Genomic DNA, 72,089 nt, shown 5'->3' on the forward strand with positions numbered 1-72,089 from the left:
ACCAAAATGAGTGGAAAAAGGCCTGCTGCTGGTGGAAAGGGGAATAGGCGTGTTGGGAAGGGGAAAAAAGGTTGTGTCCGTGGGGTAGGTGCAGAAGAAAGACCATCTTCCAGCCAAACTAAAATGTCTACTTCTTTTAGCGGACAATGTGATAAGATCCCTTTCTTACGGCCACGCCAATCGCTACAAATTCCAGATGAGGCACAAAAACAGCAGGTGCTTCAACGGATATCAAGTGCTCCTTTAAGTGGGCTCTCCTCCACATCAACTTCAACATCACAAATACTCCAGTCCTCAAAGGTGTCACCCAAATCGCACTTGCTTCCTCACAGCTCCCAAATCTCCAGCTGCCCGTCTGAGTATGAGGTAGAACAGATGGTTGAGTCTGCAGAGCTGTTTACTCATACTATAGCCTGGGAATCAGAGGTCGACTCCAGCGCTTCTGTGAATCCAGACGAGGAAATGATCTGCACTGATGCCCAGAATCTTTATGAGTCGGATCCAGGACCAGACGCAGAAGGTTCTGACCATAATGTAGACCCTCATTCCCAAACTGTAACTCCTGTTGGTGGAGACAATGAGGAAGACGATGATAAGACTCAAATACCTGATTGGAGCGACAACTTTAGTTTTTTGTCAGGGCAGGAACAGGTTGGCTCTGAGGACGACGGGTGTGATAACGCACAGGGTGATGATGATGAGGTCGGAGATCCCACTTACTGTCAACCCACAGTCAGCCAAGAGATGAGGTCAGCAGAGGAGGTGGAGGAAGATGCTAGTGACGACGAGGTCAGGTTGCGCCTTCCTGGACAGAGACGTAGTACTGGAAGCACGTCAACAACTGCATCCTCAAACACAACTCTGCCTCTCACCACAAGTCGTGGTGGCTCTTCAGGTCGCATGGGTGCTAAGCCTTGCATAGCCTGGGCATTTTTTCAGATCGATAAAGATGACCCAACTCGTGTTATCTGTAACATTTGTCAGCAAAAGCTAAGTAGAGGCCAAAAAATACATAGTTTGAGTACTTCATGCATGAACCGGCACATGGACATGAAGCATAAGTTGCAGTGGGAAGCTCAGTGTGCTACAATGCGGCCTAGCCGGCCGGGCCAAACACCGTCTGCCATATCTTGTGCATCCGTGGAATCTTCATCCTCTGTGACTGGGGGGACAGCAGTCACACCTGTTTTGGGGCGCAGACCTGCCACCTCTTTACCCGCAACAGCCAGCGTGATTGGCAGGTCATCATTTTCTTTGGAGGTGGTAACACCAGCTGGTCTTGAGCGCTGTCCGACATCGATAGCACCACCTTTGGATCAAGGCAACCTAACATGTCCGCCTGCATCTTCCTCACAGACCGGCAGTTTGCCGGGGACACCCTTATCAACCCCGTCTAAGCACAATAGCCAGCCCTCGGTCCCTCAGATGTGGACAAGTAAAAGACCATTTCCTCCTAGCCATGAGAAAGCTAAGAGGTTGAATTTCACCATCTGCAAGCTCTTGGCTACAGAAATGCTGCCTTTCCGCCTGGTGGACACAGAGGATTTTCGAGACCTTATGTCCGTCGCAGTGCCCCAGTACCAGATGCCCAGTCGGCACTACTTCTCAAAGAAAGGTGTGCCTGCGCTCCACCAGCATGTCGCACACAACATCACCGCTTCTTTGAGAAACTCTGTGTGTGACAGGGTGCATTTCACCACAGACACTTGGACGAGTAGGCATGGACAGGGGCGTTACATGTCGCTGACTGGGCACTGGGTAACTATGGTGACAGCAGGACAAGGGGCTGCTGTCCAAGTCTTGCCGTCCCCACGAGTTGTGCGTCAATCCTCTTTATGTCAAAGTTCCTCCACTGCTTCTGCCTCCTCAACCTCCTCTCGGTCTTCCACCTGCACCCAAAGCCTGTCTGGTCATGCCACAAGCTTTCTAACTGCGCAGAAGGGATCCTGCACACCTCCTTACTATGCTGGCAGAAGGGCTCAACGTCATCAGGCGGTTTTTACATTGAAATGTCTGGGAAATGTGAGTCACACAGCTGAGGAGTTGTGGTCAGCTCTGGAGAACCAATTTCATGAATGATTGTCTCCACTGGACCTGAAACCAGGGAAGGCCGTGTGCGACAATGCTGCAAACCTGGGTGCGGCCCTTCGCCGGGGCAATGTCACACACGTGCCTTGTATGGCTCACGTGTTGAACCTGGTTGTCCAGCAATTTTTAGCCCACTATCCCAGACTAGATGGCCTTCTGCAGAGGGCACAGTCGCGGTGTGCTCACTTCCGCCGTTCGCATCCCGCAGCTCAGCGACTTACATCTCTACAGAAGTCGTTGGGCCTGCCACTTCACCGGCTAAAATGCGATGTGCCTACCCGGTGGAATTCAACTCTGCACATGTTGCAGCGACTGTGGCAGCACCGACAAGCCCTGGTGCAATACGTTCTGACGTATAGCCTGGGCCAACGAGATTCAGAGGTGGGGCAAATCACGCTGGAGGAGTGGTCTCAGATCAGGGACCTATGCACCCTTCTGCACAGTTTTGAAATGGCGACGAAGATGTTTAGTGCTGACGATGCCATTATCAGCATGACTATTCCGGTGATTTACATGCTGGAGCACATGTTAAACAGAATTCGGAGTCAGGTGGTGGCACAAGAGGAGGTGGAGGAAGTAGAGGAGGAGGAGTTGTATGCGGAAGGGCTAACATCTGCAAGGTCCAGACGGTCGGCAGCACCAAGGCGGCAGGCATGTGAGGGTGGGGGAGATGATTTTACCAGGGCGCATGGTAGCAGCCAAACTAGTGAGGAAGGTGCAGGAGCCCAGGAAGAAGTGGAGGACGAACTGATGGAAGACTCATCAGATGAGGGAGACCTTGATCACATTTCTGTTGTGCGAGGTTGGGGGGAGAGGACAGAGGAAGGAAGCATGATTGTTACCTCGCCACCAACACAACAGGGACTTGGTGCTCCTGGATGCGCAACACACATGAGTGCCTTCTTGCTGCACTACCTGCAACATGACCCTCGAATTGTGAGAATTAGAAATAATCCTGACTACTGGGTTGCCACACTGTTAGATCCCCGGTACAAAAGTAAATTTGCAGAAATTATTCCTGCCATAGAAAGGGATGCACGCATGCAGGAGTATCAGCAGAGACTGTTGCAGAATCTTACATGTGCTTTTCCACAAAATACCAGTGGTGCACGTAGTGAATCTCACAGTTCCAACTTGCCAACCGTGGGACCGTCAAGTGTTCAGAACTCAAACCGTAACAGAACCACAGTATCTGCTGGTAACATCAATTTTGCGGAATCATTTCACCACTTTTTTAGCCCATCCTTTGCAAGGCCACAGGAGACAAGAAGTCTGACACATAGTCAACGCCTAGAGACGATGGTACAGGAGTATCTCCAAGTAAACATTGAAGCCACGACTGTGTCACTGGACCCTTGCTCTTTTTGGGCTTCCAATCTGGATAAATGGCCGGAGCTAGCCACTTACGCCTTGGAGATCTTGTCATGCCCCGCAGCCAGCGTTCTGTCTGAACGTGTGTTCAGCGCTGCTGGTGGTGTGCTGACAGATAAGCGCACGCGGCTCTCCACTGATAATGTAGACAGATAAAGATAAAGATAAAGATAAAGATGAACAAATCATGGATCCGAAACGACTTTTCTACCCCTGTGTCATCCTGGGGAGAGTAAAAGCTTGATGATTGGTTAAAATCACCCTACCAACCGTTTTAAGCTTTCAAATTACTAATCATGTTTATCTGTATCTTGACTGGAAAATAATTTGGGCTTTGTAGCAGTGTGCAGCACTGATCCTATTAGGCCATCTATAATAAGCTTCACCAGATTTAAAATTAAAAATAATTTTTAGCTGCATCTAGCCCGGAAAATAATTTTGGGGCTCCGAGATGCGTAAGACACATAAGTGCCTTCTTGCTGCACTACCTGCAGCATGACCCTCATATTGTCAGAATTCGAAGTAATCATGACTACTGGGTTGCCACACTCTTAGATCCCCCAAACTTTTCGATCAACCTTTTCATTTTAATAAAGACCAAAAAAATGGTCATTTTTGAAATTATAAGCATTAGCAGGTTGTTAGAAACTGAAATCAAACAGTTTTCAACTCAAAACTTTATTGTAGGTGATGTTACATTTTCACATAGGACCCCTTGTTCGAAAGGAGCTTCTGAACTCTCTCGTCCATTGAATTTGTCAGGTTTTGGATGGTTTCTGCTTCAATTGTTTTGCATGAGGACAGAATACCCTCCCAGAGCTGTTGCTTAGATGTGAACTGCCTCCCGCCATCATAGACACTCCTTTAATGATGCTCCAAAGGTTCTGAATGGGGTAGAGGTCAGGGGAGCATGGGGGTCACACCATAAGTTTGTCCCCTTTTATGCCCATATCAGCCAGAGATGCAGATGTTTTATGTGCAGCATGAGATGGTGCATTATCATGCAGAAAAATGATCTTGCTGTGAAATACACGGTTCTTCTTCTTGAACCATGGCAGGAAGTGCTGTTTGAGAAAATCCACATACATTATGGAGTTCATCTTTAGCGCCTTCAGGGATCCTAAAGGGGCCGACAATCTCTCTCCCCATGATTCCAGCCCAAAACATTACTCCACCTCCTCCTTGTTGGCGCTGTAGCCGTGTTTGCGTGGGGTGTCCATCAACCAGCCATCCTCCACTCCATTCATCTGGACCATCGAGCGCTGCACGGCACTCATCCGTGAACAAAACAGTTTTGAAATCAGTCTTCATGTAATGTTTGGCCCACTGGAGCCGTTTCTGCTTGTGTGAAGTGGATAGAGGAGGTCGACAGGATGGCGTATGCACAGCTGCAAACCTCTGAAGGACCCTGCATCTTGTTGTTCGGGGGACGTTGGAGGCACAAGCAGCTTCAAAAACTTGTCTGCTGCTATGACAAGGCTTTTTTGCCGCTGCTCTTTCAACCTGACGTAATTGCCTGTAGGAAAGAGTCCTCAATTTGCCCTTATCAGCACGCACACGTGTGTACTGTGAATCAGCTACATACTTCTTGATTGCCAAGACACTTCATCCTGATCATCGCACAATGTTGATTGTAGTCATGCCTTGACCTAAACACTCCACAATTTGTTGCTTCTCAGCAGCCGACACATCCTTTTTCTTTCCCATTTTGGCAGAAAATGTAGGCTGCTTAATAATGTGAGAGAGCCTTCTTAAGTAGTCTTGCCTTTCATTGGACACACCTGCCAAACTAATTAGCACAGGTGTCTGCAATTGCTTACAGTGATGTAAAGAGCCCTGACACACATCACCATCAATGAGTTTAACTGACAAACAAACAAATTCTTCCCTTATCACTCCTAAACACTTTTTGCATAATAATTTGGAACGCGGTGTACATGTGCTTTTCCACAAAACACCAGTGGTTCACGTAGTGAATCTTACAGTTCTAACTTGCCAACCGTGGTCTGTATGGAATTGTTCAATAAAGGGCCCAAAATTAAGATAACATAGATGGGAGAGGTCTCTATGAATAGGAATTCCTAAGTATTTGATACCCTGTGAGGGCCAGGCAAAGGGAAAGTTGGACTGGATGGAATCCTATATGGATTTAGGGAGGGAGACATCGAGGGCCTCAGACTTCGCTGCATTGATTTTAAAATTTTACCATGTAACAAAGTGATCTATTTCAGCCATAACAGCAGGGATGGATATATGTGATTGAGTGATATATACTAGGACATCATCAGCAAATAGAGAGCACTTGTACTCGGTGCCTCCCACCTCAATCCACCTAATATTGGGGTTATGGCGAATTGATGAGAGCAGGTGCTCCGTCACTAGGATGTATAAGAGAGGGGACAGAGGACATCCCTGCCTTGTCCCATTGGTGATTGTGAAAGGTGATGAAAATGTTCTGACGCACCCCCTGGGCCTTGGGACACCCGGAGCCGGACCCTTTTTGGTGGATGCTGGTGGTTGTAGTCTTCGTGGCGGCGATCCGGTTCCGTGGCTCAGGGCGGTCAAACCAGTGGCGGAACTATTTATGTGGTTTTGATGTTTAAATGTCCGACTACGCCACCCGTGGATTGCGGTCAGAGTGAACCGCCGCTACAGGGCAGACCGCTAAGGCTGGTGTTGTGGGTGCAGCAGAGCGTAGCATAACTCCCCACGGGAGGAGTATAGCCTCAGAGCAGTGTATGCGGAGGATGGGGGTGATGGTGCAGGGCAGCAGCAGTATCGACACGGAGTCAGTGATGCAGTTCAGGGCCTTTACTCACAGTTCTTATTATCCAGACCACGTCTGCAGGTAACGGCTGCCCACGTCGTACTGTGCTCACCAGGTGAGGGGCTCAGACAACTCCCAGATAACTTTGGAGCGCTTCACAGGACCCCCTTTGTGTGTCCTTTGTCTGGCCTTTCTTACCAACACTTCTGTCCGGCTGCCTCGGGCCTCCTCTTGGAAAACTTGGCGCCAGTTTCCCTGACCCTATGTGGTGCCTTCCTAGCGGGTGGAGCAAGGGGCTGCGCCACATAAAATGTCAGAGCCTCCGGTTTCTAGCTGAGGGTCGTTTCCTGCCTCCACTAGTTCGGGGACCGGTCTCCCCCTTTGGCCTGACCCCTCCACGCAGGTGGATTCGGGCGTGCGGTGGCGACTCGCCCGTCCGCACCCCTGGGATCCCTTCATTCCTCGTTCCTGGAGCCTTCTCCTCTCCTCTTCCTTCCCTCTCCCTCTTGCAGGCCTGGGCCTCTGTTACTAGGCCCGCCTCCGGAGCAGAGCTCATGCAGAGCCCCTGCTCCCTGCCACTTCTGCTCAGACTTCTCTGCACTGAACTAAGATGGTGCCCACCTTTTATACTCCCTTCTCAATGCACCCAGGAACTGCTTCCTCCCTGCTCCTGCACTGCAGGGTTCCCCTTCCTCAGTGTTCCCTCCCCCCACTCCAGCCAGGGACAGGGACTGTCGTGCCCATCTCAGGGGCATATTGGTCGCCCTGCCCCACGGCAATGTGGTGTAATGCATGCAGGTGTCGGGTCCTGATCCACACTCCATCCTTATCTGAGAGTGAGATATCACACCTCTGGGTGAGGTGCAATACGTCTGTAGCAACCGAGCCCTCGGTGCTACAGTTCCATTTATCTTCAGCCTAGGTGACGTATTGTGATACAGGGCCGTGATTTTGGCTATAAAAGGGTCCCCTAGACCCCTACCCCAAGTTTTTTAAGAGAATCATATATGGCGTGCCAGGAGACTCTATGGAATGCTTTCTCAGCATCCAACGAGAGTATCTACTTACAAATTTTTAACTGCATCTAGCCCAGGAAATACTTTGTGCCTAGTAGCAGTGTCTGCTAGTCAGCGGATTATCCCGGCTGTTAAGCAAGCTACACCACCTGTAGTTTGGACACTTAATTTTTTCAAAGGAAATGCTTCGGGACCACGGGATACTTAGTGAAGAGCATCAGGAGGCACCCCAAGGCATAGGGGCTGGGACTGGCACTAGGATGCCTTGCGGTGGACAGCCGAGCTCGATCCTTATAAAAGCTTTTTAACTGCAGCAGCTTTAGTGGACGCTACTGGAGCTGGAATTACGTGGCTGCTGGCATGAGACTTGCCCTCCAATAGATCCTTGTAAATGGATTTAAAGTGTATTCATTCAAATTAGAGGGACAATTTAAATTAAAAAGCTTAGAGCTGCCTCCACCACAGGGGGCTCTCTCGACCCACCAGCGGACAGGCACCAGTATTGGGAGAGGGGGGCTGGCCGTCAGGGTTCACCGCGGCTCTGGCACAAACCCGGCGACACGGAGGTGGCACGGGCAGGAGCGGACTGGCCGTGTCGGCTTCTCACTTTTTGGATTTTAGAAGGGCATGACATGACTATATCTGTGTCTCCCGCTCCTTTTACTCCTCCACCTCTTTTCTTTTCGCATGACTATATGTACTTGTCACTTTTCCATGTGTTAGTTGTGTCTTCTGAGCAGTTTGTCAGCTTTTGGACACATTTGAAGGTGTTTTCTATGTGTTTCTATGTGTTTTTGTTTGCCTGCCATTGGTTTTAACGGTGTTCGAAGGTGTTCGACGAACAGTTCGACGAACAGTTCGGCGAACACACGGGTGTTCGACGAACCGAACCGAACTCGAACACTACGGGGGTGGCTCAACACTAGTTAGGGCCACTTTAAGACGGCAGAGACCTTCTCAGGTTCCATCCACAGGCCAGTCTCTGAGATAATATAGCCCAGGAATGGCAGAGAGGTCTGCTCAAAGAGGAATTTCTCGAATTTAACATATAAGCGATTCTGCCGGAGCCTAAGCAGAACCTGACGAACATCCCTCTGGTGTGAGGGAATATCCGGAGAGAAGACCCAGATATCGTCCAGGTACACCACCATGCAAGAATACAGAAGATCATGGAAGATGTCGTTAACCAGCTCCTGAAAGAAGGCTGGAGCATTACAGAGACCAAAGGGCATCATGCGGTATTCATAGTGACCGACCCGGGTGTTGAATGCCATCTACCACTCGTCTCCATGGCGGATCCAGACCAAATTGTACGCCCCACGAAGAACGAGCTTGGTGAAGATCTTCGCGCCTTTAAGGCGGTAGAACAGCTCCGAGATGAGAGGCAGGGGGTACTAATTTTTGATGGTAATCTGGTTAAGACCCCTGTAATCGATACAGGGACGTAGGGAGCCGTCTTTCTTCTTGACGAAGAAGAATCCTTCCCCAGCCGGAGAGGTTGATTTCTGGATAAATCCCCTAGCAAGATTCTCCTCTATGTATTCAGACATGGCCCGGGTCTCAGCCAGCGACAAGGGGTAGATACGCCCATGGGGAGGAGAAGCACCAGGTACCCGGTCGATGGGGCAATCATACGGCCTATGATGTGGTAGTGTCTCTGCTTTCTTCTTGTCGAAGATGTCCGCATAGGACCAGTAGGGTGCCAGCAGACCAGGTAGATTAGCCGGAGTAGACGGGGGTCAAGCTGGGCGAACCAGAACCAGACAGGACTCATGGCATTCCTGACCCCAACAGAGCACTTCACCAGATCTCCAATTCAGGATGGGCTCATGTATTTGTAACCAGGGTAGACCAAGCAAGAGGGGGTGAGAGAGACCGGACAGCCCATGAAAGGAGATCTTCTCCGAGTGCAGCATTCCCACCTGAAGGGTTACAGGCTCTGTGATGAGCAAGTCTCCGGAAGAAGCTTCCCATCCATGGAGGCAACCACCAACAGTTCAGCCAGACGTATAGTAGGAATCTGATAATGCTCTACAACAGCTTGTTGAATGAGATTCCCAGCGGCTCCGGAATCCAGATGGGCAATCTCGAACAAGCGGGTCTCACCACTGGAAAAAGAAACAGACAGAGTCAGGGATGGAGAGGATTTGCTCTTGCCTACGATGACCTCTCTGAGCGGTCCTAGACACTGGAATTTCCCGGCCTCACCGGGCAGGAACGGATCAGATGCTCTTTACTGCCACAGTAGAAGCAACTCTGCTCGGCTCGGCGCGTCTCCTGGCGAGACTTGACCATCTTGGTTTGGTCAATTTGCATGGGCTCAGGCGAACATGCCCGGGGAATTGCTGGTTGCGAGGCAGTCTTTTGGAATACAGGAGCAAGACGTGGAGATCTTCTCTCCGGGGTAGTCTCCTTAACACGTTCCAGAAAACGGATGTCAATCTGAGTAGCTAATGACACCAGGTCATCCAGGGTGGAAGGGATGTCACGACCGGCTAGCTCATCCTTGATCCGTCTGGAAAGACCCTCCCAGAAGGTGGACACCAGGGCCTCATTGTTCCAGGCAAGCTCAGATGCGATGATTCGGAAATGTATGGCCCACAGTGAGACTCCCTTGGCGGAGACGGAGAAGTTAGGAGGCAGTAGAAGATTTTCGTCCGGGCTCATCGAAGACCTTCCGGAAGGCAGCGAGGAAAGCCAGAAGATCAGACACCAGGGGATCCCCTCTTTCCCACAGAGGGTTTAGCCATACCAATGCCTCCCCAGTGAGGTGAGACATGATGAATGCCACCTTGGCCCGGTCGGAGGGGAACTGATGTGCCAGGAGTTCAAAGTGCAGTGTGCACTGATTTAAGAGGCCCTGACATAAGATGGGGTCACCACCAAAACATGGAGGCACAGAGAGCAGGGGTCCAGAGCCGGGTGCCATTGCGCCAGAAGGTTGAGTTGCCACCGGAGCGGGTGTCGCTCGGCTAGAGACGGACACAAACGTGGTGAACAGCGTGTCCAGGTGGGAGTTGACAGTCTACAGAATGGACAGGATAGTCTCCTGTTGGGATCTCTGACGTGAGACCTCCTGGTACAGGTCAGAGAGCAAAGGAGCCTGGGGGCCACCGGGTTCCATGGCCTGTGCAAACTGTTACCCGTCCGGGTGGTGGAACCTCTGTGCTTCGGTACAAGAAGGGACCAGAGGGGCGTGACTAAGTGCCTACTCGGCCTGACCAAGGTCACACGGCAGCTTAGTCGACTCCGTGAACCAGGGAGGGACCGGGCAGGTGGACCAGGTGCCACTCTGGGACCGACCTTGTGTGAGAGCAGGTGACTCCCATGGGACAGATGGCAGGAACTGACTGGTACAGCGGATGAGCACAGCAGGAAGGCTGATGAGTGGTCCAGGTGGATAAGCAGGCTGGTTCGGCAGATAGCCAGACGGGTGCTCCGGGTAGGCAAGCAGGCAGGCACGACATGTAACAGGAAGGTGCTCCAGGTAGGCAGACTGGTGGGCACGGCAGGTTACAGGCAGGTGCTCCAGGTAGGCTGGTTGGTGTGCACAACAGGTAACAGACAGGTGCTCCAGGTAAGCTGGCTGGCGGGCACGGCAGGTTACAGGTAGGTGCTCCAGGTAGGCAGGCTGGCAAACACAACTGTAGACAGACTGGAGGACAGAACTGTTAGACAGACTGGCGGGCTGGACTGACAGACAGACTGGCAGGCAGGACTGACAGGCAGCGGGACCTGAGGGCTGGTGCAGTGTTCAGCATATGGAACAACAACCTTGCACAGGCATCTCCATATTGGAGGAGGTGCCTAATATAGGGGAAGTCCTCCGGCCATTGTCTGGGGACTCTATAGGACGGCGTGCGCGGCCACTTTAAGAGGGAGGGAGCGCACGTGCGCGCACCCTAAGCACAGTGCCCGGGAAGCTGCACGCGGTGTGCAGCAGGGGAGCGGGAGGATGCCGGACCTGGACCGCGGAAGTGAGGGGAACAGTGTCTCTGCCCGGCAAGAGGCAGAGACGCTGATGCTACTCTTTCCCCCACACTATTCTTAGCCAGGGCTGCTTCTTGGCAGGGTTGGACGGTCCCACCAGAGAATCCTCTGATGTGCCCTATCTTCTACATCAGGAGAGTTCATGATAGCGCTAACTTTGCAGCTCCTGTGGGCCTCTTGAGCGGGGGAGAAAGGTAAGCCCTCAGAATCAAATCCTCTGGTGGGCACAATGTTTTTCAATCTGAAAAACTTCTCAGTGGGAGCTGTATTTCACCACAGCCATATTCTTTAGCTCGGTGAAAGGACTGGCATAGAGGGAAACCGAATCTACTCCGGCTGTCATTTCTCCGTCACCAGGTTCGGCCCATTGTCACACACGACCATGTCTGGCTGTATGTTCAGAGGTGAGAGTCACAGATCAGGCTGCTGTGTTACAGCTTTCAACAACTCTGCAGCGCTGGGCGGTTTGTCACCTAAGCATGAAGCATGTTATCTTCAGCACAGCCTGTTGCAGCTTGGCCAAGGCAGTGCTGCAGTGCTTTTAGCTTGTGACTGATGTGATCATTTCGGAGATGCAGGAGGAGGTGTAGGAGCTGAACAATGTGATTACATTGAGGTTACAATGGCGACTCTGTTTTTTATACTAAAGAAAGATCCTACTTTTTTTTTTTCGTTATTTTTTTAAGACAAATGCATTCACCGGGAAATGTAATTTTAACATTTTACAACCTTATCTGGAAATGTGGTGTGTGACACATCATCAGACACATCCTTTTTCATTTATTATGAAGGGACTCTGAAAGTCACCAAGCCTATTTTTATAGTGCCATCAGGTGGCCCTTACTATTCTTCAAAGGCCAGCAGTCGGCCCTCGCTATTGTTAGCCATCAGCCGGCTATGCTTTGTTGTTCTCATTATTATCGAGTGGGTCTCCTATACTGTAGTTGCATATGCAGAGACTGCAAGGGCTGTCAAAAATTCGGACGCAACCCAATACCCCTTTGAAGAGACATAGAGGAGGGTCTCAGTAAAAAAAAATGTTCCCAATATAAAGGAGCGGGTCTCCTATAGTGCTAATGCCCATGCTGTGACTGCAAGGGCTGCCAAAATTTGGGAAAAACCCCACTAACAATTTAAAGACTCATAAAGCAGGGCTACAGTAACGAGTATGACATGTTCCCATTAGAAAGGAGAGGTTCTGCTATACAGTTATAGGGTATGCAGTGAGTCCAACGGCTGACCAAATTTGGGAGAAACCCCACTAAGAATTTGAAGACACATAGAGCAGGGCCACAGTAATGACAAATTCCAATTGGAAAAGAGAGAGCCTGCTGTACAGTTATAGGGTAGGCTTTGAGTCCAACGACTGACCAAATTTAGGAAAAACCCCACTAAGAATTTAAAGACACATAGAGCAGGGCCACAATAATGACAAATTCCCATTAGAAAGGAAAGGATCTCCCAAAGTGTTGGCCTATGCAGTAAATGCAAGGGCTGCCAAAAATTGGGAGGCACTCCAATGCCCCTTCCTTGGAAGAGACTTAGAGGGTCTCATAAAAAAAATGTTTCCATTAGAAAGGAGCAGATCGCCAATATTTGTAATGCCCATGCCCATTTACCCTGGGGGGTATACATGAACATACTGTATACATTTATTTTTTTACGGGCAAACATCCTTTAAAAAAATTATGTGGATGTTGCATCATGAACCACGTTCACCCTAGTGATATGGTGGTGCAGGATGAGGATGAGGAGAAGGAGGAGGACAAGAGCAAATAGCCAAAATCAGGAAGCGTATACCTATGTGTGGGTGTGAAGAGGTGCATGGGAATACGCCTCCCAAAAAAAGACACTGGATTTGAGTTTATGTTACGCTGCTATCATTCGGTGGTGTTGAGAAGTCTGGAACAATCCAGCCCTTGTTCATTTTTATAAAAGTCAGCCTGTCAGCATTTTCAGTTGACAGGCGGATGCGCTTATCAGTTATAATTACACCAGCGGCACTAAAAACCCGCTCTGACAAAACGCTAGCTGCAGGGCAGCCCTGGACCTCCAAGGCGTACAGAGCCAGTTCATGCCCAATAATTATAAGGCACACAGGAATCAAGGAGGACGTTGGTAGAGTCGGCAAGGAACACACTCAGCATCTTCCCAAACTTTGCACTCCTTGTGAGAGTACCCCGCACGTCAGGGCCTGTGCAATGGGAGGGTCTGAGAAAACTGTCCCAGAACTTTGACAGTGTTCCCCTGCCTCTGCTGGATTGAAGATGTGTCTCTCTTGCCTGTACTCCTTGGTTGTCCAACGAACTCTGACCTCTGCCGCCAGCGTTTTCAGATGGGAATTTTTTTAATAGTTCAGCATCAAGGGCCTTCTGGTACTGCCCCATTTTTGTAGACCTGTCCACCTCAGGAATAAGAGATATAAAGTTCTCCTTGTAGCGTGGGTCTAGAAGTGTCACCAACCAGTAATGACTGTCACCCAAAATTTTGAGAACACGAGGGTCATGGGAAAGGCAGCGTAACATAAACTCAGCCATGCGTGCCAGACTGCTAACAGGCAAGACTTCCGTGTCCTCAACAAGAGGATGACTGTCCATGCTCTCCTCCTCCTTCACCTCTTCTCTGTCCTCTGGCCATCCACGCTGAACAGACGGTATGACAGTTGTGCAGGTAGTACCGTCTACAGCGCATGAAAATAGCTCCTGTTCTTCCTCCTCCTCTTCGTCATTGTCACCCAATCCACGTTGGGATGAGATGAGGCTTGGCTGTGTGTAATCACCCTGTATGGTTCCTTGCTCCATCTCATCGTGCTCTGCCTGCAATGCATCCTCTTTGATTGTGAGCAGAGAGTGTTTAAGAAGACAGAGAAGCGGGATGGTGACGCTAATTATTGCGTCATCGCCGCTCACCATCTTGTTGGAGTCCACAAAGTTTTGGAGGATGGTACAGATGTCTGACATCCATGTCCACTCCTGAGGTCTTATTTGTGGAGTCTGAACTGAATACCGACGGCCTTGTTGATGCTGGTACTCCACAACCACCCTCTTCTGCTCACAAATCCTTCCCAACATCTGCAGTGTAGAGTTCCAACGCGTGGTGACATCACATACCAGTCTGTGAGCCGGAAGTTGCAAACATTGCTGAAACACAGCAAGGGCAGTGAAAGCTGTAGGTGACTTTCTAAAATGGGCACACAGGCGGTGTACTTTAACAAGCAGATCTGGCAGCTCCGATTAGGATTTGAGAAACCGCTGAACCACGAGTTTAAGCACATGGGCCAGGCATGGTACGTGTGTGAGCTCGCCTCGCCTCCGAGCCGCCACCAGGTTCCAGACATTGTCACACACGACCATACCTGGCTGTAGGTTCAGCGGTGTGAGCCACAGATCTGCCTGCTCTTTCAGAGCTGTCCACAACTCTTAGGCATTGTGCGGTTTGTCACCTAAGCAAATTAGCTTCAGCACAGCCTTTTGCCGCTTTGCTGAGGTAGTGCTGCAGTGCTTCCAGCTTGTGACTGATGTGGCCATTTCAAAGATGGAGGCTGAAGAGGAGGAGGAGGCTGAGGAGGATGAAGTGCAGGAGCTGTAGACTGTGGGGACAACCCTGATTGACTTAGGGCCCTCAATCCTTGGCGTCGGGAGGACGTGTTCCATCCCAAGTTCTGACTGAGTCCCGGCTTCCACTATGTTAACCCAGTATGCCGTCAGTGAGATATACCGTCCCTGCCCACAAGCACTTGTCCATGTGTCCGTGGTTAGGTGGACTTTCCTGGTAACGGCGTTGTTGAGGGCACGGCTAATGTTTTGGGACACTTGCTTTTGTAATGCGGGAATGGCACACCGGGAGAAATAGTGGCGGCTGGGGACCGAGTACCGAGGGACAGCCGCCGCCATCAGGTTGCGGAATGCTTCCATCTCCACGAGCCTAAAAGGCAACATTTCTAGCGCAAGCAGTCACGAAATGTGGAAATTTAGTAGTGTGGCCTGTGGGGCGTTGGCGGCGTATTTGCGCTTGCGTTCCAAGGACTGGGGTATGGACAACTGAACGCTGCGCTGGGACATGAAGGTGGACGTGCATCCTGATGCTGCTACGTGAGAGTGTGCAATGACAGGTGCAAGGCAAGAGGCATTTTCGCATGCATCATGGACAGGGTATTGGCTTGCATGCAAAACAGCGGAACAAGCAGTGGTGCCACCCGCAGACACTGTTCCTGGACCCTGGGGTTTGGCCCACAAAGTCGGGTGCTTTTCTGTCATGTGCCTGATCAGGCTGGTGGTGGTCAGGCTGGTCGTTTTGCCACCCCTGCTGATGCTGTCCTGGAAGGTGGTGCAAATGGACTTTTTGAGGTTATCGGCAGAGTCTTTAAAAAGCAACTATACTCGGGAAGAGCTAACAGTTGTACTGGCAACTTCTTTTGTGTTGGTGTTACGGGGAACGGTTGCCTGCCTTCTTTCTGCGGCCACCACACTGCTTCTTCCTGCCTTTTGCGGTGCTCTGCCTCCCTCCCCCTGTGTGCTGCTCTCCTCGCTCTGCATGTCCTTCTGCCAGGTTGGATTAGTTACTATATCATCCACCACCTCGTCTTCCACTTCCGCACTCTGGGCCTCCTCCTGACTTTCTGGCATTTGTGCCTCATCAACGTCCACCTCTTGAGACAGTTTGCCATCGTCGCCTTCATGTGACCATGCCTGCTCAAATATTTGGGCATTGCTACATGCGATCTCCTCTTGCCCTGCTTCAAGTGGACCGGGCGAGATGCCCGAATCTATAAATGGAAAAGTGAACAGCTCTTTGGAGTGTCCAAGTGTGGGATCAATTGTCTCTGGGCGTTCGGCATGGTGGGAGGAAGGAGGATCAGTGTGAGGAATATGCGGTCCAGACTCACAGCTACTGAGACTTGACCGTGTGGAAGACAAGGTTGTGGTGGCTAAGTGACTGGAAGCATTATCTGCTATCCAACCAATAACCTTTTCACACTGCTCTGTGTTCAATAGTGGTGTTCTGCTGTCCCCTATTAACTGGGACAGGAAGGTCGAGCGAGAAGATGTTGGTGTTTGTTGTGGCACAATTTCAGCTTGCCCACGGCCTCGGCCTCTGCATGCACCATCATCACCATCACGTCCAGTTCTCCGTCCCTTGCCACAAGCCTTGCCCATTTTAAATGGAGGACAATATCTTCCATGCTCACTAGAAATGACTGAATTTGGAGCGAAGTTATATGTGATCCGTGTGACGGACAAACCATAGTTTTAAATAGTTGGATTTTTAGCGCTGTAATATGGAAAGGAGCTGGCTGTATTCTGCGGTGCCAACAAGCAAATGCCACAGAAAAACTGTGTTCTCTTGATTGCTTTTTAAGCAAATAATGAGGATTAAGATCCAAAAAAACCTATTTCTGGCCCCTGAGACCTGGGCCTATTTCTAGAAATATCTAACAGCAGCAGACAAAAATGGAACCTCTTGTGCTATATGCACTGCAGTCTGCTATATAGCCTGCCTGTCTACATACACTGCCTGCCTGATATCTCTGCAGATGGATTAGTCCTCAGAAGGACTGTTTGTTGAGATGGATATGTGTCTCTATTATAATTTGGTACACCTACACTAACTAGAAACAAGCAAATCTCTCCCTAGCTCAGCAGCACCTCTCCCTACACTGTCTGATTCAGAAGTGACTGTGATGAGCACGGCGGCGCCAGGTCTGATATAGACCTGATGACGCTGTGCGGCCAGCCAATCACTGTAATGCCACAACGAACATGACTACGGCAGTGCAGTGAGTGGCAGGCAATCCCTGCATGTTCATTGGCACACTAAAGAGTGCCAAACATGCAGGGAGGAGACCCAAGCTCCCGCCGAGCAACCCTGGAAACACTCGGCGAGCACCGAGCATCTCGAGCAGTGAGATGCTTGGGCAAGCACCGAGCAGTAGCGAACATGCTCGCTCATCACTAATAGTAAACATAGTGATAGTGCCCTCTTACATGTTTTTTTTTAAGTTTAGAATTACCATTTTAAAGTAATATGCTAGGAAATGTTGTCTCTAGAAGGGGCAACAAATCTGTAATTATGGTTAAAGAGAATCTGTCAGCAGGTTTTTGCGAGATGGCAAAGACCTGCTAACAGATTCTTTTCAAGTTGTTACTAAAAATGAGATTGGCAACTGTGGTATATAAGTATATTTTAGAACTTACAGTATGTGATCTTCTGCATGAGGGTCACTCTATGAATCCGTAGGCATAAATGCCCTGATAAATGCCGGTAGTGATGATGGGGTGGGGATACATGTGAGGTGTCTGATTCATTAAGAGGCACACACCTCTTAATAAATCAAGTTTAGGAGCAAAAAAGATAGAGTAAGATTTGTGGTGTAAGTAACGTCACCACTTGTCATGAATTTGATGAGCAAGGGTTTCCATACCCTACCACACCTCATTCCTCCCACCCTCTTTGTTGGAGCGGTGCAAATATTTTTTCACTTTTCAAAGAATTTTATGCCAACATTCTGGTGTAAAAGCTTTGATGAATTGAGGTCTAAAAATAGAGATATTTTGCAGTGTGCTTATTTTCTGTATTTGAAAGGTGAAAGGCAAACATGATAAATTAATCTAATATACTAGGATTAAGCATGTTGTCAATAGTAGTGCAAGAGCCAGGTTATGAATAAGAAGTATCACTTCGAAACGCGTCAACCAGGACCCTAATGTATTTCTTTTGGGACTTTCTCCTCGGATGATAAACAGTATTAATATATTCCTATGATGTGGACTTTCCTTTGAAACATGTTTTTATGGATGTGTTACTAATGGAAAAAAGTTTGCATTTTCTTGAAGTGCTGGATCAACCTCCCTTTTTCTGTAGACAGTCTGTTTGTTGTGAGATGTGATAACTCTCCTGCAGAAGTTTCCTCAGCTGCAAAAACTAGGTGGGTGACATGGAAAAAATGGTGTGAAAGATGGAGACTGATGAAATCACTGCTTCCATTAAAACTTGAGTTATGGACATGTGTTGCAGATTTTTCATCTTTTATTATCTCCCTTAGGCTACATTCACAATGGTTGGATTTCACACATATTTCAGCAATGATTTTGTGCCCAAAGCCATGTAAATGTGACCAGAATCTTCATTCAGTGTATGTATGTTAATTAGGTTACATCAACCTCATTTATATGCATTGGACATATTCTGCATAGACTCTTGGTGCCACGTTGTTAATACGTAAAATTATACTTATTTCAATTGACTCCTCTAGGCTTTGTTCACACAGGTGGGATTTATTTCAACTGAAAATAACCAGGGTGCTGCACAAGCACTTATAAGGCAAGAAGATGTTGAGGATCGAAATTATACTTGTGTGGCTTCTGCAAATCAGTTGCCAACTTAACACCATCCATAGAGAATCATATATTTTTTTTTTAGGAATATTATCCCAAATGAGAGCTGTCTTTTTTTCTGTTTGTACATTCCTTTTATCTGGACAAAAGGAAAAAGTATTGTTTTGCATTGAGAATATTAGATAAACGAAAGAGGTACTAAATCTTTTATATTTTATCTTTTTTTACCCAAATCATAAAATTTGTAATAAAATTAAATCAAAAGACAGCTATCGCAAAGGTAAATATTATTAAAGACAATCTGTCATACTGACTTTTAAGGCCGGTTCCACACATTTGTAAAACACGGACCATTCTTGCATTGGGATGAATTTGTAAAACTTTCCTAAGGCTGGCTTCACACGTTAAAGCCACAGTTCATTTTTCCTGCAACCAAAAATGCACCGTTTGCCAAGATATTTGAAAATTTTGGCAAAAAACATTTTGTTCTTACCACGACGGCAGCAAAACAAGTAACACATCTGTTATGTACGAACACAACCTAAATTAGGGAATCTATTAGACTCACTAAAGGCAGGTACAGTCAACAGTTTTCTCTCTGATTATGCTAAGAGCGGGATCCAATTTTCTTGGAGGTGGAAAGAAAACAAAAATTTACTCACCTTCTCCATTATGAAAGTCCGTAAAAATCGTACCACACTCAGATGTCATCCAAGTGTGGTCTGATTTTTGAACGGATCAATAGACATGAATGGGAGAGTGGCATCGATTCTCAGAGGCAAATTATGCATGGTTACGACTCTTTTCCTCAGACCACTCGGTTCTAGGAAAAAATCGGACATGTGAACGGCCCCATAGAATAACATGGGTACGAGTGCTATCCATCAAAACCACAGATAGCGCTTGTGCGATTAAAATGGTCATCTGCATGAGCCATAATTGAGAAAAAACAGCAAGCTTAAGTAGCATGATGAGCTAATACTTGTTTTGTTTGCAGGACAGTTGGAACCCGGTGCTTTTTAATTAGATCTTCAAAGTTGAGCAGGCAAGGCTAAACAAAGCAAGATAGCCAAGATTCTCCATATACAGAGAAGTTTCACTATCTTATAAATCACTTCACTGTATTATATTTTTTCATAGTATAATTATTTTCAGTCTTTACATTGTATATTTTCTCATAATTAGTGCTTGTGACGATACAGCCTAAAATCTTAATAAGCCAGACATTAAGATTTGTTAATCCAAGAGAAATACTCTATTATCTTTGTGTATTTATGTCAGGTCATTAAGAACAGACTAGTATTTGTATAGCCCTGAATGTTGAATTCCATTCCTTTGGAAACATTCATGTTTAAATCATGTTGTAAATATAAACAGGGATGTCTGTTGTGCTGCAATGAGAATCAAGGAGAATGAGAGACCTACATCAGGACAGCATATGGATTGCATGGCATTACCCAAAGAGACACAGATTTGTATTCTACATGATTCTAGCCTAAGGGTACAACTCCAGGGCCGGCTCCAGGTTTTTGTGGGCCCCGGGCGAAAGAGTCTCAGTGGGCCCCTTTAACACATACCACAATTCAAGATGCACCCCTTCACTGTGTATGCCCCCCAACATGCATCCCTGTGCACGCAGCTTCAGTCAAATTCCTTGTGCAAAAGGAAAGAAATGCAACATCACCCCCTTACATATGCAAGGCCCCACATGCAACATTAACCCATTCCCTGTGCAAGCCCCCACAACATGCAGCACATGCATGTATCATTCCCTTCCATGTGATAGACCCTCAACATCACTTACATGCATATGCAAGCCCCCAACATGCAACATCACTCCCCTATGCAATCCCCCACAACATGCAGTGCCATGCTTGCATCGCCCCCTTCACCGTGCAAGTCCCACCAACATGCATCACTGTGCATGAAGCAACATGCATCCATGTGCAAGACCAATGACATACAACATAACCCCCCTTCCCTGTGCAAGACCCACAAAATGCTACATTAAAGTGGTTGTCCACTGCTAGGACAACCCCTTCTCCTACCCCACGTTTGGCCCCGATAAAATAATAAAGCTTGTACTCACCTCCCGTGCTGGCGCCGTTCCCGCAGTATCGGCACTCGCGGTCCCGGGGTTCTTGTGCGGTTGTTCTGACACGTGATTCCGGTGCCCAATCACCGTCACAGTTCCCACCTTTGGAAGTCCGGGCTGCAGCTGATCTCTGACTTCCCCTTCATGTTAGATTTGTCCGAAGGTGGGGACAGTGACGGTGATTGGGCACCGGAATCACGTGTCAGAACAACCGCACAAGAACCCCGGGACCGCGAGTGACGATACTGCGGGAACGGCACCAGCACGGGAGGTGAGTATAAGCTTTATTATTTTATTGGGTCCAAAATAAGGGTATGAGAAGGGGTTGTACAAGTAGTGGACAACCCCTTTCCTGTGAAAGGCCCTAGAACATGCAGCACCATGTAAGCATCACTCACTTACATAGCCCCAACATGCAACATTAACTCATTCCCTGTGCAAGCCCCCACAACATACTGCACCTGAATGCTTCACCCGTGCCCTGTGCAAGACCCCCAGCATCACGCCGTTACTTATGCAAGCCCCCACAACCTGCAGAACCGTCCATGCAACTTATGCACATTCCCTGTGCAAGATAAACGACATGCAACCCCATATGTAGTAACTTGATCCACTTTTTATGCTCCCAAAACACAGTATTAGACCCTTTAAACTTAGACCTATATACTGTATACAAAACTAAAATACATAATTGCTGTCTCCACACTGACCCATTATACAGCTCCTCAGTTCTCTCAGGATCTGTAGTGAAGTATCACCATTCACCTCATCTCCAGCAGCACCAGGCTGCTTCCTGGTATCGGGTCCACACTGAACTGGAGGAGGCCCCGCCCCTTCCAATCACATCATCACCTCTCAGGAGCAACTCCAGTATAGACGCTACGCGGAGCTAATGCCAGGAGTCAGCTTTGTCCCAGATAGTCAGTGGGCCCCCCTGTTTGTCCAGGGCCCCGGCACTTGCCCGGGTGCGCCGGGTGGTGGCGCGGGCCCTGGGTACTACCCTGACTGGAAAGATACGGATCTGCTCCATTAACCATCAGAGAGACCATGGATACATTTTGGGGAGACCAGGTTGGGACGAAGAAGTCACCTGGCTCCATGAATATGTTGTTTGGGGTTGCCAGGAGGGACCAACCAGTCGCCTGCAATCTATTGAAACTCTCGGAGAGACCAGGGTGGGACCCTCGGGTCTCTTCCTCTGGTACCTCGATGTACTGAGAGCTTCCTAAGCTTGCCACTACCTTCTCTCTGTGGAGGCCCTCCAGAAGCAAGGGGCAGCTGGTTGAGTTAGTCAGCCCAAGAAGTCTCAGCTGTTCTATCCCAGGCAGGTGGAGAAGGAAGGGTGAGACTGTGTAATGTTTTACCATCTTGGGTATTTTGCTGGGACTGTTCTATATGTTTATTGTCCGCTTTGTGATTCAATAAAGTATTGCCACACTGTTTTACCCTCACCCTGCAGTGTCTGAGTAGTATTACACCCACAAAAGACCTTGGGTCTTCGCAGTGCTTATACACTGCTCAAAAAAATAAAAGGAACACTTAAACAACAGAATATTACTCCAAGTAAATCAAACTTCTGTAAAATCAAACTGTCCACTTCGGAAGCAACACTGATTTACAATCAATTTCACATGCTGTTGGGCAAATGGAATAGAAAATAGATGGAAATTATTGGAAATTATCAAGACAAACTCAATAAAGGAGTGGTTCTTCAGGTGGGGACCACAGACCACAGCTCAGTACCAATGCTTTCTGGCTGATGCTTTGGTCACTTTTGAATGCTGTTTGTGCTTTCACACTCGTGGTAGCGTGAGACAGACTCTACAACCCACAGAAGTTGCTCAGGTAGTGCAGCTCATCCAGGCACATCAATGCGAGCTGTGGCAAGAAGGTTTACTGTGTCTGTCAGCGTAGTGTGCAGAGACTGGAGGCGCTACCAGGAGACAGGCCAGTACACCAGGAGACGTGGAGGGGGCCATAGGAGGGCAAAAACCCAGCAGCAGGACTGCTATCTCTGCCTTTGTTCAAGGGGGGACAAAAGGAGCACTGCCAGAGCCCTGCAAAATGACCTCCAGCAGGCCACAAATGTCATGTGTCTGTACAAACGGTTAGAAACCGACTCCATGAGGGTGGTATGAGGGCCCGATGTCTACAGATGGGGGTTGTGATCACAGCCCAACACCATGCAGGACGCTTGGCATTTGCCACAGAACACCAGGATTGGCAAAGGCAAAGTCGCCACTGGTGCCCTGTGCTCTTTTCAGATGAAAGCAGGTTCATACTGAGCACATGTGACAGTCTGGAGATGCCGTGGAGAGCAATCTGCTGCCTGCTACATCCTTCAGCATGACCAGTTTGGCAGTGGGTCAGTAATGGTGTAGGGTGGCATTTCTTTAGAAGGCCGCACAGCCCTCCGTGTGCTAGCCAGAGGTAGCCTGACTGCCATTAGGTACCGATATGAGATCCTCAGACCCCTTGTGAGACCGTATGCTGGTGCCGTTGGCCCTGGGTTCCTCCTAATGCAGGACAATGCCAGACCTCATGTGGCTGGAGTGTGTCAGCAGTTCCTGCAAGATGAAGGCATTGAAGCTATGGACTGGCCCACCCGTTCCCCAGACCTGAATCCGATTGAGCACATCTGGGACATCATGTCTCGCTCCATCCACCAACGTCACGTTGCACCACAGACTGTCCAGGAGTTGGCGGATGCTTTAGTCCAGGTCTGGGCGGAGATCCCATAGGAGACCATCTGCAACCTCATCAGGAGCATGCCCAGGCGTTGTAGGGAGGTCATACATGCACGTGGAGGACACACGCAATACTGAGCCTCATTTTGACTTGTTTTAAGGACATTACATCAAAGTTGGATCAGCCTGTAGTGTGTTTTTCCACTTTAATTTTGGGGGTGACTCCAAATCCAGGCCTCCATTGGTTAATAAATTTGATTTACATTGATGATTTTTGTGTGATTTTGTTGTCAGCACATTAAACTTTGTACAGAACAAAGTATTCAATGGGAATATTTCAATAATTCAGATCTAGGATGTGTTATTTCAGTGTTCCCTTTATTTTTTTGAGCAGTGTACATTAAATTAAAGGGAATCTTTCTGAACAATCAAATTCCTCAAACTTTGCATGGTCATGTTGGTTTCTGAAAGATAATGTTATCCATATCTTTACATATGCAATATGTCGCTCTTTGACTGATGTTTTAATTCCTACTCTGGGAGTATCAAATTACATCCCAATTTTCTGCATCTATGACTCTATTCGCCACCCATCCCCACCTTTCTCTGTTTGACTGACACCTCACTGGCTCCACTACACAGCCAGCACACTCTCAGTCACACAGAGGAAGGTGGGTCTGGACTAAGAAAAGGGTCAGGGAGGCAGAGGCTTGAGAAGTGCTCTGATCATGCCAAGAGCATTTAAAGAGGTTTTCCCATTAACTTCCACAATTGGATGTGTTTAAATAAAATGTTCCTGTGCTGAGATAATCTTATAAATGTGCTCCTGCTATGTACTGTGTAATGGCTGTGTCTGACTGTGCAGGAACATGTAATTTAAACACATCCAATTGTGGAACTTATTATTATTTCACGATACATTGATTAAAATGAACTTTTGTTTGTGGAAAACTCCTTTAAGCTTAATTTGCATATGATTTAAATAGTGATTTCAGTCAGGGAACAACAAATTGTTCCAGGAAAGGTATAGGTGACATAATCTTTCTGAGAACAACTTGACCATATAAATAGTTTTGGGGAGTGGATCATTCTCTCAGATTCTCTTTAGAGTTGAATAAATACACCAGTTTCGGCAGGTTCAGACATCGACCTAATGTTGGCACCTTCTACCCTCTCTTGTCAAATAACACCTGGGGAAAGGAGGTTCGGGCAACTTGAATCCAAACTCCTATCACTTTTGTTCTCCAGCTGGGTTTTACACTCCTCTCCAAATAGAGGATTCATGAGTATGTGCATAGGGGAGTTAGGAGGATTTGGCCGAGAGCCGTCTAAGGCACCTTTATTCTTAAGTAGGACATGCATATTAGATGAATGTTGGCAGAACCCGCCATTTCAGGGGACGGTACCACCATCTAATTTGTATTGGAATGTTTTGACTATCTTTGGATGCCAGAAATTGAGAGAAAGAAAAGTTGGCATGTTGGCATCTCCAATCCTTTTGTTTCCAAGGGATGTAAAGTGCTAGCAATCATATTTAGTAGTGGTTTATGCCCCTTTCCCCTATAAGTAGATATGTGTATAGAAGCTCACAAGGTGGAGCTGACAGCAGAATTAACTAATATCCATGGCAGGTCTTATACCATATATCAGCAACTAATATGAGGAGATTTCCATCATCACAGAGTGCCCATTGCTATCATTGATCGTCAGGAAAGAATCAAACTATGTGACAACAATAAGTAACTTTATTGAATGTAAGATTCATTTTATTGCCCATCATTTTTCCCAACACAGGCAAGAAAGAAAATTTTACAAAAAATAGAAGGTATAGATAATTATGTCTCTATTCTTATTATTCAATTTAATTCAGTGTTGTCTATTTATGGTATATATATTTTATGAATTACGTATGTAAGTCTTCAGTCTTGGATGAAATTCATTGCGGAATGTGAAGGTATTGTTACATGCCTGATGTGCTTCACCCCACTGAAATCTGGTTATGTATGAGACAGACTCCGGTGGAATGAAGGACAGCAGAACATGTGGGTTATTCACCAAACTGAGAAACAGCATCTGTTGTCATAAAAATAAGGAAAATAACTACATACAACACAAAATCAATACATTTTAGTAGGAAGCCTCAACCTGGATCTTCTAAATACAAACCTGCAATGGGTGAATTATTGATTTATTGAGTTTTGATAGTAAGAATCAAGTAATCAGCATCAGCGTGTTACAATGGGAGCGTCTTAAACTGTCCATACACATTAGATCAAAGTTGATGAAAATGGATGATTTCAACCATAGTAAACACATGTCATTTTAGCTGGCCAGTGACACACCATCATGATCTGAATCTTAGGGGCTGATACATCAAACTGTTTTACACCAGTTTCCTGGAGAAAACACTTTTAAAAGTCAGATAATTTTTGAGCAAATAGTGCAAAAATGTTGCTGCTTTTCAAGCAGCTCTGCCAATATAGCTGGGGAGGAGTTGGGGAGGAGCCAGGGCTGGGTGGGGAGTGGCTTCACATGCCCATCAAATTCATGGAAAGTGGCAACCTTTCTTATGCCATAAATGTTACTCCAGTCATTGACTGGAGTGGCATTTCTTCTAAGGTGCATGGAGTTGAACGCCACTGATAATATACACTGAATCCATTAAGTGGCATGTGCCCCTTAGTGATTCCAGCACATCTTATTGCCCCTCTTTAAGACTTGTGTAAAAAATGCTAGTCTTAATGAAATGGGGCCTTCATTTTCAATGTTTATAATTAACATCTTTGCACTTTGAAACATCTCAGCCTGGACCCGGTGTTACTGAACCTGTGTGGACAATCTGATTGACTATCATAGCTGAGAAGGACTAAAATGTGTATGGATGCATCTGCGAAATCATCGTTCACTAGATGTTTGTTCGATTAAGCCTTTTCAACCACCAACCTTGTATATAATGTGAAATTGCCACTTTGAAGGGAATCTGTCATGTAAAAAAACACTATTAACCTACAGATATGGGGTTAATCTACAGATTAACAGCATTATGAAGCTGCCCAGAGCACGCACTGAGAGCGCTAGGAGGAAATGAACTTGATTCCTCCCAGCAGCTTTGGGCTTTCAGTCATAGGGGTGGGCCGGCATGGCTTCATGTCACCGCTCAGTGCATAGTGAGTGGCGCTATAACCATTCCCCAGAACTGCTTGACAGCCGGCTCTCATGCTGATCCGGCTGTGAGTCAGTGTCGAGGCACAGTTACAGCTGCCACTCACTATGTACTGAGTGTTAACTGAAGCCGCGCAGGCCCCACTTATATGACTGAAAGCCCAAGGCTGCTGAGAGAAATAAAGTTAATTTTCCCTTAGCAGCAGCACCCTCAGTCTGGGTGCCGGGCAGATTTAGAACGTTATTAATCTGCAAATTAATACCATATCTGCAAGTTAATAGCGTTTTTTTATATGACAGGTTCCCTTTAAGTACTTTGCGTCTATAACAAGGAGGTAGGTTTTGTAATTTGTCTCAATGTTGTTTCTATTATACTTGTACTCTAAGATGCTATTACATACAGTATGTTTATGTAATACTTATTTTCCACCTTTTTAAATAATGTGACATATGTGGACAGCAGGGTGGCTCAGTGGTTAGCACAGCAGCCTTGCAACACTGGAGTCTTGGACCCATATTCCACTAAGGACAATATCTGCAAGGAGTTTGTATCTTCTCCCCGTGTTTGCGTGGGTTTCCTCCGGGTTCTCCGGTTTCCTCCCACACTCCAAAGACATATTGATAGGGAACTTAGATTTTGACCCCCCAATGGGGACAGAGATGATAATGTCTGTAAAGTGCTGTGGAGTTAATGGTGCTATATAATTGAATAAAATAAATAATGGTAGAAATCTACAACACTGTCTTTCTAACAATTTTCAACAATGTGTGTGTTTAAAATAATGAATGCAGACTGTGAGCTCCTTTGGAGACAGAAACTGATGTAAAGTGATATTTGTACAGCACTACAAGAATATGTTGGTGCTATATAGGAGGCAAAAAATAAATAAATGATAGCTCCAATCCCACGGAATTGGTCTTCAAGAAATATAGACAAAGATACATGTGATAAAAGCTTAAAAAAATATCATTTTTTATAGTTGGATTATATTCTCTCTCTATATTCCTGGTCACTGGAGAAAGGGTGAGATAGTCATAGATCACAGATTGTTTTTTTTGTAGAGCTTGCGTAACTCAAGCCTTGTTCTTGGGAGCATTCGGTGCCTTGCCCTTTTATCTGTCAGGGCTTGTTTTAGCTGAGTTCACTTGAATCATCGCCTTATATGGAGGAGAACACACCTGAGAGCCGAATTCCTCCGCACAGTCTGGGCCTATCTGAGATGGACATGTCTTAACCAGTCTTCACACAGCAAACAGTTTCCATCGCAAGATCACACAGTGGTCTAGGAATGAGCAAAAAAATAGCTGGAGGCAAAAGTTAGCTTTTCAAAGACAATGGAGCGGACAACATAGAATTTGAGACATTTCTTTCTTCATATACAGGTTCCTTTTTATAACTTTATTGGACATTTTTAAAGTAGTTTTGGTTATATTCCCCATTTGTTACAATGTTTTATAGTAATCCAGCATAGATGGTGTTGGCTTAAAGGATATATTTATGTTGTAATTTTATAAAAATATGAGTGCACTACCTAGTACACAAAAAAATCTTAAAGGAAGAGAAGATCTAGTAAAGTAATTTCCATGGACATATTGAAACATATCAAGGGTGGGGAACCTGAGACTATAGTTTAATTAGGATATGTTTATCATTAACATTACCGAAGACAAAAGCTGCAATAAAATAGTAACACAAAGAGAATTGTACTTACAGCATAAGGCTATAGGCACAAATGCAAGATCAAAGAACAATTACGAGCGAATGAAAGCCATCAATAACAACTCATATGAAGCTAGTCTGACAGTTTATATGATAGACAACATTGTATTAGACCGCCCAGTCATTGATCACTTTAATAAACCAATTCTCCTTAGGTTCTCCTAATTAATGTATATAATATGTATATGATTATCAAGGATAAAGTAATAGTTTACAATGCTTACAATATTCTATTATTTCTTAGACCTAATGAGACTGATGTACTTACTTTGAAAATCCATATTAGAATAGCTTTTTAACTGTTTCCTCCTGATATGGAAATTATCATTTTATGAGACCAGTTTCATACAGGAAATTTTTTAAAAGGGATTAAACAGCCATTCGGCCATATTTTCAAAGTAAATACACCAGTTTCATTGGGTCTGTATAATATCTATATAATGTATGCAGTTTAGATGATCCAATGGGGTGGGGGCTACAACAATGATCAACTTTATGTTGTATCTATTCTAGAAATCCTGCTACTTATATAAAGTGTAATCATGGCTTTGATTTTTATCGAAATTTCAATGAAAGGTAGATAATAAGATGAAAATAATTACTCTGTGTAGTATGACAGGGAAAATATTGTATTTTGGAAACAATATCACATTTTTTGATTATTAGTTTGATTTATATTGCACAACTATGCCGAAATAAAATAAATAACAAATAATATGTTAGGGATTTTATTGCATATATTGTTATATAAGGATATGGCAGGGCATTTAGTGCTTGGTAATATTGAAAAATGATTTATGGAAAGTTTCAGCATAAAGTTTACAAAGTCTGAAAAGAGTTCAGACTCCGATCTGATTGGGTCCCGAATTCTGTATGTGACTTCTACGGCAAAGCTGATAGTCATCATAATGGAATTCAAAAAGCCGGACCCTGTACTTGGACTTTTTGGACCTAGTAAAAGTACGGAATGTACAAAATTTGCCATCAAGGAAACAGTAATGTATAAGTAGCCTATTACAGTATTATAGTTCATAGTAAGTCCTGCCACGTAAACTGGATGATGTTTGAATAGGGGTATTATAATTACTCATAGGAGAACTTCATCCGACAGACAAGCAAAGCAATTCCACACCTATTCACACACAGTAAAGAAGCTCTATAACATGGGCTTACTTTGATACTAGGGTGACCAATTGTTTTCCAATTCATAGATACTGATGCTTTGCTGGGAGCGAAACCTCTTTGTGGATTTGAAATAAATTATTCATTTTAGTGACATATTTTAGGAGGAATAAATGCTATTTCTAACTTTTCAGCATTACATATGCAACCTCTGTAATATTTTATAACACTATTAATACAACATCAGACATCATTTCCCTACTCACCTTTCCATTGAGACAAAGGATCCAGTGGCTCAGACTCCATTCCTTACTAAGTAGATAAAGTGCTAAGATAAGAGACACAAGCATGGAGGAATACAGAGCACATGAAAGGTGCACAGCCAGCAGTCAAGGGTAAATCAGCCTGTCTAGTGCAGGAAAAAGGAATTCACTCGTAAAGACTTTGAAGGAAGATTTTACCAAGGTACAAACTGTTCCTTTTGCTGGTAGAAAATAAAGATCTAGACTTAGAAACCAAGGAAACATGTGTAATGTGATAAGGAATTAATAAGAGGTGAAAGGAACCAAATGGGAAAAGAGCAACTGCAGAAAGTACAGATTCAAAGAGATTTGGCAGATGTTCACGGCAGGAATGATCGGCCCATTTTAAGATCAAGGCTTTTTGTATTCCCTTTAATTTAAAGCAAAGTTGACAGACAGGATGAGGCGGCCTATCAGAAGATGTGAGTGTCAGATTAGGGGAGTCTCCAGGTGCTTCTTACCTGAGGGCGTGTAAATGATGCACTCCACGGACCACACCTAGCTAAGACACTGGGAAGATTTTTGCAGATGTCTTTAGGAATTTGAATGGCTGTAAGTTTTTTTTTCTGAAGTGAACAGAGATGGAATTAGTAGATATGCAGTAGGTGAGATTACTTTTAATCAACTACTTGTATTACATATCTCTGTCTAACATTACTTACAAACTTTGCCTTACCTGGTAAGGTTAAATACTAGTATAAAGACAGATCATAGAAGAAAAGATATTGTCACTTTATTCTTTTTCTTTTATTTTATTTCTTATTTTTTATCTTCTGCAATAAAGCAAGAAGGAGAAAAATGATTGTTCAACTAAATCTGATATAAAAAAAACTTAAGTGTATTGCCAGCATTTAAGCTGAACATACCCATACTGCTATCTCTCCTGATCAGTGGCGTACCGCCAATGGCGGCAGGCCATGCCACTGCTATGGGGCCTGTGGGCCGGGGGAACCCCGCACTGGGATCTAACTGCAGTAGGCCCTCACTGCACCCCGGGCCCTCACTGCATCGGGCCCTCACTGCACCGGGTCCTACTTCTGCCCATCAGCACCCGCACTGCCTGGCCACCTCACAGAATGAGGAGGGGTGGAAGCATCTGCTGACACTCCCTCCTCCATCATCATTGCTCAGGCTGATGGCCGGAGGGGGGGCCCAGTGTGAGCAATGATGATGGAGGAGGGAGCGTCAGCAGACGCTTCCACCCCCATCATTCTTCCTCTACGTCTGACGTCTCAGAGCAGCAGGCACGATAACGTCATTAAAGGGCGTTTACTTCTCTGAGTTGTGCGGCGCTTTACACCGCACCTGCATGCTGAGAAGACTGGAGGATTGGGTGGAACAAGGAGAGGTAAGTACTATATTTATTTTTTTTAAATCAGTAACCAGGGGTCATAATACAGTATGGGAGTGCATTATGTTGTGTGGAGAGCCATGAGGGGTGCATTATACTGTATGGAGGACCATGGGGTTGCATTATGCTGCATGGAGGACCATGGGGGTGCATTACGCTGTATGGATGCCCATGGGAGTGCATTATGCTGTATGGAGGACCATGGGGGTGAATTATGCTGTGACCCCGACAATTATTTAACTTTTTTTTGGCGGAAGGGCCAATTAGAACTTCTGCTATGGACCCCCATGATTTCTATGTACACCCCTGCTTGACCGTCCATAGGAATGAGCCATAGGCTTATACAAGTGTCTATAGGTCCTGTTCATCAAAGCTTTTATGCTAGAAAACTGGCATAAAAGCTTTGAAAAGCTACAACATTTCGTGAATTTTGGCACTTTCACACCAGTATGCAGCGGCTCCACCAAAATGGGCGGAGCTGTGGAAGAATCGAGATGTGACAGGATCACGTCCGACCTTCCAATTAATTAATAATGTCTGGCAAGGCGTTCAGAGGCACATGCGACAGAGAAGATGCACTAAATTTATTAAGTGGCTTGCATCTCTTAATGAATTCAGCACATTGAACGCCAGCGAGCTATTCATTAATTAAAACTGGTGTGCACTATGACAGTCTTAATGAATCAGCTCCTATAAGTTTTCAACAAAAGGAATGGCCCATGAAAATCCAACAGTTCAAACCTTCTCTTTCCCAAAAACATCTGTCGGGGGATTGTTGGATGATTATATGAACATCAGATGGTCAGCCAATCCCAACAAAATCAGTGAGTTCGGATGACTTTTAATGTGTATGGGGGCCTGAAGACCTGGGTACACATAGATATTATTGTCACTATTAGAGATGAGGGACAGAGTCAGTCTGAGGAAAAACAGGCATGAGTTGCATCCGATTATCCGATTTGCCCATTCAGGTCTATGGTCCCAGGTATAAAAATCGGTCCCCACTTGGATGACATTCAAGTATGGTCCAATTTTCATGGACTGGCAAAATGGAGAAGATGGAGAGTTATTATTTTTTATTCTCTACATCCGAGAAAATTGGATCATACTGTCATCAAACTCTGATGAGTGTGTGATGAGCATATTCATTTGTGTCCCTAGCCTAAGGCTGTGTGCCCACGATGCGTTTTTTAAGCATTTCCACGGGGGCAAAAACGCTGCAGAAACACTTAAAAAACGCATGGTAGAAGGCTTGCCATGTTCCCCAAAGATAATCCGCATGTGCTGCGGAAATTTCCGCTGCGGGTTATCATTGTGGAAAAAAATGCAGCACTACCAATTATTTTGCGGAAGCGCTGCGTTTTCGCCGCCATTGACTAGCATTGGAATGCATGGATTATGCATCACTGGATCTGTAAATGAGGAATCCAAGCTTTTCAATGTGCAGATGGTACCCGGGTGTGGAGGACAGGAGACTCTACTCCAGAACCGGGTACCATAGAACCTGTAAAAAAAAAAGGAATAAAATAAAAAATAAATATGATATTTACCTTCTGATGGTCCCCACTGCGCTTGTCCTCCCTTGCCGGCAGATCGCGTTGGACTGAAGGACCTCCACTGACGTCATAGTCATGTGACAGCAGGTCCTTCAGTGTAGTGCACCGCGAGCTGCCGGCAGCCAGGACGGAGCGAAGCAAGACTCCAGGGGCCATCAGAAGGTAAGTATAGATTTATTTTTTTATTTTTAAACATTCCTTAAGGTCACCCTATATAAATCCATGCCGGTTGCATGGATTTATATAGTGTGACCAAGTTGACAAGCACTTTCAAAGTGACGAACCCGCATGCGGAAATGCAAGTGAAGAACGCTTCACATCCGCATGTCCCTGGCAGGAAAAACGCATGTACAATCCACATGTACAATCCGCATGTGTTTTTTCTAGCAGGGAGATGCAGAAATGCTCAGCAAAAATCCGGAGCATTTCTGCATCGTGGGCACATAGCCTAACAATGATTTCTGTGATTGTAACATGCAAAGGGTTGTCCTCTGACTATTATCTATAGAAATTTACTGGTGCAATAGTGAAATATACGTACAAAATTGTTCCTCATCATAATTGTCTAAATGTTCATCTAAATGAAACAGTTTCATGGTTCATTAATCATTCTGTAAATAAATTATGCGAATGCAACCCTAAGCCTCATGCATTTGGTACAGCAATGTACAGAGTCCCTGTCGCTCCATACTATGTATGTCACCATATAAAGTTTTGTATGGTGCTGTAATATGGTGTAATTCTACCATCATTGCTTCTGCAATATGGCATTAAATGGGACATGGGCCAAGAATTTTTTATATTTGGTGAGTAAGGAATTCACCAAAAAAAAGGCTCTGCATGCATTCATATAATATGGTTTCAAACATTCATGAAGCATGGACTTTTCTTGAAGTGAAATTCTTGGCCTGTCCTTGAGCTAACGTCTTCCTATTCGATCATGGTCCATGTACTGTACATGGACCTTGTGAAACCAACCTTACAGAAGGGTCCTTTAGAAGTGTATAATAGCCTTATAATTGCTCAGTACAATTCACAGGTTTTAACAAGCTAATCACATATTAGCTGCCTGTGTTCTTGTATATAAAATCAGGATTAGATTTAATCTTGTGTGAGAAAGTAACTTTGATATGTGCATCCATACACTGTGTTCCAAATTATTATGCAAATAATATTTTTTCAGATTTTCCCAAATTACCTATATGAATTGCAGTCATTGTAATTTTCCAGTCAAATAACTATTAGAGTACAATTGAAAGGTTTTTGTACAAACTGCCGATGATAACAGTATATTTTTTAAAAAATAAAAAACTCAAACTGCACTCAAAATGCATGTTCCAAATTATTATGCACAGCAGAGTTTTCAACCTTTTCATTTTAATAAAGAACAAAAAAATGGTCATTTTTGAAATTATAAGCATTAGCAGGTTATTACAAACTGAAATCAAACAGTTTTCAGCTCAAAACTTTATTCTAGGTGATGTTACATTTGCACATAGGACCCCTTGTTCGAAAGGAGCTTCTGAACTCTCTCGTCCATTGAATTTGTCAGGTTTTGGATGGTTTCTGCTTTAATTGTTTTGCATGAGGACAGAATACCCTTCCAGAGCTGTTGCTTAGATGTGAACTGCCTCCTGCCATCATAGACACTCCTTTTGATGATGCTCTAAAGGTTCTGAATGGGGTACAGGTCAGGGGAGCATGGGTGCCACACCATAAGTTTGTTCTCTTTTATGCCCATAGCAGCCAGAGATGCAGATGTGTTATGTGCAGCATGAGATGGGGCATTATCATGCATGAAAATGATCTTGCTGTGGATTGCACTGTTCTTCTTCTTGAACCATAGAAGGAAGTGCTGTTTGAGAAACTCAACTTACATTATGGAGTTCATCTTTACCCCTTCAGGGATCCTAAAAGGGCCGACAATCTCTCTCCCCATGATTCCAGCCCAAAACATTACTCCACCTCCTCCTTGTTAGCGCCGTAGCCGTGTTTGCATGGGGTGTGCATCAACCAGCCATCCTCCACTCCATCCATCTGGACCATCGAGTTCATTTCATGCATGATAATGCTCCGTCTCATACTGCACATAACACATCTGCATCTCTGGCTGCTATGGGCATAAAAGGAGACAAACTTATGGTGTGGCACCCATGCTCCCCTGACCTCAACCCCATTGAGAACCTCTGGAGCATCATCAAAAGGAGTGTCTATGATGGCGGGAGGCAGTTCACATCTAAGCAACAGCTCTGGGAGGGTATTCTGCCCTCATGCAAAACAATTAAAGCAGTAACCAACCAAAACCTGACAAATTCAATGGACGAGATAGTTCAGAAGCTCCTTTCGAACAAGGGGTCCTATGTGCAAATGTAACATCACCTAGAATAAAGTTTTGAGTTGAAAACTGTTTGATTTCAGTTTGTAATAACCTGCTAATGCTTATAATTTCAAAAATGACCATTTTTTTGTTCTTTATTAAAATGAAAAGGTTGAAAACTCTGCTGTGCATAATAATTTGGAACATGCATTTTGAGTGCAGTTTGAGTTTTTTCTTTTTTTAAAAATATACTGTTATCATAGGCAGTTTGTACAAAAACCTTTCAATTGTACTCTAATAGTTATTTGACTGAAAAATTACAATGACTGCAATTCATATAGGTAATTTGGGAAAATCTGAGAAAATATTATTTGCATAATAATTTGGAATACAGTGTAAACAGCTAATAGCAAAATTCTTCTTTTTTATTGTTATCAGTTGAATTGTATTAAGCATTTCCACTAGTCAATTTTTGTTGACTTATTGGTTAATTGATTAACCCTAGAACACATGACCATAAAAATCTACTTTTTCACATACCTGGGGCCTTTTAGGCCCATGTGCAAATAACATGGAATAACTCAAACAAAAATTACTAACAACTATATACCTGAGGAATACCTAGAGTTTCAAAATTCTAACTAAAGTAATCTTGCAGAAAATAGAAAACAATTAACAGGGCGGGCCTGCGAGGCACCAGGTATGCGTTCTAGGGTTAACTAAGTACAATGTACAGTGTCTTAAAAAAGTATTCATACACCGTGAGCTTTTTCCATTTTTTCAGGTTACAACCACAAACTTACGTGTATTTTATTGAGATTTTATGTGCTATAACAACACAAAGTAGCAAGTACTGTAATAGCCGAAAGTGTTGGCACCCTTGAAATTGTTCCAGAACATGAAGTATTTTTCCCAGAAAATTATTGCAATTACACATGTTTTGTTATACACATGTTTATTTCCTTTGTGTGTATTGGAACAACAATGTATCCATCAATGAATGTTAAGAACATGCTAATTGTAGTTGTCTAGGAAAGGCCAGAGCTATGTAACAGCCAGGATTCTACTTACATGGAGCGCAAGCAAAACATAGGCTTCTTTGGAATAAGTTTGCAAGCAGCTGTTTCCATAATATGAGAACAGAACAATGTATGATAAATGGGTAATTAGTAAATACAACATTTAGCATACATTTATGCGATATTATGTAATATGCTACATATACAGGTGCATCTCACTAAATTAGAATATCATCAAAAAGTTAATTTATTTCAGTTCTTCAATACAAAAAGTGAAACTCATATATTATATAGAGTCATTACAAACAGAGTGATCTATATCAAGTGTTTATTTCTGTTAATGTTGATGATTATGGCTTACAGCCAATGAAAACACAAAAGTCATTATATCAGTAAATTAGAATAAATAACAAAAAAACACTTGCAAAGGCTTCCTATGCTTTTAAAAAAGCCCCTTAGAATGCAAATTCTAACAGTCTATTCAGTAGGACTATCAGCTGTGTATCCACCAGACTTCTGCACAACACAACTGATGGTCCCAACCCCATTTATAAGACAAGAAATCCCACTTATTAAACCTGACAGGGCACACCTGTGAAGTGAAAACCATTTCCGGTGACTACCTCTTGAAGCTCATCAAGAGAATGCCAAGAGTGTGCAAAGCAGTCATCAAAGCAAAAGGTGGCTACTTTGAAGAACCTAGAATATAAGACATATTTTCAGTTGTTTCACACTTTTTTATTAACTATATTATTCCACATGTGTTAATTCATAGTTTTGATGCCTTCAGTGTGAATGTACAATTTTCATAGTCATGAAAATACAGAAAAATCTTTAAATGAGAAGGTGTTCCCAAACTTTTGGTCTGTACTGTACATATACTGTATATGTGCATATATTTATGTACATATATATACAGTACAGACCAAAAGTTTGGACACACCTTCTCATTTTAAGATTTTTCTGTATTTTCATGACTTTGAAAATTGTACATTCACACTGAAGGCATCAAAACTATGAATTAACACATGTGGAATTATATACTTAACAAAAAAGTGTGAAACAACTGAAAATATGTCTTATATTCTAGGTTCTTCAAAGTAGCCACCTTTTTGCTTTGCTGACTGCTTTGCACACTCTTGGCATTCTCTTGATGAGCTTCAAGAGGTAGTCACTGGAAATGGTCTTCCAACAATCCTGAAGGAGTTCCCAGAGATGCTTAGCACTTGTTGGCCCTTTTGCCTTCACTCTGCGGTACAGCTCACCCCAAACCATCTCGATTGGGTTCAGGTCTGGTGACTGTGGAGGCCAGGTCATCTGGTGTAGCACCCCATCACTCTCGTTCTTGGTCAAATAGCCCTTTCACAGCCTGGAGGTGTGTTTGGGGTCATTGTCCTGTTGAAAAATAAATGATGGTCCAACTAAACGCAAACCGGATGAAATAGCATGCCACTGTAAGATGCTGTGGTAGCCATGCTGGTTCAGTATGCCTTCAATTTTGAATAAATCCCCAACAGTGTCACAGCAAACACCCCCACATCATCACACCTCCTCCTCCATGCTTCATGGTGGGAACCAGGCATGTAGAATCCATCCGTTCACCTTTTCTGCGTCGCACAAAGACATGATAGTTGGAACCAAAGATCTCAAATTTGGACTCATGAGACCAAAGCACAGATTTCTACTGGTCTAATGTCCATTCCTTGTGTTCTTTAGCCCAAACAAGTCTCTTCTGCTTGTTGTCTATCCTTAGCAGTGCTTTCCTAGCAGCTATTTTACCATGAAGGCCTGCTGCACAAAGTCTCCTCTTAACAGTTGTTGTAGAGATGTGTCTGCTGCTAGAACTCTGTGTGGCACTGACCTGGTCTCTAATCTGAGCTGCTATTAACCTGCAATTTCTGAGGCTGGTGACTCAGATAAACTTATCCTCAGAAGCAGAGGTGACTCTTGGTCTTCCTTTCCTGGGGCGTTCCTCATGTGAGCCAGTTTCTTTGTAGCGCTTGATGGTTTTGCAACTGCACTTGAGGACACATTCAAAGTTTGCCCAATTTTTCGGACTGACTGACCTTCATTTCTTAAAGTAATGATGGCCACTCATTTTTCTTTACTTAGCTGCTTTTTTCTTCCATAATGCAAATTCTAACAGTCTATTCAGTAGGACTATCAGCTGTTTATCCACCTGACTTCTGCACAACACAACTGATGGTCCCAACCCCATTTATAAGGCAAGAAATCACACTTATTAAACCTGACAAGGCACACCTGTGAAGTGAAAACCATTTCCGGTGACTACCTCTTGAAGTTCATCAAGAGAATGCCAAGAGTGTGCAAAGCAGTCATCAAAGCAAAAGGTGGCTACTTTGAAGAACCTAGAATATAAGACATATTTTCAGTTGTTTCACACTTTTTTGTTAAGTATATAATTCCACATGTGTTAATTCATAGTTTTGATGCCTTCAGTGTGAATGTACAATTTTCAAAGTCATGAAAATACAGAAAAATCTTTAAATGAAAAGGTGTGTCCAAACTTTTGGTCTGTACTGTATATACAGTATATATATACTGTATATGCACAGTGCTCAACATATGTGAGTACACCCTCCTTAGAAAAGTAAGATTTTAATCAAGATCTCGCTGAATACAAGAACAATTTCCAAAATTTTGACATGACTGTTTCGTAGAACATTTTTTTAACCCATACCATGAAAGTAAGGTCAAATAAGCACTCCCATCAAACTTTTTATCCTCTTACTGTATTGCAATCATATTTTATAGGACTGTAAACTTACAATTGCTCATTTTGCCTTTCTACCCAGCTAATTCTTCTCTTTTCTCTGCTCTATGTAGAAACAGGAAGTCTCTTGTCCCTGCATTTATAATTCCCCTCTTCAACTCCTGACCAAGCTGCCCTGCTTCTCCCCCTGACTAGGCCTTTTGCAGTTACTTATGACTGATACAAGGAAAATTGACTTCCTGTTTATACATAGAGATTAGAAGTATTGAGCTAGTGAGTTTTTCGTCATTAGATCTCATAGACCTAAAGGAAAAAAGAAGAATTAACTGGCTAGAGGAGCAACATGAGCAATTCTAAGTACACAGTGCCATGTAATAGGATGATTGCAATATACAGTGGGTACGGAAAGTATTCAGACCACTTTAAATTTTTCACTCTTTGATTCATTGCAGCCATTTGGTAAATTCTAAAAAGGTCATTTTTTTTCTCATTGAAGTACACTCTCCACCCCATTTTGACTGAAAAAAACAGAAATTTTTGCAAATTTATTAAAAAAGAAAAACTGAAAATCACATGGTCATAAATATTCAGATTCTTTGCTCAGTATTGAGTAGAAGCACCCTTTTGAGCTAGTACAGCCATGAGTCTTCTTGGGAATGATGCAACAAGTTTTTCACACCTGGATTTGGGGATCCTCTGCCATTCTTCCTTGCAGATCCTCTCCAGTTCCATCAGGTTGGATGGTGAACGTTGGTGGACAACCATTTTCAAGTCTCTCCAGAGATTCTCAATTGGGTTTAGGTCAGGGCTCTGGCTGGGCCAGTCAAGAATGGTCACAGAGTTGTTCTGAAGCCACTCCTTTGGTCTTTTAGTTGTGCGCTTAGGGTCATTGTCTTGTTGGAAGGTGAACCTTCGGCCAAGTCTGAGGTCCAGAGCACTCTGGAAGAGGTTTTCATCCAGGATATCTCTGTACTTGGCCGCATTCCTGTTTCCTTCAATTGCAACCAGTCATCCTGTCCCTGCAGCTGAAAAACACATACCGCTTAGAATTATCACCAAAAAGTTCTATCTTTGTCTCATCAGACCAGAGAATTTTATTCCTCTGGGATTCCTTCATGTGTTTTTGTGCAAACTCTATGCAGGCTTTCATATGTCTTGCACTGAGGTGAGGCTTCCGTCGGGCCACTCTGCCATAAAGGCCCGACTGGTGGAGGGCTGCAGTGATAGTTGACTTTGTGGAACTTTCTCCCATCTCCCTACTGTATCTCGGGAGCTCAGCCACAGTGATCTTGGGGTTCTTCTTTACCTCTCTCACCAAGACTCTTCTCCCACGATTTCTCAGTTTAGCTGGACGGCCAGGTCTAGGAAGACTTCTGGTGGTCCCAAACTTCTTCCATTTAAGGATTATGGAGGCCACTGTGCTCTTAGGAACCTTGAGTAATGCAGACATTTTTTGTAACCTTGGCCAGATCTGTGCCTTGCCACAATTCTGTCTCTGAGCTCCTTGGGCAGTTCCTTTGAGTTCATTATTCTCATTTGGTCTGACATGCACTGTGAACTGTGAGGTCTTATAGAGACAGGTGTGTGCCTTTCGAAATCCAGTCCTATCAGTTTAATTAAACACAGCTGGACTCCAATGATAAAGTAGAACCATCTCAAGGGGGATCACAAGGAAATGGACATGTGACTTAAATATGAGTGTCTGAGCAAAGAGTCTGAATACTTTTGACCATGTGATCTTTCAGTTTTTCTGTTTTAATAAATTTGCAAAAATTTCTACATTTCTGTTTTTTTTCAGTCAAGATGGGGTGCAGAGTGTACTTTAATGAGAAAAAAAATGAACGTTTTAGAATTTACCAAATGGCTGCAATGAAACAAAGAGTAAATTTTTTAAAGGGGTCTGAATACTTTCTGTACCCACTGTATAGTGAAAATTATTTATAAAGCTCAAATTTGGTCTAGTATGGAGCTCAGGAGTATCAAGATGAGAGTGATGGGGGCATTCATTGGGCCATTGGCTGTCACCGGAACCCATTGGTCCTACGTGATTGTTTCACGGGGAGCAATGGGATCCGATGCAAAAAAGCACTATCACACTGTAGCCGAAGGTCAGCTCCAGTCACAGCTTTTAGGCAGAGATGGACTGCTGTATATCTCGTGCAAGGATCGCATTGTAAACCTTTACTGGCTGTCTGCCCTCCTGACCTGAGCTTGACAGCTGCATAGAAATACATCATGCTATAATGCTCAGGTCAGGAGAGGTGCCGGCCAGTCCTTTCAATGCAATGCGATCATCACGCAAGTTATACGGCAGTCTGTCTCTGCCCTTAGAGACATTATTTAGTGGTATCCTCACACTCCTTACACAATCTGGCAGAGCCTCTTAAGTCCTAAAAATAAACAGGAAAAAGTTGTTATATACTCAATTAAAAAGTTGTGTATAATTCTAATATTTTAGCATGACAGTAGTAAGCATCTTTTCAAAGGAATGCAAAAAAAAATAGAATATTGATAAGAGAGCAGGCACAACCCGAATATATTGTACATGGAGTTTTAGGACTCCAATTTTTTTTTTTAAAAAGTACACTTTGCAAATTGTTTGTTGGGAGCAGTTTGACAATATACTGTAGAGTATGAACCCATGTTCTAGTGAAGAGTTACATGTTTGGACTTTTTGTATAAACCTCCTCTAGGACATGTATTCTATGAGACATACAAGGGATGAATTAGGTTACAATTAATTCGGTAGCTGGCTTAGGGAATCTGTCCCCAGGGTTTTGTTATGCAATCACTACAATGATTAATGAATGAGAGCACTATAATGTAGAAGCAGAGACCCTGATTACAGTGATGTGGTACTTACTAGACTGTGTTTTGCTGTTTGAATACAATCAATGTTTTATTAGTTGGAGATTATAATTAGACGTGCATCCTAGTCCAACCACACCTCAGCACTGATTAGCAGCTCTCTGTTACTACACAATGTACTCACTCAGAAATCCTTGGTGTGAAGGGGGTTATACACTGCTAGATCTGCAGCAGAGAAAACTGTGATTCTATCATAACTGCTGCACCCAGCAAACTAAGTGATACCTCACTGGAATCAAGGTCTCTGTCCCTACCTTGTGCTGCTGTCAGATTACATTACAAAAACCTGCTGACTGATTTCTTTCAATTACGGTGTCTTTTGGAAAAAAAAAGTCAATATGTGAATAACAGTTTTCATTTTTTTTACCCTCTCATAATATCTGACTTTTGCTGTAATAATGCAATATGTTTATGCTATGTTATACAAATAATACAATAATTGCAAAAAAATAGTATATTCACTTAATATCTGAATATTAATAATAAAACTACCATTATTACTAAAAGTAAACATTATAAAAATACAAGATTCTGTTTTAATTGGATGTAGCAACTATGGCGCTACTACTTGTATTATAAATCCTCATTGAAGCACTAACACTAGTAATACTAGTATAAGTGCTACTTATACTGAAAAGTTCTTTTATTTCTGTGATGACAAGTATATTCATACTCACACCTATCTCTCCTTGACCTAGCTCATATGTGGAAGGGGTGCTGCTTGCACCTGCCGTAACAGCCAGTTTATCCGATGCAGACTATGAATAGAACAAAAATACAATGAAGAATAATTGAAAAAAAAAAACATTTACCTCAGTTGAGCCTCTGAATGTGCATGGAGAAGGTGAATAATCGCTATTTGGTGATAACATTTGTAAACTTTGCCTAGATAAAATGGAGAGGATTTTAATGGCTATAAATAATGTGTATAATTTTATTACAAACTAAAAGGCCCTAAACCTTACAGCAATGCATAGACTACACAGTTCTGGCACTTTTCAAAATATTTTGTCTTTTATTACTTTCAAAGTTTAAAATGCAAAAAAAACAGAATCATTTATTATACAAATTGACTGGAATGCTATTCTCATACGAATAGAAGTCATGGACAAGTTTGGAGCAATAAACCACTGTTTTGTTATGTTAAATGTTTGAGAAAAATTGGTGCATGTTGGCCATCTGCTTTGTTGCATCCATTATCCCGGTCTTTAAGGCTATAGTGTATGGATCTGTACTATGACAGATATAGACTGACATGGCCCATACTTTGCTTCTGTGTTATCCTTTAGGATTCTCAGAGTAAAAAAAATGTTCCATCTCTTGCCACATATGGAGCTACGCAGGGTAATGCTTCTAGAAAGCAACACGTGCCTCAAGAAAGCATCATACATCCATAATCCGGTGGTGGGTGGCATATTTAAACACAAACACGGATTTAGTTAGGTCCAATTGGCCAGTGAATACTGTAGCTACATTGAGGTCTACATGTCCTGTAGGCCTTTAAAGTGTCTTGAAAACCTCAATAAAACCTTTGACATAGCCAGTGACATACTCCCAGATGTCACTTATATGGTTTGCAGTCATGTTTAATATATGTCCAAGATACCAAATTATTAACTCCAGTCCCTAAAATCATTAGTTTAATAAACCTCATGTAATTTAACATTTGTACTAAGTTTTGTATTCTAATTATTTCATGAAAATATATTTTGTCAATTAAACAATGATATTTATACATGAAAATATTAATTATATATTAAAAATTCGCAAACGTGCTCAGTTAAGGGGTCAACTGAGCATGCACGGGTGCTTACTGAGTAGCTTCAGTGTGCTCGAAAACTATTTTCGAGTCACTGCGGATGCATGTCTTGAGGCTGTTTAAACAGCCGTGACACATGCAGTGATTGCCTGTTTGTCAGGCAATACCTGCATGTGTCGCGGCTGTCTAACAGTCGCAACACATGCAGCCGCGGCAACTTTAAAATAGTTTTCAAGCACATCGAAGCTACTTGGTAAGCACCCGAGCCTGGTTAACCGAGCACGTTCGTGCATCGCTAAAAACAATTATTTAGTGTATGGGCCAAAAATAAAAGTGAGACTCGCATATAAGTAGATAATGCCATTATTTCTGTCCAGTGGAGGGGCAAAGTGATAGGACTTTCATGATCACAATGTTTTCCTACAAAATGGTGGTCTTGGCTACAAGATGTGCAAGCTACTGTACACGGCCCCATACACAGGTAGTTTGTAAGGATGATAACCAAGCTACTATCTCTATGATGAACTTTACATATAAATGTTTCCTTCTTTGTTTCCAAAATTGACGCCATCCCTCTAACACGTCAAAGCAGCTAAAATACGCAAACATGCCAACACTGTTAGCTATTTCATCCTAAAGCTCCATATATCAATGCTTCTTAACAGTTTCACTGTTCTGACTTTCTTGCTGTACAAGGTAAACCTCAGAATAAAACTGGGTGTGTTGTCGTTATGGTTTGTCTTTTTGGCTGCTATGTATTGGGAGTATTTAGCTTTGTAGCCGTATGTAAATAATTATACTCTAGCCAGATTTAACTGCAGTTTTGCCAAATCATTACAATAACATACTGCTTATATTTTATATAATTATTTGCTATAGCAACAGCAATAACATTTGGAACAATACAATGCCAGATACACAGAATCTACAGCATCACCACCATCTTGTTCTTTCACAAAATCTCACCAATTTAACAAATTCTCCTTTGTTCTGTAAAGATTGTGATCTTGAAAAAAAAATAATGATGTAAAATGCAATACTTGAGGGAAGATGTAATTTACCAATACATTTATACACATAGTTTGTGAAAATGTAAATCATAACTGGTAAGACAGCAGCTATATTGATGGGACTGAATAAACTTCTTCTGAACATTGGCAAGGAAGGGGGAACTCAATAAATTGATGAATACGGGACAAAAAAATAGAGGATATGGTGATAAAACTCCCAAGTCTACTTCTAATCTGCCAAGAACAAGTGTAGAGATAGAATGCGTATGAGGATTAGTGTTGAGCCACCCCCGTAGTGTTCGGGTTCGGTTCGGTTCGTCGAACACCGAGATGTTTGTGGAACTGTTCGTCGAACACCGTCGAACACCGTTAAAACCAATGGCAGGCAAACAAAAACACATAGAAACACATAGAAAACACCTTCAAATGTGTCCAAAAGCTGACAAACTGCTCAGAAGACACTCTCTTTAAAAAAGCTGGCCGGCAATTCAGCAGCGGCATACACCGGTACCCGACAATTTAGAACAGAAAGAATAAAGCATCACACATAGATTAGATAGATAGAAACATGTCAGTCACATATATAAGAAGTACAGTGACAGTGTTGCTTACTGTACTTGTCATTTAGTGTTAAAGGATTTATTAAAAAAAATAATAGTGTTTTCATGCACCGTCTCTTTAAAAAAGCCGGCCGGCAATTCAGCATCGGTACCCGACAATTTATAACAGAAAGAATAGAGCATCACACATAGATTAGATAGATAGAAACATGTCAGTCACATATATAAGAAGTACAGTGATAGTGTTGATTACTGTAAAAAAAAGGAGCATGGACCGCACCTCCAAAAATCATACATTTGATCTAATGCCTCTCGGCAAAAATATATATAACTGAACATGAGGTTCTTAGTTTAACATTCTGATCAGACTGTATGAAGCCCACTGCCACGTTACGGCAAACCTCGTAGTGGGTCTTAACATTTCCTACCTGAACGGGAGTGGAGCCGTGCGCCAACCACCGCCACAGCGAAAATGCACCAGCAGGACGGGCGGCCTGGTGCGTCACAGCACCCATGCTGCAAGGCCGAGTCCCCATGACTTCAGGCCGCGCCGCCCCACAAGCAGAAAACCACAGCAACAATGGCCGACACACTGCACCAACACCACATGAAAGGAGCATTGTAGCTCACCTTCCTCAAGCTCTCAAGTGAGAGCAAAAATAGGCTAGACCCTCTTTGTAGTCTCCTGCTAATTAAAATCGCCTGTGCCAAATGAGAGGAGTGCTGGTCCAAGAAAGGGAAAAGAATATGCAATGCAAAAAAAAGGAGCATGGACCGCACCTCCAAAAATCATACATTTGATCTAATGCCTCTCGGCAAAAATATATATAACTGAACATGAGGTTCTTAGTTTAACATTCTGATCAGACTGTATGAAGCCCACTGCCACGTCACGGCAAACCTCGTAGTGGGTCCTAACATTTCCTACCTGAACGGGGGTATTTCCTACCTACGAGGTTTGCCTTGATGTGGCAGTGGGCTTCATACAGTCTGATCAGAATGTTAAACTAAGAACCTCATGTTCAGTTATATATATTTTTGCCGAGAGGCATTAGATCAAATGTATGATTTTTGGAGGTGCGGTCCATGCTTCTTTTTTTTGCATTGCATATTCTTTTCCTTTTCTTGGACCAGCACTCCTCCCATTTGGCACAGGCGATTTTAATTAGCAGGAGACTGCAAAGAGATGCCCCCAGATGCCCCCAACCACCAGATGCCTATTTGTACCTGGCCGGACACAACAATATAGGTAACCCTTTTTTTTTTTATTATTTCATGAAGTTCATGAAATAATTAAAAAAAAAATACGTGGGGCTTCGCCCTATTTTTGTGTCCAGCCAGGTACAGCAGGCAGGAACGGGCTGCCCCCAACCACCAGCTGCCTATTTGTACCTGGCCGGACACAACAATATAGGGAAGCCCTTTTTTTTTTAATTATTTCATGAATTTCATGAAATAATTAAAAAAAAAAATACATGGGGCTTCGCCCTATTTTTGTGTCCAGCCAGGTACAACTAGGCAGCTGGGGGCTGGAATCCGCAGCGCAGGGAGGTCCAAGCTTTCTGGGCCCCCCCGCTGCAAATTGCAGTCCGCAGCCACCCCAGAAAATGGCGTGTTCATAGAAGCGCCATCTTCTGGCACTGAACCCAACTCATCTAGGGCCCTGGTGCAGTGGTTCACTGGGTAATAAAGGGGTTAGGGCCAGCTAGGCATTATCAGCTGGCCCTAAGCCCGAAATTCATGGGGTCACGCCAATATTAGACATGACCGCCATGAATTTCTAGTAAAGTATTTAAAAAAACACAACACCCAGAATAAAGTCCTTTAATTGAAATAAACACACAATTTTTAATGTTCTAAATTAAACCATACTTACCATCACGCCCATTCCAGCTGAAGCCAATGTCTTCTGCAATAAAAGTAAAGTAATAAAGCAACATTATCCTTACCTTTCCATGGTTCCCACGACAGCTTCAGCTCTGCTACATTTACATGACAGGCTGGATCGCAGCCGAAAGCTGCCATCCAGCTTGCCATGCCGCAAACACAGAGAAGCGCAGGCATGCTTGCGCTCCTCAGTGTCTGGCTGTGACGGCATCCAGATGAGCCGAGGTCATGTCCAATGAACTCGGCTCACCTCATGCACGTCACTGACAGCGTGGGAAAATTCTCGTGCGCTCAGCACTTGAGCAGGAGAATTCTCCCACGCTGGGATGGCACTGAGATGACAGGCTGGATGGCAGCTGAGCGCTGCCATCCAGCATGCCATCCTTCATAGACACTGCAGAGCGCAGGCATGCTTGTGCTCTGCAGTGTCTCTGAAGGATGACAAGCTGGATGGCAGCGCTCAGCTGTGATCCAGCCTGTCATCTCAATGCCATCCCAGCGTGGGAGAATTCTCCTGCTCAAGCGCTGAGCACAGGAGAATTCTCCCACGCTGTCAGTGACGTGCATGAGGTGAGCACGTCACTGACAGCGTGGGAAAATTCTCCTGCGCTCAGCGCTTCAGCAGGAGAATTCTCTCACGCTGACTGCAAGTGCAGGAGAATTTTCCCACGCTGTCAGTGATGTGCATGAGGTGAGCTGAGTTCATTGGACATGACCTCGGCTCATCTTTATGCCGTCACAACGAGACACAAGCATGCCTGCACTTCTCAGTGTCTGCGGCATGGCAAGCTGGATGGCAGCTTTCGGCTGCGATCCAGCCTGTCATGTGAATGTAGCAGAGCTGAAGCTGTCCTGGGATCCATGGAAAGGTAAGGATGATGCTGTTTTATTATTTTACTTTTAATGCAGAAGACATTGGCTTCAGCTGGAATGGGCGTGATGGTAAGTATGGTTTAATTTAGAACAATAAAGAATTGTGTGTTTATTTCAATAAAAGGAATTTATTCTGGGCGTATGTGTTTTTTTTAACTTTGACTATGGGGTTAGTAATGGGGGTGTCTAAGAGATGCCTCTCCATTACTAACCTGGGCTTGATGTCAGCTGGCATTATAAGCTGACATCAACCCCAGCCCTATTACCCCACTGCCACCGCAACAGGGCAGTGGGAAGAGCGAGGCTAAGTGCCAGAATTGGCGCATCCTATGGATGCGCCATTTCTGGGGCGGCTGACGGCTGGTGTTTCTAGCCTGGGAGGGGCCAATATTCATGGCACCCTTCCTGGGCTATTAATATCAGCTCCCAGCTGTCTGCCTAGCCTTTGCTAGCTATTAAAATAGGGGGGACCCCACGTCATTTTTTGGGGGATCCCCCATTTTAATAGCTAGTAAAGGCTAGGTATTCAGCTGGGGGCTGATATTAGTAGCCTGGGAAGCTCCGTGGGTATTACCCCCTTCCCAGGCTTCATACATCTGCCCCAGGCATCTGCTTAACCTCCGCTAGAGACTAAAATTACGGGGAACCCCACGCCAATTTTTTTTTTTAATAAATCCTTTATTTTAACACTAAATGACAAGTACAGTAATCAACACTATCACTGTACTTCTTATATATGTGACTGACATGTTTCTATCTATCTAATCTATGTGTGATGCTCTATTCTTTCTGTTATAAATTGTCGGGTACCGATGCTGAATTGCTGGCCGGCTTTTTTAAAGAGACGGTGCATGAAAACACTAATATTTTTTTAAATAAATCCTTTAACACTAAATGACAAGTACAGTAACCAACACTGTCACTGTACTTCTTATATATGTGACTGACATGTGTCTATCTATCTAATCTATGTGTGATACTCTATTCTTTCTGTTCTAAATTGTCGGGTACCGGTGTATGCCGCTGCTGAATTGCCGGCTTTTCATGTTTCACTGTGAGCACTGTTCCCATCGATTTGGGCAGCCACTGTAATGCCAGAACCACCATGGCTGTGGCATTACAGTGAGTGGCAGACAATCCCTTCATGATTGGTGCTCTAAATAGCGCCAGACATGCAGGACACGCTTTTGGTGAACGAACAGTTTTCAAACATAACCTCGAACAGCCGAATTTTTTGCAAATCGTTTGCGTTCGTCGAACGACTCGAACACTGCCCAAAACAGCTCGAAATTGAGATTGGCGAACAGTTCTAGTCAAACACCGCTCATCTCTAATGAGGATAGAGGTCATGCAATAAGGAATATGGGTGGTAGGATTGGCTTGCTAGTCAACTCCCTGCAAGAGTATAACCAACTAAGAGAGGGGAAAGAAAGCTCTCTTATATATCAAAACCAAGTCTAAAGTGAAGGTGCCAAGATCTGGCACTGAAACATGGACTATTGAAATAACAGTCAAAGGCTAGCACATATTAGAACCTACCCTAACCCATTTTGTACCCTACAAGTCTATGTTATTTGATGTAGGCTGAATGTAAGCTACCAATATCTAAAGCTGTGTGTAAAAGGATCACAACCACAATCATAGGATTCACTTCAGTGTTTCCTTGTTAAATTCAAATAAAGTCAAGGATATCTATCAATAAAAGGATACTATGTAAAACGATTGTACCTGAAGATAAGAAGGTTTGCACTAAAAATACAATGTATAGGAAATATTACCAATATTTATTGATAATGTTACAGCAAATGAAAAATTTGGGTGATTATAGGGTAGCTTAAAAAGACTCTGTCAGCACAGAATGACTGTTCAAACCAAGCACAGGTGCTCGGTGCTTCACAGAGGGGCCAATCAATTACATATGTGGCACCCCAGGGGTCTGGTCTCCACAGTAATAGCAATGTTATGTCTGAGAGCAGGTGGGAGGTCTCTTGGTCAGGAATCCTATGCATGCCACACCTCCTGCCCAGTCCTGGGAGGGGAAGAACTTCCCCTATATAAAGCTGGGGCTGAGGCAGGGTTAGTGAGAAGAGTAGAGAGAAGAAGAGGAGCAGCATAGGAAAGAAAGATCAGGAGCTCTGTGGGAGCAGTGCTAAAAGGAATCAGGGGCTGGCAGCTGAAGAGCTCGCCCTGATTGAAGAGTTACCACCGGACCCGGAGTCCGAGGCTGTGGGGATTAACCCAGACCCAGCAGCAGAAACCGCCCGGCAGGGGATTTCAGGTCCTCTGGCCAAGAAACCCGAAGACACGGTCACACGCGTGGGACCAGCACCGCCGTCGTGGAGCGGAAGCCACTAGAAGGCCCCGAGTCACCGGCCATACGGATGAGCACCACACGGTACACTCAGGGACGTGGGCTACCTTTACCCGCCTCTAGCAAGGAAGCCAGAAGAGTACAATTAGTTGGGGAGGCCTACAACTCCGCCTGGCCAAGGGGGATCCCATCTGCTCAAGGACTGACCAGGCCCCGACCGCTAGCCAGTACTCCGGGAGGGTCTATCTTTGTCACCAGTAAAGACCCTGAACTACACCGCATCGTCTCTGAGTGGTTCCTGCTACCCCCATCATCCACGTCGGCTGCCCTGAGGCCATACCCCTCCCGTTGGGGGTTATACCATCTACGCTGCACTATCCTACCACCGGCCTCAGCGGTCTGCCCTGCAGCGGCAGCTCCATAGCTGCATTCAACGGGTGGCGTAGTCGTCCTACATCTACTGCTAATATACCGCCACTTAGTCTGACTCCCTGGGCACGGACCGGGTCACCGCCACGAGACTACTACCCCCAACAGGCCCGGCTCCGGGTAGTCCCCGCGTGCGCAACGCTACACCAAGTAGGCCCAGGGGTGCGTCAACTTTTGGCGTAGTCGGCAGGATCTCGTGCCCGCAACCACCGGGTACTGCGTGCCTGAAAAAGACTGTTCAAACTTACCAGTGGTGAAGATTCCCGCCATCCGTGGAGGTTTCCCGCCATCCGGCGCCATCTTCTACCTTCTTCCCGCCATCCGCGAAGTTTTCCCGCCATCCGGCGCCATCTTCTGCCTTCTTCCCGCCATCCGTGGAGTTTTCCCGCCGTTGGACGCCATCTTGAAGACGCCGCGCGGGAAGAAGAGGGGCGTGGACTCCGAAAGCGCGCGAGAACTGAAGCCCCGCCTCACGTCCGGACGTTGCGTAAGGTCCTGGAAGGAGCCCAGCAGACGCCGACATCACAGGAGCGCGACGGAAGGTCCTCAACCCTGACGATCCACTGCGGAGCCGCGGCCTACGGAAGAGGATCATCGCAAGGTAGGCCACGGTCCACTAGGGGGGGAGAAAGATGTCGGATACGGAGGAGAGCTTCACTGCCTCAACCCCCGCCAGCGCCACCGCTGCTGCAGTCATGCCTTTCACCATGCCCTATATCCCGGGAGCAGCCTGGCTACCCCAGTACTCAGGGGAGTCACATACCCTGAATGACTTTAAAGAAAAGCTGGATAGCCTCTTCCAGGTGTACCCCCTCACAGAGGAGCAAAAAGTGAGCATCCTGGTGGCCCAACTAACCGGGGCAGCCCAAAGGGAGGTAAAGTCCTGGCCACCTGGGAGGAGGACTGTCGCAGGGATACTAACCCGGCTGAGGGACACCTTTGATACCCGCACCTCAGCCGAGATTAAGCTTAGATTCTATGGGTGCAAGCAGCGAGCACATGAGAGTATAAGGGACTATGCACTAAACCTACAAGAGGCCCTGAGAGCCATTAAGCAGACCGACCCTGACGGCGTGGGAAACGAGGACAGGCTGTTGACCGAACAATTTATAGAGGGACTATATTGCAATGTCCACCGAACCCAGTTGCGGGCCATAGCCTTACAGGATCCTCATCTGGACTTTGCACAGTTCAAGGACAGAGCCATCCGGGTGCTCCAAGAACCGGCACCGGGTGGCGTTGTGACCCACAGGCGCCCAGCTATCACTTACCACCAGGAGGCGGCGCCCTTGTCGGCAGGGCCTGTGGGGGCTGATGCGCAGGCTTTGAACAATGACCCGGCTCCAGACCTGCACCATCAGGTCCAAGAGCTAGCTAAAAGCATTGCTGCGCTAACCCGAACTGTGCAGTCTTTACAGGTTTCCACTCCAGGGATGATCCAGCTGGCATCCGGACCGGAGGACATCCCGTGGCGTCAACCAAGGAGGACCCCACCGGCCAGAGGAAGACCCAGCGACTGATACAACGAGGACGGACAACCCATCTGCCGCCGCTGCAATCAACCCGGACATATGGCAAGGTACTGTCCTTTAAACTGGCACAACCTGGGGTAGAGGGCCAACCCCCAGGAAAAAGATCACCAGGCCCATCGAGCTGGCGCGACAAATATGTGGGAGGATGTCCAGTCTTGCCTGTGGTACTGGATGGCATTCCTATGAGTGCCCTACTGGACACCGGGTCACAGGTCACCACCATCCCGTATGTGCTCTTCAAGCAGTACTGGAATGACTCGGATATAACCCGCTACCCTGACGACGACTTGAGTATTATTGCCAGCAATGGTCAACCCGTGCCGCAGATCGGATTTAAAGAGGTGACCATTAAAATCGGTAGAGTCGAACTGGCAGCGCAGGGACTGATGATTGTGGACATTGACAAGCGTGAGAGTCACCCAAAGATAACTCTAGGAACTAATGTGATTGAAAATTGTCTTGCAGAGGTGATTTTCATTTTACAGCAGGTTGCCAAGAACGCCAGCTCCGGCCAGCAGCGAGTGCTCCAGAAAGAGATCCAGGCACTGATGCGACGGCAACAAGTGGAACTCTCCGGCGGTGAGATTGGTAGCGTAAGAATGTGTGACCCTTTCCCTATTGCCATACCCCCGAAAAGTGAAACGATGATTTGGTGCCGGGCAGCTATTGGTCTGAGAGGTAGAGATTACCAGGCCATGGTAGAGCCAGTCTACTCAGACAGTAGGCCCACCATTTTGACAGCCCGGGGGGTAGTTGATGTACGCCATGGGAGGGTACCCGTTCGTATAATAAATATCGGGAAAAGGGAAGTATACCTGCCCCGGTATGCTACGCTAGCCAAATTATATACTATCAACCAAAATTCTATACAGTCTGTGGAACCCTTGCCTCCATCTCACCCGGAGGAAGGTAACGGCTCTACGAAAATAATGGAGGATTGGTGTCAGCAACTACATTTGGGTACTGACTCCACTCCCTCCCACCAGAAACAGGGAGTCTACCGGGTGGTTCAAGAGTACGAGAGAGTGTTTAGTAAACACCCGTTAGACTTCGGGCGAGTCAAGGGGGTAGAACACCACATCCCCACGGGAGACCATCCTCCCATAAAAGAGAGGTATCGACCCGTACCCCCTGAACACTACCAACACGCCAAGGGGATGCTTAGAGACATGAAGGAGGCTGGGGTAATCAGGGATAGCTGTAGCCCCTGGGCAGCTCCACTAGTCTTGGTCAAAAAGAAAGACAACACCATGAGAATGTGTGTAGATTACCGGAAAATTAACCGTATCACACACAAAGATGCGTACCCCTTACCAAGAATAGAGGAGTCTTTGGCTGCTTTAAAATCTGCTAACTTCTTCTCCACCTTGGATCTCACTAGCGGGTACTGGCAGGTTCCTGTAGCAGAGGCGGATCGGGAGAAGACCGCATTCACCACCCCGATGGGACTTAGCGAGTTTACCTGCATGCCGTTTGGACTTTGCAACGCACCAGGAACCTTCCAGCGACTGATGGAGTGCTGTCTGGGACACCGGAACTTTGAGACGGTCCTGTTATACCTGGACGATGTCATCGTCTACTCCAAAACCTACGAGGACCACCTGAAGCACCTGGCGGAAGTGTTTGAAGCTCTGGCAAGTTACGGCCTAAAGGTGAAACCTTCCAAGTGTCACCTCCTGAAGCCAAAGGTGCAGTACCTGGGACACGTGGTGAGTGCTGACGGAGTGGCTCCCGACCCTGATAAGATCACCGCAATTAAGGAATGGCCAAGCCCCTCCAGCGTAAAGGAAGTGAGGCAGTTCCTCGGGTTGGTACGCTACTACCGAAGGTTCATTCCCGGTTTCACCAAAAAGGCAGCTCCTATGCAGGACCTCCTGATAGGTCAGTCCAGGAAGGCCAAGAACCAGAAGCCACCCTTCAGATGGGAGAAGCTGGAAGAAGAGTCCTTCCGCCAGCTGAAGATGGCCCTCACGGGGGATGAAATCCTGGCGTACCCTGATTACAGCCAGCCCTTTATCCTCTACACCGACGCAAGTAACATCGGGCTAGGAGCCGTACTGTCCCAGATCCAGCAGGGGAAAGAACGAGTAATTGCTTACGCCAGCCGAAAACTGCGACCCACCGAAAGAAACCCTGAGAATTACAGCTCATTTAAGCTAGAGTTCCTGGCAGTGGTGTGGGCAGTCACCGAACGCTTTAAGCACTACCTCGCTTCTTCCCGGTTCACCGTGTACACGGATAACAACCCGTTGACACACCTGGACACTGCAAGACTCGGTGCCCTAGAGCAGAGATGGATGGCCCGCTTGTCCAACTATGAGTTTACAATCAAATACCGGGCAGGACGCTGCAATACCAACGCAGACGCCCTGTCCAGGATGCCAAACCTACCGGACGTAGGGGAAGATTCAGAGGAACTGGAAGAAGTTGAGCTCCCCGCGTTCCACCGTCATGGGACTATCCAGTATTCCCACCATGTAAGAAGTAAGCAAACCGCTACGTTCAACCCCTTACCTCATTACAACTGGGTGGAGACGCAAGACAGTGACCCTGCCGTCCGACTGGTAAAGGAGATGCTGACTCGGCCAGATGCACGCCTTGACCCAGACGCTCCGGAGGAAGCCAAGCAACTGTGGGCTGAGAAGAGTCGACTGTTCCTTTACAAGGGGAAGTTGTGCCGCAGAATGGTTAACTCCCGGACGCATGAACTAATCTGGCAAGTAGTGGTGCCAAGAAGAGACGCAGCTATGGTGATGGAGGCATACCACGACGGAGCTGGGCACTTCGGATGGAAGAAGCTGGAGTTCCTGCTGCGCGGGCGGTTCCATTGGGTAGGCATGAGAGGAACCATCGAGAGGTGGTGCAGAGACTGTGGCCCATGCAACTTAAGAAGGAGGGACCGTGCCAGCCAGAAGACTCCCCTGCGGTCCATCATCACCAGACAGCCGTTGGAACTGGTAGCCTTGGATCATGTAAAACTGACCCCAAGCAGAAGTGGCTACGTCTACGCGTTAACCATCGTGGATCACTACTCCCGGTTCTTGGTTGTCGTCCCCGTCAAGGACTTAACGGCTCACACAGCAGCTAGAGCCTTCCAGCAGCACTTCTGCCGTCCGCATGGATACCCGGAGCAGGTGCTGATGGACCAGGGGCCTGCCTTTGAAGCGGAGGTCTTCCAGGAGTTCTGCACCCTGTATGGCTGCCGGAAGATTAGAACAACACCCTATCACCCGCAAACTAATGGACTTTGTGAGAAAATGAACCAGGTGGTGATAGATCTTCTGAAAACATTGCCCCTGGAAGAACGTAGTCTGTGGCCTGAAAAGCTGCCCGACCTGGTGGACCTATACAACCACATCCCTGTAGGTTCCACCAACTGTACCCCGGCTTACCTAGTGAGGGCAAGACCTGGTAAGCTTCCTGTTGATCTGGAGATGGGAGTCCTGACACCCGAGGACACTTCACCAGAAGCAGACTGGGACACAGAGAGGCAGCAGCAGTACCGGAAAGTACAGGAGAGCGTGGAGCGAAGTCTCTGTCAAGCTAGGGAAAGACAAGAGAAAACTTACAACCAGTATGCTCCCGCTGTTCCCCTGGTGCCCGGAGAGCAGGTCTTGAAGAGGAAAAGACGGCTCCACAAGTTGGACGACCAATGGGAGAAGGACCCGTACACCGTACTGCCCTCAAGCCACGACAACCCAAAGGTCTGTACAATCAGTAAAGACGGAGGGGAAACCACAGCCATTGTATCCCGGGATCACCTAAAGAAGTGTCCCGAACAGCTACGGAACCCTGAAGAGGAACAAGAGGACCCTCGACCCGTAGAGGAAAGTGAAGATATGGTTAGTACTGTGCTCGGAGACTTCCCTCGGTCTTGGACTCAAGTCAATGGTGCTGTTGTGGTACCCGTCCTCACGTTCCTCCAACCAGCATCCCAAGTGCCTACGGAGACACAGGTGGAGCTGGAAGAACAGCCGGTCCAGGATGCAGAAGACCCCACACAAGCAGACCAGGAGAATCAACCCTCTGCTTATAGTGAGCCTGCCATACCCCTAGTGAGCCAAAGAGTCCGTAGACGGCTGCCCAGTTTACCCTTGACAGCTCCTATACCCTGTAGCTCAGGACCAGTCAGCCAGCTCCGTAGGTCCACTAGGGTCACTAGAGGCCAGTTACCCGTACGTTGGAGGATCTAAGTGTTTAGACTGTTTATTTGTATTTACCTGTTTTCTGTTACCTGTAAATAATTGTGTATTTCTAGTTATTTGTAGGAGTCTTTGGTGGATTTACCGGGAATCCTTTGTGTATATAGTTGGAGCGTAACCCAGGACGGACTGAAAGACTGTTAAGGACTCGGGGCAGGACAGACCCCTACCTGGTTACGTCTCCCTGTTTTTGGTGAAATGGACACCCTTGTTTTCTTGAAAAACTGCACCCGGTTGCGGACACGCCGTGACCACCTTATTTGTTGTCTCTATTGGAATGTTATTGTTTGCACTTTGTTATATTACAAAAATATGTTTAGTCCGGAAGTACTAACTTTCACTAGGGGGGAATGTGGCACCCCAGGGGTCTGGTCTCCACAGTAATAGCAATGTTATGTCTGAGAGCAGGTGGGAGGTCTCTTGGTCAGGAATCCTATGCATGCCACACCTCCTGCCCAGTCCTGGGAGGGGAAGAACTTCCCCTATATAAAGCTGGGGCTGAGGCAGGGTTAGTGAGAAGAGTAGAGAGAAGAAGAGGAGCAGCATAGGAAAGAAAGATCAGGAGCTCTGTGGGAGCAGTGCTAAAAGGAATCAGGGGCTGGCAGCTGAAGAGCTCGCCCTGATTGAAGAGTTACCACCGGACCCGGAGTCCGAGGCTGTGGGGATTAACCCAGACCCAGCAGCAGAAACCGCCCGGCAGGGGATTTCAGGTCCTCTGGCCAAGAAACCCGAAGGCACGGTCACACGCGTGGGACCAGCACCGCCGTCGTGGAGCGGAAGCCACTAGAAGGCCCCGAGTCACCGGCCATACGGGTGAGCACCACACGGTACACTCAGGGACGTGGGCTACCTTTACCCGCCTCTAGCAAGGAAGCCAGAAGAGTACAATTAGTTGGGGAGGCCTACAACTCCGCCTGGCCAAGGGGGATCCCATCTGCTCAAGGACTGACCAGGCCCCGACCGCTAGCCAGTACTCCGGGAGGGTCTATCTTTGTCACCAGTAAAGACCCTGAACTACACCGCATCGTCTCTGAGTGGTTCCTGCTACCCCCATCATCCACGTCGGCTGCCCTGAGGCCATACCCCTCCTGTTGGGGGTTATACCATCTACGCTGCACTATCCTACCACCGGCCTCAGCGGTCTGCCCTGCAGCGGCAGCTCCATAGCTGCATTCAACGGGTGGCGTAGTCGTCCTACATCTACTGCTAATATACCGCCACTTAGTCTGACTCCCTGGGCACGGACCGGGTCACCGCCACGAGACTACTACCCCCAACAGGCCCGGCTCCGGGTTGTCCCCGCGTGCGCAACGCTACACCAAGTAGGCCCAGGGGTGCGTCACATACACCTTTCCACCTGCTCGATTTCCATGTATCTCTTCCCATCTCTGGCTCTACAGAGCCAGAGCTGTCAATCAAAGAAGAAGGGGATGGAGACAGAGGCACAAAAAGAAGATGGGAAGGTGTATTTAAAAGATTTGCCCTGAGCGGCGGGTCTTAGTTTGAACAGTCATTCAGTGCTGACAGAGTCCATTTAAATGAATTATAGTGAATTGGAATCTGTTTTACAACTATTGAACCTGTTAGATAAAGGCGTCTTGCTTTAAAGGGAACATGTCACCAGTTTTGTGATGTATGAACCAATACCACCACCTTCCTCAGTGCCTGTGCTGCATTCCAGAAAGATGTATATTATATCCTGACTCCCCCTGTATAAAACCCCCAAAAAACTTTTGAAGTGCTTCACCAAGGTACCGAGTCTGATAGCTGTTATTGTACCGGCACCTATCCTTCCTCTCCCCTGCTAAACGCCATCTTCCTACTGTGATTGATGAGGATGATGTGTCCTACGTCTTCCACAAGGCCGAACAAAATCTTGCTCCTGCGCAGGAATATCGCCAACTCATGCAGGCACACTTTGCTCTGCCCTATTGCGGGTAGAGCCTAACACCTAACTGTGCATGCACTGGCATGCATCTTTCCAGCTCCTGCTTACCAGAACCATTTTGCCCCTATTATTTTGTTCTCTGCTTCCAGAATTAAACTAGACTAGTGTTACTGTGACTGTGAATTCATTGATCTAAAAAAAAAAACACAGCCGATTGTTGACACAAGGTACTTACCGCACAAGTACCCAATAATCAACTTAGCTTTATGAGTTCAGATTTTTGGTTAAGACTCGAGGGAAAAGTAGTTTTTTACAAGCCAAAAAAAGATAGTTGAAAATAGGCCTATTAAAACAACTATTTTTTGACTCTACAATTGAGTGCTGCCTCCATTTTTCTGGATGTTTTAAGGTTTGGTATATACCTGGAGGGCTTTTTTGCACCTTAATAGTTCTCTGTGCTGCTTTGAATTTTTTCTATTTTGAAAACATTATAGACATAATTTTGCATATCTGTTTGATTATTCCAATTTGGCAACCATACATACAACAACTATACTACGGGCCGTTGCTGCATTATGACGTTGTGTTACTACTTCCTGGCAGCTATTGTGGTTGTGTGTTCCATTTTGGGCAGGGGTAATTTATTTTCTTTAAAAGGGACTCTGTCAGCACATAGTAACTGTTCAAGCTAAGTACTACCGCTCAGTGCTTCACGGCAAAGCCAATCATTTATATACACCTTCCCACCTTGTTTTCCCTCAAACTCCACCACCCCTTTTCTTTGGTTGTCAGCTCTGGCTTCATAGGACCAGAGAAGAGTGGGAATAGATTGAAACCAAGCAGGAGTGAAGGTGTATTTAAATGATTGGCAGCGCCATGAAGCATCTGTACTTGGCTTGAACAGTCATCCTATGCTGACAGAGTCCCTTTAACAAAACATTTGAATACAAAGTATAGTAAATTGAGAAAAATATACACGCCGCAACAATTTTAACCCCGCTTCACAACATATGACGTATATTTACATCATGTCGTATCTCTGCATTTGATGTGGGCCTACATGCTGAGCCTGCATCGTTCCCCGCACATAATGGTCAATTTAATCAGTCATCAATCATGTGCCTCTAACAGCTGTGGGTAGATCCGAGGTCCACCTGTGGCTGTTAACCAGTTAAATTCCGCAGTCAATAACTGTCAATCGCTCCACCCATGGCTGTTAGCCTGTTAAATCCCACCGTCAACACGCCGCCATTCCACGTGCGTCATTCTACACTCCTTGATCATGGGGTGCCGATGGGTTGTCAAATGAAGGTTCAAAGGAGATCGTGCTAAGGCACTGCTATGTATAGCACAACCAATCGACGATAGCAGCTTCAAGTCCCTTAAGAGGACTAACAAACAGAGTAAAAAGTGAAAAAAAGTTTTTCAAAATATAAAAAAAATAAAAAAACACAAAAGTTTAAATCACCCCCTTTTTGCCCCATTGAAAATAAAAAATGAAACAAAAAAAACACGTTTAATATCGATGTGTTCGTAACTTTCTGATCTATCAAAATCCAAAATAAAGTAATCCGATCGGTAAACAACAGCGTGATGAGAAAAAAATCGAAATGCCAGAATTACATTTTTTTGGCAGCTGCAACATTGCAATGAAACGGAGGCGATCAGAACATTGTATCGACCCCATATTAGTATCAGTAAAATCGTCAACTCAGAGCACACAAAAATAAACCCTCCAAGTGTCTCCAAAAATGGTGACAAAAGCAAAAAAAAAATTTATACAAATTTCCAATTTTTTTTCCCCACTTAAATGAAAAAAAAAACCCAACATGTTTTATATCTGTGTGATCATGTTGAACTGGAGAATCATATTGCCAGGTCTGTTTTACTACAAGTATATAGTGAACATGGTAAATAAAAAACCCTAAAAACAATTGTGGAATTGCACTTTGCTTGCAATATCACAGTACTTGGATTTTTTTTCCTATTTTCCAGTACACTATAAGCTAAAGCTACAGGTGCTTCTCACAAAATTAGAATATCATCAAAAATGTGATTTATTTCAGTTCTTCAAAACAAAAAGTGAAACTCATATATTATATAGAGTCATTACAAACAGAGTGATCTATTTCAAGTGTTTATTTCTGTTAATGTTGATGATCATGAATTACAACCAATGAAAACACAAAAGTCATTGTCTCAGTAAATTAGAATAATTAACAAAAAACACCTGCAAAGGCTTCCTAAGCATTTAAAAAGGTCTCTTAATCTGTTTCAGTAGGCTCCACAATCATGGGGAAGATTGCTGACTTGACAGATGTCCAGAAGGCAGTCATTGACACACTCCACAAGGAGGGTAAGCCACAAAACGTCATTGCTAATGAAGCTGGCTGTTCACATAGTGCTGTATCCAAGTATATTAATGGAAAGTTGAGTGGAAGGAAAAAGCATGGTAGAAAAATGTGCACAAGCAGCTGGGATAACCGCAGCCTTGAAAGGATTGTTAAAAAAAGGCCATTCAAAAATTTGTGGGAGATTCACAGGAGTGGGCTGCTGCTGGAGTCATTACTTCAAGAGCCACCACACACAGACATATCAAGAACATGGGCTACAAGTGTCGCATTTCTTGTGTCAAGCCACTCATGACCAATAGACAATGCCAGAAGCGTCTTACCTGAGCCAAGGAGAAAAAGACCTACACTGTTGCTCAGTAGTCCAAGCTGTTGTTTTCAGATGAAAGTAAATTTTGCATTTCTTTTGGAAATCAAGGTCCCAGAGTCTGGAGGAAGAGTGGTGAGGCACACAATCCAAGCTGCTTGAGGTCTAGTGTGAAGTGTCCACAATCAGTGATGGTTTGGTGAGCCATGTCATCTGCTGGTGTAGGTCCACTGTGTTTTATCAAGACCAAAGTCAGCGCAAGCGTCTACCAGGACATTTTAGAGCACTTCATGCTTCCCTCTGCTGACAAGCTTTCTGAAGATGGAAATTTCATTCTACAGCAGGACTTGGCACCTGTCCACACTGCCAAAAGTACCAATACCTGGTTTAAAAGCAATAGTATCACTGTGCTTGATTGGCCAGCAAACTCGCATGACCTTAACCCCATCTATGGGGTATTGTGAAGAGGAAGATGAGAGACACCAGACCCAACAATGCAGACGAGCTGATGGCTGCCATCAAAGCAACCTGGGCTTCCATAACACATCAGCAGTGCCACAGGCTGATCGCCTCCATGCCACGGCGCATTGATGCAGTAATTGATGCAAAAGGAACCCCGACCAAGTATTGAGTGCATTTACGGAGCTTACATTTCAGAAGGCCAACAGTTCAGATTTTAAAAACATTTTTCAAGCTGGTGTTATAAAGTATTCTAATTTACTGAGATAATGACTTTTGTGTTTTCATTGGCTGTAATCCATAATCATCAACTTTAACAGAAATATATCACTCTGTTTGTAATGACTCAATATAATATATGAGTTTCACTTTTTGTATTGAAGATCAGACATAAATTAACTTTTTGATGATATTCTAATTTAGTGAGATGCACCTGTATATTCAAAAATGGATAGTATGATTCAAAAATACAACTCGGTACACAAAAAAGAAGCCCTCATATGGCTATATTGACAGAAAAATAAATAAAAATATATCTCTTCGTAGAAGCGGAGGAAAAAAATAAAACGAAAAATCGGAAAATAGCCCGGCGGTGAAAAGGTTAAAGAGCAGGTTGGTGTTGGAGTCTCCTTTTTGGCCATCATGTGAGCAATGCCTTGCATTTGTGGCTTATTCTATAGTTTTCTAGGGTTGGCTAAATTTTGCTGGTGACTAGTGATGAGCGAGCATGCTCGTTACTCGAGATTTACGAGAGCATGCTCGGTGTTTTCCCAGTATCTTCAGAGTGCTCGGGTGTTATGTTTTCGTCACTCCGTGTTTATGATTTGCGACTATTTGACAGCTTTAATACATGTGAGGAATGCCTGACTATCTGTGGGGAAAAAGATGGAGGGTGTAATGAATAAGTCACATCCTTCATCTCAGTCACTCACAGCAGGATGATGTAGCCTCTGATAATGACACCATCAGTTTGAGTCAGTATTCCCCATAGTCTACCTCCTCTGCCACCATAAAACTTAATTTTGTACAATGCAAAACAGAGCAAATCATTCCATCAATGATGCCTATTTACAGTGGGGAAAAAAAAGTATTTAGTCAGCTAAAATTGTGCAAGTTCTCCCACTTAAAAAGATGAGAGAGGCCTGTAATTGACATCATAGGTAGACCTCAACAATGAGAGAAAAAATGAGAAAACAAATCCTGAAAATCACATTGTCTGATTTGGAAAAAAATTTTTTTCAAATTTTGGTGGAAAATAAGTATTTGGTCAATTACAAAAGTTCATCTCAATACTTTGTTATATATCTTTTGTTGGCAATGACTGAAGTCAAACGTTTTCTGTAAGTCTTCACAAGGTTGGCACACACTGTTGCTGGTCTGTTGGCCCATTCCTCCATGCAGATCTCCTCTAGTGCAGTGATATTTTGGGGCTGTCGCTGGGTAACACGGACTTTCAACTCCCTCCAAAGGTTGTCTTTAGGGTTTAGATATGGAGACTGGCTAGGCCACTCCAGGACCTTAAAATGATTCTTACGAAGCCACTCCTTCGCTGCCCTGGTGGTGTGATTGGGATCATTGTCACTTTTTTTCCCCACTGTATGTTCTTCCTTTTAGTCCCATAAACCACAGCATCAAACAAGCTAAGGAAAATGCTACGCCAGAATTTTTTTTCCAGTTGATTTATTGGGAGAGATGAAAATTTGGCCCTTTCTACTGAGAAGACTTGGGGCTGGAGGACATGTAGGACTCAATTCTAATGCCAACCTGTGTTGCTGGCTCTGCTAGCCATGAAGATAGAGGCACTGGCACTAGTAGCACTGTGAACCAAGACACATCTGTAGGTGTGAATCAGGTGGGGTGCCAGGAGTGGAGAGCAAGGAGGTCATGCCATTTTCCAGAATCAACTGTCAGCCATATCCAGGATGATGATGATAATGACGACTATGACTTTGTGATGTACAAGAACTGTAAACCAGATATAGATGTTGAGGTGATGATGCTCTTCTGATGCCAGGTGTTTGCCTTGGTGTTACACAGTGCAGTTGACATGCGACTAACATGAGAAAAAGTCACATCTTCTTCTATTTGCACTTTACAATTTAAGGGTATGTGCACACATTCAGGATTTGAAGCAGAAATTTCCTGAGCGTTTTGCCTCTCCCTGGCAGAAATAACGCATGCGGTTTTTACATGCGTTTTTGACGCGTTTTTACATGCGTTTTTTAAGTGTTTTTTTTAAAGCATTTATGTACATCAATAAATGCTTTTTGGAGCTAAATAAAGTTATTTGATGGGACATTGCTTAAACCCTTGGATTAACATAGAACTGGGGTGAGTATATTGGTTCATTTAAATGATTAAAGAATGTGTGTGCTGTAATTCAAATAAAGTGTTTACACTGTGTCTGTGTGTTTATTTAACTCTTTACTTTATTTTAATTATGTTTGGTCACGAAAAGGTCTTATTGACACCTTGACATAACCAAACAAAAGAGCTAGGTGTCAGTTAGTCCCATTCACCCAATCTTCATTAGCATTTCTATTCATGTAATTTATGCGACTGCTGTAAGCTGTTAATTTTAGCCTGGGAAGGTTCCATTAGGTAAACATTTTCCTTGGCCATAATTAACATTTCACAGCAGTTTCATTAGCCACTATAACCCCCATCAGCACTCAGCAGAGCTTTGGAAGCATTTTGTTGTCGGTACATGTGAATCCACCGCATATAATAACACTTCAATCTTTCAAAATCTGCCGCAGAGACTAGCGTGTCCACTACAGAAATTGACACGCTGCGGGTGAGTTTGGGTATGTGGCTACGGTCAGGAGTCACTGCAGGTTTGAAGCTGCGAGTTTATACAGCGTCAAATCCGCAGCGTCCAGATGTTACAGCATAGTGGATGGGATCTCTAGAAATCCCATGTCCACTATGCGTGCATCAGAGGCTGTGAATCACCCAGCATGTCAAATTCTCTTGCAGAGTCGCTAGACTGTGAAACAGAAATTTGACCACTAGAAAGTATTGAATGTGGTAAATACGCATGTTCAGTGAACACATCTGGATTTACCTGCGTTCAGTAGAATGCAATGTTTTGGACACAGAAAAAAATTGCGTCCAAAGCGCTGCTATGTCCGGATCGTGGGCACAGAGCCTAAAATTAGAAAAAAAAATGGCGTGGGCTCCCGTATCATTTTTATAACTAGCAGAGGGAAAGCCGACCACTGAGGGCTGATATTAGTAACCGTGGAAGGGGCCATTAGCCAAAAATGTTCCCTGGCTATTAATATCAGCCCACAGCTGTTTGTATAGCCTTTACTGGCTAGATTACAGGGGTACCGCAGAAAAAAATTGACGTGGGGTCCTCCTGTAAAATCTAACCAGCAAAGGCTAAACTAGACAGCAGCGGGCTGATATTAATAGCCAAGGAAGGGGCAATGGATATTAGCCCCCTCTGCGGCTATTAATATCACCCTCAGCAGTCCCAGAAATGGTGCATCCATAAGATGCGCCAAATCTGGCACTTAGCCTCGCTCTTCCCACAGCCTGTAATGGTGGCAGTGGTTTAATGGGGTTGGGGTTTACGTCAGACTTGTATTGGCGGCTGACGTGAAGCCCAGGTTAGTAATGGAGGGCGTCTGTAAGACGCCCCCATTACTAACCACGTAGTAAAATAGTCGGCTCTTTTTCAATAAAAGACCCAGCCATAATAAATAATTTTAATGAAATAAAGCACACACGGATCTACAATTTTTTTATTACACACCTCCACAAAACCCTCGATCTCCTGAAAAAAACGTAAAAAAAACAACCAAACATATCTCTCACCTGTCCGCCATCAACGACGCAGTGCACGTACCACCGAGTGTCCCGCGGTTATCTGGGTCACTTCTACAGCAGTGACATCAGCCATCACTAATGTCACTACTGTAGTAGACAACAATGTACACTGACAGGGGTGTAAAATCACCCCCAGTCAGCGTACATTGCTGCAGGAGGTCACTGGGGTTGGTAATCAGCTGATTATATGACTATCAGCTGATGCTGCCGGCATGACCATCAGGTGATCGCTGACATCACTGATCAGCTGAAGGTCGCGTGACCATCAGGTGATCGGTGACGTCAGCACAGGTCCTGGCAGCGCAGTACACTGCTGGGAGCGAGCCGCATCATGTGCACATACCCTAAGAAGCCTAAAAAGTGTGCTATTAAATAGGCAGTTGCTTACCAACAGTGTTTACATGTTTTCACTATCTTATCGACTAACATCAACTAAAAAATTAATAAGGTTGAAGTGGGTTCAAAACAGTCCTGGGAGACCTCCAAGTGTTATACATCTATTTCAACTAGTTCAATCATCTATATTGGCCCATGTAAACAGGCAAGTGAGCAAGTTCTGGTCGGCTTGTATAAAATCAATTGGTGCCCGTTAAAAGAATAAGTCAGCTGATCTTGATAGGCCTTTTCATTTCCTCTGGTTTCAGGATATTACATAATATTCCTGCAGACATTAGCTACCAGCACGATCATTTGGCACTTAGATTTTGAGGCCTGCTTTACTTGGATCTTATAGCAAGCATTATCTTCTTCATCATCAATAAGTAGCATTGCAAAAAGAAACCCACACAATCACTCCATCCTGTGGCTGTATACGCTCCAAGAAATAAGGCACACTTTTTATAATTAGAAACTTTCAGAAAACAAAATTTCATATTGTGATACTCTGTCATAAGATGCATATGTTATTTTTCTATGTGTGATCACCCAATGGTTGTGTCGTAATTTGCAGCCGAATAAGGGTTTTGCTAGCATGGTGCACTAATATATTCAATATATATAATAATAAATTTGACTTCATATCAAACTTTAAGAAAATGTAAGTGTGGACACATATGTAAACTGGTAAATACTGGTTTCTGTGAAGCTTAAGTTGCAACCAACATGACACTATTACAAAACTCATGGGAATTCATTAAACAGCAAATCTGCCTAGCTATAGTATGGAATGGGGTAGCTGATATATCATTGTCTCATTAGGAAGATTTATCATTAAGGGTCCTGGGAAAGCTGTGTGGCAACATCATATGTAAAAGCTCTAATAATATCAGTTTTACCTTCCAGAAAATTTACCAGAAACAGATAAAGTTTTATTTTGGAATATTGTATGTGAGCTGTGTGAAAACCTAAATGAGTGTTCCATTTTTGGGGCACCACTTTTCTGATGTCCATATGCCCAACGTGGGCATATAGACAATGGAATAGAGAGCAAATGGCTAAATGTTTCTTTCCCAGCTGTTTGAGCAGTGTCTGTCTGTGAATGACTCTCAGATTAAGAAGTTGTCTTTGGTAAGACTTCCAGTTTAAAAGAAAATTTAGAAATTTCACACAAGAACAACTCATGCAACTATTTGTGTTTTTTTTATTATTGATATGGTTTGGTATACAATGTTGCCTTTAGTTTTACCCTTACTGTATAATCTACTTTTGTTGCAATATTCACATGTGTATTTACAGAGGTAGAAATAGTATGTTACCTTTAGTTGGACACTAAACTTGTATAGATTCTGCATTGTATACTATTGCTGTAAATATTATTTAATATCCTCACAATTATTTTCTTTCATTTAAATGTCCATCGTTTTAGCAATTTTTCTGAAAAATATACTTGTCCTTGGAGGAGCCAGTTCATTGCCTGGCCTGTATGTTTCTCTACGTTTGTTCGGCAGTCACTATAGTGCTCAATGACCCTTAGAATTCCACCAAAGACCACTAACCAAGCCGACTAATACCCTACTCTGCACTGATGAGAAGTAAGTAAGGAGTTATTAGATTGATGCCAAAATAAAAAGTATTAATGTACTTTTATTCTGACATTCACCCTAAAGGCCGGATTTCTGACAACGTCTTATGGTCTTGAAATCTCAACTTCTAGCATTATTTTGAAACAGCAGATATATTTTTCCCCTCTCTTTGTTTCATTGATGAAGTTGGCTGTTGGACTAGCTGACTCAATTCAATAACTATTGTCAGCCCCTTTTTCTGTCTCTGCAGCAATCGGGAAGGAGAAAAGGACTAGCTTAGTTATTAAAATGAGCCAGTCAGCCAGCCTCCTCATTGACTTCATCGACACAAAGAGAGGAGGATCCTTTTTGCTATGTTGAAGTAAAGATGAAAGTAGAGGTGCTGGGTAGAGGTGATCGGATCGATTAGCATATAAGTTGGAGTCAAATTTCCTGAAATTTGAGGTTTCATGCAAATTCAAACATTTTGAGATTTGATTTGCGATTCACAAAAAAATAAAAACTTGACCAGCATTATTTACCACACTGCTAAAGCATCAGAGAGCAAGCAAACATCATTTTGCATTGCCGCACGGCCTTCACCGTAATACCCTGCAGCTATGACATTTTACGGATTATCATACCTTGTACAGTGGTGGTCAGTACATGGGCCATCACAGATCAGGGGTTCCCAATGGAGCACAGTTTGTACAGCAGAGTTGTTTTGCATCTTCAGGGTCAATGGGTATGTCTCTTTCTTCTGTAGAAGGTAAGCTCTTATGATCAGCGGGGTCCTTTCTGTCTCTCCTGTACAGTATAAGCTCTTATGGCCAACAGACTCCTCTCTCACCCCTGTAAACTGAAAGCTCTTATTGTCAGCAGGGTCCTCTTTCTCTTTCTCCTGTAAAGTATAAGCTCTTATGGTCAGCGGGGTTCTCACTCTGTCCTTTAAAGTATAAGCTCTTATGGTCAGCAGGGTTCTCTCTTTACTGTAGAATATAAGCTCTTATGGCCAGCGGGGTTCTCACTCTGTCCTGTAGAGTATAAGCTCTTATGGTCAGTGGGATTCTCACTCTGTCCTGTAAAGTATAAGCTGGGTTATAGAAAGTTTCGCCCCCAGCAGTTCGCCCCCAGCAATTTGCCCCCAGCAGTTCGCCCCCATCAGTTCGCCCCCAGGTACATTTCGCCCACGCACATTTCGCCCCCGCACACTTCGCCCCCGCACGTTTTGCCCCCAGACCAGGGCGAACTGGAGGCGATATGTGCGGGGGTGAAATGTGCGGGGACAAAACATCCTGGGGACCAAAAGCTGGGGACGAAATATGCGGGGGCGTAATGTACCTGGGGGCGAATTGCTGGGGGGGACCTGCTGGGGGCGAAACATTCAATTCCCATAAGCTGCTATGGTCAGCGGGGTCCTTTCCTTCTTGCCTGAAAAGTATAAGCTTTTACAAGTTATTTCGCTCTGTCTCTCCCCATGGGTATTTTACAAGCAACTGTAAGGCAGCACTAGTCATCATAGTGGGGGATACTCACTTCGCTGCGACAATCAATGCACACGTGCAATGTCTTTCCAGTTTTTCCACAATGCTGCAGTTTATTACTTCATAAACAGCATATGACCGGGTCCAACTCAGTGGCACGCCGACACACATATATACAATATTCATGAGCCAAGTGACACACAGGCCCACTTGCTCCAGGTACAGCCTTCAGCAAGGTAATCATATAGCAATGTCCATAGCAATGTCCATATAACGTAGTGTATTACCTTTGCCGGGTTTAGCTGTCTCAGTCCATTACTCCGCCACCACTGTGGCTTTGCGGCTTCCCAGGTGGGGGTCTCTAGTAGAGATGAGCGTTGTTCTACTCGAACTGTTCGCCAATCTCAAATTCGAGCTGTTTTGGGCGGTGTTCGAGCCGTTCGGCGAACACGAACAATTTGAGAAAAATTCGGCTGTTCGAGGTTATGTTCGATAACAGTTCGTGCACCAAAATCATAACTGGATTTTTTCTCAGTAATGATGAAAATTAATGTTAATACGCAGCTTGAGTGTACAGCGGGGTGGGGGGAGGGGCAGGGGATGGATCTCTGCAGGAACAATGAAGATCTCCATTTTTTTTTCTCTTTCCCACATTTACAGTGGGGAGGTGCAATCTGTCAGCCTATCAGCAGCGCACACACGGAGCGAAGTGCTTTTTTTCACACAAGCAAGGGCATGTGTCATTGGCAGTGTATGTCACATGTAGTGTTTAGCCACCCCCGTAGTGTTCGAGTTCGGTTCGGTTCGTCGAACACCCGTGTGTTCGCCGAACTGTTCGTCGAACTGTTCGTCGAACACCTTCGAACACCGTTAAAACCAATGGCAGGCAAACAAAAACACATAGAAACACATAGAAAACACCTTCAAAGGTGTCCAAAAGCTGACAAACTGCTCAGAAGACACAACTAACACATGGAAAAGTGACAAGTACATATAGTCATGCGAAAATAAAAGAGGTGGAGGAGTAAAAGGAGGGGGAGACACAGATATAGGCATGTCATGGCCTTCTAAAATCCAAAAAGTGAGAAGCCGACACGGCCAGTCCGCTCCTGCCCGTGCCACCTCCGTGTTGCCGGGTTTGTGCCAGAGCCGCGGTGAACCCTGACGGCCAGCCCCCCTCTCCCAATACTGGTGCCTGTCCGCTGGTGGGTCGAGCGAGCCCCCCTGTGGTGGAGGCAGCTCTAAGCTTTTTAATTTAAATTGTCTCTCTAATTTGAATGAATACACTTTAAGTCCATTTACAAGGATCTATTGGAGGGCAAGTCTCATGCCAGCAGCCGCGGTAATTCCAGCTCCAGTAGCGTCCACTAAAGCTGCTGCAGTTAAAAAGCTTTTATAAGGATCGAGCTCGGCTGTCCACCGCAAGGCATCCTACTGCCAGTCCCAGCCCCTATGCCTTGGGGTGCCTCCTGATGCTCTTCACTAAGTATCCCATGGTCCCGAAGCATTTCCTTTGAAAAAATTAAGTGTCTAAACTACAGGTGGTGTAGCTTGCTTAACAGCCGGGATAATCCGCTGACTAGCAGACACTGCTACTAGGCACAAAGTATTTCCTGGGCTAGATGCAGTTAAAAATTTGTAATTAGATACTCTCGTTGGATGCTGAGAAAGCATTCCATAGAGTCTCCTGGCACGCCATATATGATTCTCTTAAAAAGCTTGGGGTAGGGGTCTAGGGGACCCTTTTATAGCCAAAATCACGGCCCTGTATCGCAATACGTCACCTAGGCTGAAGATAAATGGAACTGTAGCACCCTGAGGGCTCGGTTGCTACAGACGTATTGCACCTCACCCAGAGGTGTGATATCTCACTCTCAGGTAAGGATGGAGTGTGGATCAGGACCCGACACCTGCATGCATTACACCACATTGCCGTGTGGCAGGGCGACCAATATGCCCCTGAGATGGGCACGACAGTCCCTGTCCCTGGCTGGAGTGGGGGGAGGGAACACTGAGGAAGGGGAACCCTGTAGTGCAGGAGCAGGGAGGAAGCAGTTCCTGGGTGCTTTGAGAAGGGAGTATAAAAGGTGGGCACCATCTTAGTTCAGTGCAGAGAAGTCTGAGCAGAAGTGGCAGGGAGCAGGGGCTCTGCATGAGCTCTGCTCCGGAGGCGGGCCTAGTAACAGAGGCCCAGGCCTGGAAGAGGGAGAAGGAAGGAAGAGGAGCAGAGAAGGCTCCAGGAATGAGGAATGAAGGGATCCCAGGGGTGCGGACGGGCGAGTCGCCACCGTATGCCCGAATCCACCTGCGTGGAGGGGTCAGGCCAAAGGGGGAGACCGGTCCCCGAACTAGTGGAGGCAGGAAACGACCCTCAGCTAGAAACCGGAGGCTCTGACATTTTATGTGGCGCAGCCCCTCGCTACACCCGCTAGGAAGGCACCACATAGGGTCAGGGAAACTGGCGCCAAGTTTACCAAGAGGAGGCCCAAGGCAGCCGGACAGAAGTGTTGGTAAGAAAGGCCAGACAAAGGACACACAAAGGGGGTCCTGTGAAGTGCTCCAAAGTTATCTGGGAGTTGTCTGAGCCCCTCACCTGGTGAGCACAGTACGACGTGGGCAGCCGTTACCTGCAGACGTGGTCTGGATAATAAGAACTGTGAGTAAAGGCCCTGGACTGCATCACTGACTCCGTGTCATTACTGCTGCTGCCCTGCACCATCACCCCCATCCTCCGCATACACTGCCCTGAGGCTATACTCCTCCCGTGGGGAGTTATGCTACGCTCTGCTGCACCCACAACACCAGCCTCAGCGGTCTGCCCTGTAGCGGCGGTTCACTCTGACCGCAATCCACGGGTGGCGTAGTCGGACATTTAAACATCAAAACCACATAAATAGTTCCGCCACTGGTTTGACCGCCCTGAGCCACGGAACCGGGTCGCCGCCACGAAGACTACAACCACCAGCATCCACCAAAAAGGGTCCGGCTCCGGGTGTCCCAAGGCCCAGGGGGTGCGTCAGAACATTTTCATCACCTTTCACAATCACCAATGGGACAAGGCAGGGATGTCCTCTGTCCCCTCTCTTATACATCCTAGTGACGGAGCACCTGCTCTCATCAATTCGCCATAACCCCAATATTAGGTGGATTGAGGTGGGAGGCACCGAGTACAAGTGCTCTCTATTTGCTGATGATGTCCTAGTATATATCACTCAATCACATATATCCATCCCTGCTGTAATGGCTGAAATAGATCACTTTGTTACATGGTAAAATTTTAAAATCAATGCAGCGAAGTCTGAGGCCCTCGATGTCTCCCTCCCCAAATCCATATAGGATTCCATCCAGTCCAACTTTCCCTTTGCCTGGCCCTCACAGGGTATCAAATACTTAGGAATTCCTATTCATAGAGACCTCTCCCATCTATGTTATCTTAATTTTGGGCCCTTTATTGAACAATTCCATACAGACCACGGTTGGCAAGTTAGAACTGTAAGATTCACTACGTGAACCACTGGTGTTTTGTGGAAAAGCACATGTACACTGCGTTCCAAATTATTATGCAAAAAGTGTTTAGGAGTGATAAGGGAAGAATTTGTTTGTTTGTCAGTTAAACTCATTGATGGTGATGTGTGTCAGGGCTCTTTATATCACTGTAAGCAGTTGCAGACACCTGTGCTAATTAGTTTGGCAGGTGTGTCCAATGAAAGGCAAGACTACTTAAGAAGGCTCTCTCACATTATTAAGCAGCCTACATTTTC

General features: G+C 45.1%; 1 long non-coding RNA gene across 1 annotated transcript; it reads right to left on the bottom strand.

Moving 5' to 3' along the window:
• Positions 1–27,466: 27,466 nt before the first annotated feature.
• Positions 27,467–29,997, bottom strand: LOC141223873 (uncharacterized). The gene is made up of 2 exons (XR_012291400.1): positions 29,619–29,997; positions 27,467–27,793 (listed from the first exon to the last, which is right to left on the bottom strand). It is a non-coding gene; the product is annotated as an uncharacterized lncRNA (long non-coding RNA).
• Positions 29,998–72,089: the final 42,092 nt, after the last annotated feature.

The sequence above is a fragment of the Phyllobates terribilis genome, unplaced genomic scaffold, assembly GCF_046119375.1.
Source record: "Phyllobates terribilis strain yellow unplaced genomic scaffold, ASM4611937v1 Scaffold_2__4_contigs__length_985480577, whole genome shotgun sequence".
Lineage (NCBI taxonomy): Eukaryota > Metazoa > Chordata > Amphibia > Anura > Dendrobatidae > Phyllobates > Phyllobates terribilis.